This window comes from Andrographis paniculata, unplaced genomic scaffold (genome assembly GCF_009805555.1).
Source record: "Andrographis paniculata isolate CXL003 unplaced genomic scaffold, ASM980555v1 Contig74END, whole genome shotgun sequence".
Classification (NCBI taxonomy): domain Eukaryota; kingdom Viridiplantae; phylum Streptophyta; class Magnoliopsida; order Lamiales; family Acanthaceae; genus Andrographis; species Andrographis paniculata.
Genome location: NW_026137611.1, coordinates 2,147,242 through 2,210,620, shown reverse-complemented (window position 1 = coordinate 2,210,620; position 63,379 = coordinate 2,147,242). Strand labels below are relative to the sequence as shown.

The following is a 63,379-nucleotide window of genomic DNA, read 5'->3' as shown; positions in this document are numbered from 1 at the left end:
CGTACTTGGCTTTGTTCTTGATTCAAAGGATGAGCGTGAGTTGGATATGGAGCAACCGAGTTTTTTATTTTAATTGTCCCTACAAACATGTCCTTCTTGAGAACTTTGGTGAGATTTAATTCAACATCTACTCAAAGATTTGTGTAATTTGAGTTTCAGTTGGAGTATATTATAGTTTATACCTTATTTAAGTGTTATAGTTTGAATTTGAATTATTTTCTTTCTGATACTTCATTTTGATCGATTTATCTGGTATGTTATGATTGGAGTTTAGTTGATGTTCATTGTTATGGTTCGGATGTTAATACATATACTTATAGCAAATATGTTCTCATTTAAAAACTCAATTTGTTAAGCATTAATTTGAGTTAAAAGTGTGAAAACAAACATATTGTGCATTGTATTTTATTATACATATATAGAGTATGCCACAAAAATATGTATTCACTGATCATATACAAAAAAATGTTTACACTATAGACATACATTTTAGTATTTTTACAGGTTTATTAAAGTATAAACATTAAGTAGATAAATTTTCAGCAAATTTACCTAGTTCAAATAACCTAGATCTCTTATAACTCTTTCGATTCATTTTACCTCATCCTTTTCAATTAAATAGTGAATGCATTCATGCACTACATCCATGGGAACATTTAGCTCATTTGGGAGATTTTCAACCCTCCATAAACTATATATATATACATATATATTTTTAATATCTGAAAGCTTATATGAGTTTTCTCCTTTCGATTTTATTACTTTAATCATGTAAGCTTGCAAACTTAAAAATACCTTGTTCAAGTTTTGTGGTGTCAACTAATGACATCATCTAGTAAGTTGTTGACATTCTTGCATTTTTATTTTTATTTATTTTTTAAATTTTAAATTGTTCGAAATCATCCTAAGTCATTCACATGCATGTTAGAAGAATCAGAGGATTGCTAAATAAGAATAATGTTGAAACTATTGCTAGTTGTTACATAAACAAAGTTTGCATCATCCTCCTTTATTTGTGGTTTGGCATTTTCTTGCTAAATGAAAATATTTTTAGAAAAATTGGTTGCCACTTTTCTTTGATTGCTGGGATAATCTGTCGTAGAACCACACACATAAAATTGATATATTTTTTTACTAAAAAGATAAAAGTATATTTTTTTCATGACAATTCAAAAAATATGTATTTATAGATTTGGACCATAAATGAAATACTATAATTTTTTACTATAAAATAAACAAGTTTTATAAAACAAAAAAATATATATATTAACATAAATTTGAATGACAAATTTATAATACTTTTTATTCGATTGTAATTAAAATAACAAATATAAATAATGACCAAGCTAGGAATAAGTCCAAAACATCACATACAATTAGGCATCATTTAACATAATTATGGAATGCCTGAATTTGTGATGTTTGGTTTGTAACTCAAACCCAAATAATTTCTTTTACTATGTAATAAAAAAATATATATATATTTATAAAATATCATTTAAATATATTATTTAAATTCAAATTCAAACACAAATTAAACAAATCTTCAAGTTAACTCGAGTTTGTTTATTTTAGGTTTTATTTTATATTTTATACATTTAAAATAATGAAGTACATTACAAAAAAATATTATATTTGTAACGGAATTTCGTCCTTAAAGATCACGTAGCTAACGTAATTCCATCATTAATTCCGTCTCTAATATCATTAGTGACGTAAAAAGTGAATTTAAAGACGAAAAAATCTCGTTACAAAAATGATATTTTCTTGTAGTGGTAATTAAATTTAATAAATTTTATAATATGATAATTATTAAATATAATATTTTGAAAAATAAATAAATAATAAAAATCTCAAAATAAACAACAATAATAATAATCTCAAAATTTAAAACCCCTTCATATTTAGCATCAATCTTTCGTAGATTAATTTCATTAGTTTAAATAATATACATTAATTAAGCATTTGCTTTTCATACACAAATATCATCCAACTAATAATAATAATAATAATAATAATAATACACAAACTATTTTATTTTTTCCGTTTATTTTTTTCTTTTTATCGTATGTTTTTACTTTCAAATTACTTATAGCTAATTCAAAATATTCTTGGAGAAAGTAAAATGGTGTGTTCTTTTTTAAAAACAAATTAACATATTTTTTAAAAAAATTAATATACATACTCGTTTTTATATTATCTAAGCAATTTTTTATACAATATATAAAAAAATATTTCTTCGAACCATTTCCAACAACAAAAACTCTAAAAGTACTTCATCTTTAATTTAGATAAGCATGCATGATGTTGGCTATTATTATTATTATTATTATTATTATTATATATATATATATTGTAAGGTGATAAGTGATAACTCACTTTAGGGTCAAATAGTTACCATAATGATGATACCACTCGATTTAAAAAAAAAAGTTGTTAAATAAATAAAAAAAAGTATAAAATATAATTAAAATATTTTGGATTGAATATCATATTTTTTTAAAAATAAAAAAATTAATTGTACAAAATTAGAAACCACAGTTATTAGAAAATGTAATGAATATATCGACTTCGATCAAATCAATAATATGTATATATATATATGAATAAACTAATATCGGATAAAGAAAGTACTACAAGGTGGTGTTCATTTTATTTTTTAGTGCTTTGCTTTTCCACTTGAAGATCTTAGTGGAAATCTATATGTATACTAATTTTCTTTACCTTCTTATTTAAAAAAACAAAAAATGAATTTGACTTCCCTCTCTCTCTCTCTCTCTCTATATATATATATATATCACATTGTTTCACATATCATTATATGCTATTTCAAAAGTTTGTATAAATGAAGGTTCATTTCATGCAACATCGATCGATGACTCATCTAACATCGGGGTTTTGCTTACTACTAATCGCCATTTTGTCGATTACATTTTGTGAATCGCGTTCTCTTCCACCACCGATAGCGTATTCCCAACAACATCGTGGATTGATCGAAGTGTCTAAAAATATTATCAAAGATATCATCAAGAAAAGAGATCTTGAAGAAGAAGGGTATCGCTTCACTAGGGTTAGCCCCGGTGGACCCGACCCGAGACATCATTAAATCTTAGTACTCTTCATTTAGAGTACACTACGGCGTAGAGCTTTTCATAGTCGACTTTTCGATTTTTTATTATCAAGAATTCACATTGGATTCATTTTAGGGTTTTTTTTTTTTTTCCTTTCATCTTGTGTCTCTTCTTCGTGCACTTGATCCATCGATCGATTGGTTGCATTCGTTAAATGTAATTCATCATTAGGGGATATTTTGATCTTATGAAAAAGGATAATCCCCTTGGTTAATTAATTTATTACTTGTATTATGTTGTTCTCATTTCAATTTATAGGGCTGTGTTTTTTGTTTCAATATGGCTGTTTAGATAATATAATTTTGTTAATATTTTTGAACATTTTACTCTTACTTTTTTATTTATGGTGATTTTATATAAATTGCATTGATAAAAGCAAAGAAAAAGAAAATATTGAGAATAAATTAAGAAAAATTGTAAATATTATAGGCATTTTAATAGAAATAATAGAAAATATATTAGGACAAATGAATTATATGCAAATACATAATAATCTAAATCCAATGTTCAATAGTCACTATATATATATATAGTTATGGTAAATTATTTTTTTAGTCCGATATTTCAAACATAATTCATTTAAAGTCTTAAAAATGATAAAGGATGTCATTACAAGACTAAATAAATAGTTTACCAAAATATTTGAAAAAAACAAATTCACGTATCGCTGACGTGACGATTACATGTCAGCGCCACATCAGCAACGACAAGCCAACGTGTCAAGTCCTACGCCGAATGACCATTTTAGTGAAATTCTTTTAGTTAAGGGACTATTTTCAAATTAGGTCCACTTAAAATTCTAAAATAATAAAGGGAATTAGATACCGAACTAAAAAATCAGTTTACCCTTATATATATATATTTATCGAATTCATCATTTTTTCCTTATCGTATAAAATATATACGTCCAATATAAGTTTATAGTATAATCAATTCTATTAAACTTTATTTTGATTATATTATTATATTGACAAGTTAGTCATGTGCTAATATTTTATAGCATTCGGGGTGTGTTTGTTTGGGGGATTGGATTTCCAATCCACTATTCATCCAATTTTTTTTCTTAAAAAATATCACATCAAATACTTATTTTTTATTTTTTATATTATACTAAAAATCAATTTTACATTCAAAACATCACATCAAAACTCATTTATATCACATCATACAACTATTCAAATTTAAAATTTTTATTATTCAAATCCCAACTCAAAATCCAAACTCCCAAACAAACGTATGGTTCATCATACAATTATGAACTAAAATTTAATATGTAATACACAATTTTATTATTATTATTATTATTATTATTATTTTTGAAACGCTTGTAACACACAATTTATGGTTCGGTTCTTTTGAAAATTAGTTTCAGTTTTTTTCTTTTTTTCTTTTTTTCTTTTTTTCTTTATTCTCTATAAAATATAATATCCATTTAATTATTTTAATTATTTAATTATATATATATATATATATAAAGAGTCAACCTAACATGATGATGCTGATTAAGATCCTATTTGATGCTGATTCATCCTAAGAAATTAATGCATGTATCTATACACGTTCACTTTTATAAATATAAAAAATAATGTCGTATAAATTTTATTATATCATTCATATTTATATCAATTCAATGATATACTCTTTCCGGTTGATAAAATATAATTACGTGAGTTTGATTGGACACAAATATTAAAAAATGATGATATTTTGAGGTAAATAAAAAGTAAAATAGAAGTATTATAGCCAGTTTATTACTATTCGATAGAAAAAAAAAAAAGAAGTAGTAGGGTAAGTAAAAAAATGGTAAAAAATTGATTATTATTTGTTAAAGTAAGAATAATAAAATTGTAGATGGATAAAATTATTTTCTATAAATAAATTGTACATAAGTTTAACATACAAACAAATAAAAAATAGTGAGATAATTTTGACGAACGAAAAAAATATAAAATTTTAAGTTTGTTACTTGTGGTCTTTTTTATTATACACAGGTGTAAGATGGTAAGGTTTCTATAAAATATCATATTAATAATGTTCAAAATTATTAATGTATTGAAGCTAGAAATATTTTCATATTATTCAGTGTATATTTAATTGAGGAATTGAGTATTATAAATTAATGGGCTTTTGCTAATATAAATAAAAATATGATCTTTTCCTACCTTTTTTAATGAAATAAATTTTGATGTAAAAAATATAAAATATATTATTTTAGTGTGAATATTTGACGTTTTTTAAATGATCTTTTTATTTTTTCTTTATAACGAGTGTTTTGATTTTTTTTTTTAATTTTTGTATAAAATATCTTTTATTTATTATTATTTTTTTTGGAGAATTGCAATTGAAAAATAGCGTTGGAAGAATATAACGATAGTGTAAAATAACTTTAATTATCATATGATAAATAATTGATAATACATATCTATACAACAGTACATTTTAACAATAATAAAAAACAATAAATAGTAATTAAATATTTGATACTCTCTCCGTCCAAATCGGCCTTCTGGGATTTAATAGTAGATTTAAAAATAATATTTTATTTTATTTATTTATTTATTTTATGACGTGAGAATCCACAGCCGCTACCCGAAAGTGCGCATTGAGTAAACCTCCGGTCGAACCTAATATCCTGCAAATTAGGTCCGACGGATAAGTTATACTAGGCGAACCTGGCAGGTGACCTGAGGAAGTGTGTAAGATGTTTTCGCATTTGTAGCTTTTGATTTTATGGATAAAGTAATTGCATGTATAATAGTATGTTTGTAATTTAAATAAAAATTAAAAGATATTTTGGTATTAGTGTATAAAAAATTTTCTTAAAAAAAAAATACTTTTGAATAAAATAGACGAAAATAATAAAAAAAATATTTTTCTTTGAGACTAAGAGAATATAATATTTTGTAAAATTAAATAAGTATCTAATTTTTTTATTTTTTATTTTTCATGAAAAAGTTACTAGTAATAAATAATATAATTTTTTAATCTCTAGTAATAATATAATTTTTTAAAAAAGTTGATGTAATTAATAAAGTCCATATCTGAATGGAGCCTAACTAACCAACCAACCAACTAATTAAGTTATAAGCTTAATTAATTAATGGTTTTTGGTTAGGAAAGTGTGATTATACATATATACATATATATAAATATTAAATAAATAAATAAATAAATAAGTGTGGAAATCCTAAAAGAAGAGACGAATAAGCAAATGGTGGTGACGGTAACAGACACACTTTCCAGCATGAAGTTGTCCGCACATGCACATTACATTGCATGCATCCTACGTGTCCCTTAAATAAAAATTCAACTTTTTTTTTTTTTTTTTTTCCCGTAGTTTAAGGTATATTAATATTATATTGATATATAGTAAAAATAATATAGAAATGACAAAAATAACCTTATTAGTATGGTGTGATATAAATGTAATGACATTTGTGTAATATATTGTAAGTTGTAGGGGTATTTATAATGTTAGGTAGATAGTACAGTTACTGAAAAAATAAATAAATATTTTGTTATGAGACGGACCAAAATGAAAAAATTAATAGTTTGTTATGAGACAGAGAAAGTAATTTACTCTCTCCGTCCCAGATATTTTTGGGCATATTGCCGTAGATACAAAAATTTAGGTAAAATATAATTAGTAGATAATTAAGAAATATATTAATAAAAATAATTATAAATTAAGATTAAGATAAATAAATAGTTTAATTAAAATTAAGAAAATTATAAAATTAAAAATTTAAAAAGTGATTAAAGTAAATAATTATATTTCTAAAAATAGATATGATAAGTTATAATGAGGTGGACAAAAATAAAAAATATAGTCAAATTATATAAGACGAACTATTAATTAAAATTAAATCAAATCAAATTAAAATTAAATTATAAGAATATTATGGTAGTTGATATGTGTGTTTGATGACTGATGACCTCCTTTTTTAAAAAAAAAAAAAAATAAAATAAAATAAAATAATTATTATTAATTTATTATTTCTATTTATTTAATTAGAATGAATCGAGACGATTGTGCTTTTTTGGCGGCGGAGTAACGACAGCCGACGTATTATCCACAACCGACGCCATCATTAATTATATTGCGGCCTGCCGACGTTCTTTCTAAGTTTATCCATACCACACTCATCTACTAACTTTTTCCAGTTACTTTTTCATCTATTCCGTCTAATTTGCCCATTTTATTTGGACACAAAATTTTAAATATTATGTAATTAATAAATTTTTAAAAGATATATTAATAAAAGTAATTATAAATTAAAATTAATATAATTAATAATTTGATTAAAACAAAAAAATATAAATTACTTTCTCTGTCTATTTTCTAAAAGATTATTCAAAATTTTGTAGTAGATTAGAATTTCTTTTTTCAAAATTTTTTTCAATGTGATTCCCAATATATATATATATATTTTATATTCTTATAAAAATCAACATTCGACATAAAGTATTATTTTATTAAATTATCGACCCAATTCTTTATATTCTATATAAAAAAATTCAAATCAAAACATTAAACAAACAAACTTTAATTTTATTAAAGATGTGAAGTTTTAAATTTAGATAGAAATATTTATTTTTTAAATGAGAGAGAGAAATGAAAGAATTTTGAATGAGTCGTATGATATTACTCCCTCGGTCCTAGATAAGATGGATATTACTGTAGATACGAGAATTTAGGTAAAGTATAATTAGTAAGTAATTAAGAAGTATATTAATAAAAATAATTATAAATTAAGATTAAGATAACTAAATAATTTAATTAAGATTAAAAAAATTTTAAATTTTAAATTTTAAGATATAATTAAAGTGTATAATCAATTTTCGAAAAAAAAAATGACAAATTATGTGGGACAAACAAAAATAGAAAATGAGAACAAACTATGTGGGACGAGGGAGTTTATGTTTTGTAATTAATTAAAGAGTAAACTGATTTTTTAGTCTACTAACTAGATTCCTTTATTATTTTAGTTTCGTAACTGGAGTTTGTCATAAACTAATCTCGTAAGTGAAAAAATTTTATACTTTTAGTCCTCCGGCGCCAAAAATGCCTACATGGCACCCGCATAGCTCGCCAAAGGACACATGTCTGCCAGGTCAGCGACACTTGCTGGACACGTGAATTTGTTTTTTCTTAATTTTTTAAAAAAGGTAATTTTAATTTTTTTATTTAAAAATTTAAAAATTTTCAAAAAAAAGTAAAAATAAAAATTTAAGATCTAAAAAATTTTAAATTTCTTTGAAATAACAAAAAAATTCATGTATCCACCGGTTGTAGTTGACCTAGTGGACACGTGTCCTCTGGCGAGCCAAATGGGTGCCACGTAGACATCTCCGGTATCAAAGGACTAAAATTGCGAAAATTTTACACTTACGAGACTAGTTTGCGACAGATTTTTGTTACGAGATTAAAATGAAAAAGAGGTCCAGTTATGTGACTAAAAAATTAATTTTTATTTATATTTGTTAAGTATGTTTTGATTTATTAAATTTTTAAAATAGAAGTGTCTATTGTCATGAGACATAGAAAAATAGGAAAAAACTTATCAACTATTTCTATTTTCGTATGTTATACCTTATTTGTCTTTTTCTAAATTTTAGAGTAGATATTATAAATATGATTAAAAATGTTTTGTTCAAATATGTTTTAGAATAATAAAAAATTGAATATAAAATAAATATTTGATGTGAGTTTAATAAATATATATTGGATATAATGTTTGGAATAGATAATTAAATTTAAATGTTATATTTTAAATGATAAATAACTTTTAAATGTGATATTGTTTAGATAAAATATTTTATGAATAATGTAAACAAGATATAGAAATTTTCTTGAGTCAAAAGATTGATTATCAAATTTCTTTACACTCCACAAACAACAGTTTTTTATTATTTGAACTTTATATTTTTTTAATTTTTTTTATAAAATATTATATCATGTATTATTTTAATACCAAATCTAAATTAAAAATTTTAAATTTCATCAAAAGGAACATTCAAATCAATTAAACATTTATAAACAAGATACAAAAATAAATTATAGAGATGATTATGTTATGCAAATATAAAATAGACAAACAGTACATACTTTTATTTATTATGTTAAATGTTCCTATGTTCATACTTACTAGAAATATGAATATATTTTTTTCGGTGAAATCAACGATAACATGTATTGTCAATTAATATACGATATTTGTATGATATTAGTGTAATTTGCATGTTTTTTTTCATTATATCATATACTATTTGTCATTATATATGCAGTGATATCATAATTGCATTGAATTATAAAATTCAGCACTTGCACCCACGGACGGATCTACCAAGGGACTTGAAGGGCAGCTGACCCCCAAGTTTCAATTTTTATTTATTTTTAGTATAAAATATTACTCCATTTGTTCCTTGATAAATTATTATTATTATTTTTTGTCCGTTCCATAACGAAGTATTCATTTCGTTTTTTTAAGTAACTATACCATCTACCTAATATTACAAATACTTTTCTAATTTACAATATATTACACAAATATCATTATTTTTACATTATACAACGCTAATAAGGTTAGTTTAGTCTTTTTATCTTTATTTTTACAACATCTCAATATAATACTAATATTTCTGAAACTCCGTGGACAAAAATAAATAGATAAATATGAGATGGTGGGAATATTTTTTTATATATAATTTAAATAAATTGTCCCTCAAAGTCTCAAGGAATTTATTTTACAAAGTATAAATTTTATTTTATTTCATGTTTTTACAATCTCTTACTATTTTATTTTTTTTTATAAACACTAAATTGTCGGTTCAACCAAAAATAACAATTCAAAAATTTTAAAATTAAAAACAAATTATAGAAATTGATTGATTAGACAGTTTCGCCCCAGCGTTCAAAAGTTTATTCCGTCACTACGTGCGCCATAATATATATATATATATAATGATGACTAAAAGGGGTTAATTTTTGTGTAATAGTTTGTCATTTCTTGTTGTTGTTTAGCCCTTTTGTGAATGATGAAATAAAGCCAAGAAGATGACTAGATTATAACTAAAATATATAGTTATTGTTCATATAAAAGATTTCATAAATAACATATGCCCCAACTTTATTATATTGATTATGTGTGTGAATTTAATTTATCAATATGCTGTTGAATGAATGGTATAAATAAATTTGTTAAATCACGTAATATTATTTTATTCGTCATGAAAATATGTGCTCATTTGAAGGAATTTTTTTAAGGTAAAAAAAATCGAAAAAATAATATTTTTTACTTTAAAAAAATTTGACAATAAATTTATATGATAATTAAAAAAAGAAAAATAAACTTAAATTTATATAACTTAGGTAGTATAACGCTAATGTCGTTCAAAATGTTAATTAATTAATTTTTAATTTAATAATGGTTAGATGATTATGTAGTTTTAGAATTATAAAATTTTAAACCTACTAATAATAATAATAATAATAATAATAATAATAATAATAATAATAATATGAACAACTTTCAACATTCATCTATTAAATAAATCAACTAAAGTTTGTTTGGCTTGTGTTTTAAACGATTTTTTTACTATTAAATATTTTTAATAAAAATATATTACTGTTTTTTTCAATAAAATATTATATCAAAATATTATTAAAATTAAAATTAAAGATAAATAAATAAATCAAATCTAAACAAAAACCAAATAACTTTATTTAATAAGGTATAAAATTAGCTGAATTGAGGTTGGGTTTGTATGTGTCTTTCAAAGTGAAACCTCATTATTCATTAATTTGCTCCTTTCTCTTCCAAAAGTTCAACATTTTATTTTATTTATTTTATTATTTTTGTAATGTCACATTATACTAAGGTTGATAACACTATAAATTATAAATACTCTAAATTTATATTTATTTATATCAATATTATTACATTAAATTGAACTTCAATAGCAAAAAAGTCATTAGATACAAAATATATATATAAAATAAAATAAGATAAAATACTACAAATTACTATTTAAATACTTTCTCCGTCCCGAAATTAAGTATCCATTTGCTTTTTGTATGTAGTTTTAGAAATATTAGTATTATATTGAGATATAGTAGGAATAAAGTAGAAATGACTAAAATAACCTTATTAGTATGTGTGATATAAAAGTAATGATATTTGTGTAATATATTGTAAGTTGTAAGGGTATTTGTAATGTTAGGTAGAAAGTACATTTACTAAAAAAAAAAGGAAATAAATACTTTGTTATAGGACGGATTAAAATGGAAAAATGAATACTTTGTTATGAAACGAAGGAAGTACAATTTTTCCGTCCGCTAAAATTATGTAATTATTCCTTTTTGTGTCATCTGTTTATAATAAAAAAAAACTTTATCCATCTATAATTTTATTATTCTTACTTTAATAAAAATAATTAATTTGCCACTATTTTTTTTTATTCTTTTAATAATTCTTTTTATAATATATCCACTTTGCTTTCTTAGCCTTTAACATTAAAATATTACTCCTTTCATTCCAAACATTCTACAATTATTATTTTTTTTAATTTGTCACAAACTCAACGTGACATTTTCGAATTTAAAAATAATTAATTATATATATAAATATATTTTATTCTATTCTATTAAATCACTCAAATAATAAATAAATAAATATATATTTCTCTCTTCAACACATGATTTAATCTACAAATTATCTCAAATTACCTTATCTACTATCATTCATTTAAATTCTGATGCTGAACTCAAATGTTGCACACTGTTTAAAACTGAGAGTATTATATTTTTAGTCTATGTGCCCAACCAAATTTATATAATTATATAATTAATTTTACCATGCAGATAAAGTATTCTTTTTTAGTCTCTATACCAGAAGTAAAAATTTTCTTGTAGTATACTTTGAATTTTTTACCCCCAATTTTTTATTAAGAAATTCCCATTATTCATATATATATATATAATATTCTCTTATAAAATAGTACTCCCTCCATCCTACATAATTTATTCATATTTTTTATTTTTGTCTGTTTTGTTTCATTTTTTGGAAAATTGATTATATATTTTAATCATTTTTTAAAATTTGAATTTTAAATTTTTTTAATCTTAATTAAACTATTTAGTTATCTAAATGTTAAAACATATAATTATTTTTACTACATAATAATTATTTTTACTAATATACTTCTTAATTACTTACTAATTATATTTTACCTAAATTCTAGTATCTACTGTATCGAATCCATATTATCTAGGAGGGAGTATACACTACAAGAAAAAATCATTTTTGTAACAAAATATTTTTGTCTCTAAATCTACTTTTTCCGTTACTAATGACATTAGAGACGGAATTAGGAATGGAATTACGTTAGCTACGTGAACTTTAGGGACGGAATTCCGTTACAAATATATTACTTTTTTGTAGTGATATGTAAGTACTATTTAAATAAAAAATAAATAAAAGTTTAAATACAAAATCAAAGTAAATAAACCTTGGATTAGGGTTTACATGAGTGTGTATATTTTTGTATTTTTTAATAACTACATTTTTTTTATATTTGGTAAGATAAATTGTATTAGTAATATAAAAGTAATATTTTATATTAAATTATTAATTTTTATGAGTGAATAATATATATATATATTATATTTTAATCGAAATAAACCCCCTATATATATATTTATACATAGTTTAAGGGTTAAGCTTATCATCAATTCATGTATATTTGGTCAGACAACCTTTATTTTGACACCACATCATTGCATTTTAAATAGCCAAAAATAATATTGGGTTTGTGTCTTTTGTTTATTTCCTTTAATTTGATGCATTGTGCAAATCTGATCTGTCTCTATGTTTTTTTTTGCATGTATAAATATCGAATCATTCTCATCATTTGGGCACTTCAAACTAAACCCTTTCATTTTCATTATCTTAATTTCTTACAAATTTGATCAAAATAATTTTTTTTTGGCTACTAAGTGATGGGAATTTTTAGGGTTTTGTTTCTTGGTGCGATGATCGTTTTATCGTTGTGTGGGGCAAGCTTAGAGGCGCGCAGTCTGTTCTTGTCCGGGCAAGGACAAGATGACGGCTATCGCACACGTTTGGTTTTGGAGGGATCGAGGATTAGATACTATCGGGGAAGAGGATTGTCGGGAGTGTATGGTGGAACCACAAGAGCGGCGCCCGGGGGGCCAGATGGTCAACACCATTCTAGATCGCCGGCATTGTCGTAAATTTGTGGATTGATGTTTTTGATGTTTTTGGATGTTTATGTGGGATTTTATGTCAAGAGACGTTGATCTGTGATTCTTGTTTTTTGGTATAATTATTTATAATTCACTTGTGATTTGAAAATTCTGCATTGTTTATTTCATAATTTAGACACTGTAATTTATCCTCGTATTTTAAAAAATATTCTAAAGAATATTTTAAACTTATAATAAAAGATTGGTGAAGGCTATTGTTGTGCAATTACAACAATTTGAAAGATTCGCTATAATATTTTAAAAAATGCTAGGGGTGATTGCATAATTTCTAAATTACGAAGGTAATTGAAGCAACTTTTTTAGACTTAAAGATAAATTATAAGTAATTTTGTCTCTCTCTTTTTTTTTTTTTTTAATATCTTATGGGTTTACTTATATTTATTTGTCCAATATTGTGATGGATTCTTAAGAAAATTAATCAAACAACAAATACAATTTTTACAAAGAAACAGTAAACAAAAGTTACCTTATGATCTAATACCTATTTTTCACTAAAAACATTAATTTTTAACATTTGGTTGTTTACTCAATATTTCTTAATAGAACAATTTCTCATAAATATTACTTTTTTTTTGTCACAACTAAATTGTCTAATTTAGATTAAACACATGTGTAATTAGTAAGTAATAAAGAAGTGTAGGATAAATTATGTGGAATGGAAAAAATAGAAATAGTAGACAAATTAAGTGGGACAATGAGAGTATTTAAAAATACAAATATACGTACACCTTAATATAATATATACATTATCCATTTATAAAAAATTAATAATTCAACATAAAATATTATTTTTTTATATTACTAACACATATTTCTATACTACATATAAAAAATTAATTTATCCAAAACACTAAGTGAACTTGCTGATTATCTCAAAAAATTAATTTATCCAAAATACTGAGTGAACTTGCTGATTATTTCTGGACTATTTATTAAAATTATCTTTAAAAATATTACATACAACATATATATATATATATATTGTATTTAACACTTAGCCATGCCAATTACAAATAAAAATATAATGGACCTTATCTTAATATGTTACAGAAGAAATGTGTGTTTTCATGGAAATATTATCATAAACGCTTATTTTTACTAACAATTGCTCTTTTTTCTCATTAATTATAATTAAAATAAATTAAATAATTAAATAATTATTGTCCCAATCTTATAATTCCTCCATCCAACTTGTTCAGTATTTTTGGTACGGCTAAATAATTTGTCTTTTTTAAACTTTATTTAAATTTTGAAATTTTAATATTAATTAAAATATTTAATTATCTTAATAATAATTTATAATTATTTATACTATAAAATAATTATTTTTACTAATATATTTTTAATTATTTATTTTTGTATTTACGTATACAAGATATTTGGTGTGAGATGAGAAAAGTACTATATATAATTTGGCCTGGGAAGTTTTCTCTCATTTTTTTTTCAATAAAAATGTCACCTATATTATTTTATCATTTTTCTATACTTATTTATCCTTTAAATAAGTTTAGAAAAAATATATTAAATTTTTTTATGGCCTGCCTGTGTTTTTTTAATGTTTAGAAAATTTTAGAATATTTGTAATTTTTTAGTCTCATTTAAGCTGTCTAGTTTCATGTAGATACTGAAGTGTAATTACTAAATAATCAAAAAATATATTGGTAAAAATAATTATGATATAATATAAATAATTATAACTTAAAATTAAATAAATATTTAATCTAATTAAGATTAAAAAATTACTCCTATAAATTATGATATTTAAAATTTGATTAAAGTTTATAATTATTATCTTTTTATATATATATATATATATATATAAAAGACAAATTATGTTAAACTAAAGAAATAAAATTAGTAAAAAATAAAATCAATATAAAATTAGTAAATGAAAAAGTACTATAAAATAACACTCCCTTCGTCCCATAACTAAGTATCCATTTACTTTTTGCATATTGATCTTTGGATATTAATTATTATATCAAAACGTATTACAAATCAAGGAAAAATTGCAAAAATATTTCTATTACTATCTTATAATACTAATATAATGACATTTGTATACAAAATTATAGAAATATAAGGATATTTTTAACGTTAAGTACAATGACACAAAAAGGTAAATGAATACCTTGTTATGGGACGGAGGGAGTATATATCATCTAATAGTAATACGGGTCGATGCCTAATTTACATATAACATATCAATTAAATTCTCTATGGTTATTTTTTCTTTACTTTTTAAAAATTTTTAATAAAACATAAAATAGCTTACCAAAAAATTATTCCAAATTAGGTTATTTGAAGTTTTATATTCTTTTTCGTTTTAAACATAGTTCAATATTTGTTCAATACTATAATTTGATAATTAAATGATATGATAAAAAGAAAAAGTATATATATATATACATTTTTTTTTGAATGATACGATGATGATAAAATAGTGTATGTTTATTGAATAAAAAGTATAATTAATTATTTTTTATTTTAAAAATATTACAGTAGAACATACTAAAAGAAAATATTCATTGGATCATGGATCTGATCGTATTCAATTGTTGCGAACAAATGCAACTCCCTTTTCGATCGAAGCTTTCAGTTCAGGCTTCAGGGCTTCAAGCCGTCGTTGCTCGTAATCGGATAGAGGACCCAACCCGAGGACTTCCTCTACGCCTTTCTTGCCGAGCCTCACCTGTTTAACAAAACTCGACTTTGTTCATATGCTAAAACTAGCGGAATCGTAAAAAATATCACGTCAAATACTAATTTTTCATTTAAAATGTTACGTCAAAAGGATATATATATATATAGATATTTTGTAAAATTGCTCATAATTTTTCTGTGATTTTGAAATTCTACGTAAATTCATCTTATATTTTAAAAATTGTATGGCATTTCCCTAAATTTTCAAAAACGTTACATAAAACCCCACCCTCGTGAAACCTCCGTTGTGTGATGAAAATATGATTTCTTATCTATATTTTTTGCATGGCAGGAGGTTTCATGCAATATTTTTTAAAATTTAAGGGGGTCATGCAAATTTGTTGAAGTAAAATGGAGATTTACACTAAGTTTTGAAATATATAGGAGTTTCATGCAACGTTTTTAAAAGTATAAGGGCTTCCATGCAATTTTGTTGAAGTAACGTGGAGATTTACACTAAGTTTCGAAATCACAGGAGTTTCATGCAACGTTTTTTAAAGTATAAAGAGGTTTCATGCAATTTTCAATGTAAAATGAGAATTTACACTGAGTTTCGAAACCATAAAGATTTATGGGCAATTTTGCTTAGATATTTTGAGAAATTTTAACATATTCATCAATAATAACTTATTTAAGCATATCAAGTCTAACACTAATCTTTCTAACCTATGTACAATATTCAAGTTTCATTAGGCATTCTTAGTTAAATCTAAATGGAATATTTAAGTTTCCACTCACTTTTGATGCAAAGAAAGGTAGCTCGGTCACAGAGGACTGCACGAACGAACATTCCACGACATCCTCGACCCCGTTAAGTCCCTTCAAGCAAGAATCAGCGAATATCGCGCCAGCATAGCTACAGGCATATAAAGTTAATGTCAAGATAAAATCGACTTCTCAAATTCGCCAACAATTGAGCAATGTGCAAACTCGGAACTCTAATGAGCAAAATAGAAATTGAATTAAGTGCGCTTACGCCATTGAGAGCGTAGCCGAACCCTTTCCAGCCTTGGCTTCAACGACTTCAGTTCCTCCTTCTTGAGTTCTTTTTGTAAGAGCTTCGATCTTTTCATCCCCAAGATTTGCTTTAGGTGTGGCCTATTGATCAAACAGGTCCATTTTATTATCTTTCTCAAACAAAATGTGGTGCAATAAGAAACACAGAAGTCAGTACTTGCGAAAACAACGGAAGAATCGTAATTCCAGCATGACCACCAACAACGGGAACATTGACATCTGCCGAACAGAACCCAATCAAATTTCAATTATGCATCAACAAGAATCATTGCCACAAATCGACAATATAGACATACCAGCAACTTTAAGATTCGCCTTTCCGGCATAGAATGTTTTAGCCCTGACCACATCAAGGGTGGTAACACCGAACAGTTTCTTTTCGTCATATACTCCTTTGCTGTTGAAAACTTCGGCAGCGATTGGAACAGTTGAATTTACGGGGTTGCTAATTATATTTACAAGAGCCTGAAATTTATCGAGAGTTCAATTAAAATCTTTCTTACTAGAATCAAATATGTAGCTAAAGAATAACAGAGGTTTTCAAGAAGCAGAATTATTACATTGGGACAATACATGGCAATGCCCTCGCAAAGTGATTTAACAATTCCGGCATTAATTTTGAAGAGATCGTCGCGGGTCATGCCTGGCTTTCGAGGTATACCGGCAGGTATTATAACTAGATCGGAACCTTCCAGAGCTTTCCCTAGATAGTCTTCTGATGCATACCCTTTCACCTGTAAGTATAAGCCATCAATAAAGATATTCTGCTCGGAACATATAATCGAAATAATGCAACAATGTGGACGATTATTGCAACAAAGTGGATGATCGAAACATATGATAGAAATAATGCAAACAAGATGATGAATGATGATCGAAACATATAATCAAAATGGAAACACATGCGTCATCAAAAAAAAGAAAAAAAAAATGGAAACACATGCTCAAAATAATGCACCCAAGCGGATGATCGAAACATATAATCGAAATCGAAAAATAACTGAACAATAAGAACTATACTAAAATTGATAAAAACTAATTTGAAGAAGCAGATAATAACTAAACGGAATTTAAACATTCATCTCAAATCAGCATAACTTAATGCAGACGATCTCCCAATTTCTTCGTCAGAAGCAAAATGGAAAACAGAGGTTTACGAATTCACATCTTATTTCTGGTGATAGATCGAAAATTTGCTTGAACTCGATTGGACAGTGAATTGATTAATAACGATGACGATAGACAATGTGGAAACCCTAGAACTTGAATCAACCTAAATAATTGGACGTGAAGTGCAAAATCCTCATCGAGCACCGAAATGAAACAGCCAACAATCCATCGTAAACCGAAATTCCTTGCGACAAATAGATTGATGAAAAGCGTGGAACCTCGGATCTGGTATTGACATGGCTAACGTCGGCGGCGACGCCGGGGGTGCCGGCGATATCGTAAAGCGCGAGACTCGATACGAGAGGATTCAGCTTGAGTAGAAGAGAGAGCGGCTGGCCGATACCTCCTGCAGCTCCCAAAATGGCGACCTTCCGCGCGGGCGCGGCCTCCGACGAGAACCTCCGCCGCGGAATAAGGGATGCGGAAGCGCCGCCGCCTCTCCTGAGCACCGATCTCAAAAACGCGGCCTTCATCGGTCGGAAATTTTTATGAATGAAATTAATACGGAAACGAAATGGCAAATGGCAAATGGCAAATGGCAATGATGAATGATGATGTATGTTCACTGGTGATTATTTATTAATAAATAATAATTAATAAAATGTTAATATTAATAAAAGATTTCTATATTTTTAATTAAAAAATTTTATTTATACTATTATAAACAATTGGACAATCATTTGTATATTTTATCGATAATGATTAATTATAAACACGAGATATAATTACTAATATGGAGTAAATTAATTCTATAGTCTATTAATATCTTATTGTATACTTATGCACTGATAATTTATTAATATATATATTGTTTAATATTAATTTTTTTGATATATAACATTTTTTTATATATATTTGCTAAATTTTTTTGTCGAATTAAATTCTCAAAAATTCAAATTTAATAATTGTTATAAAAATAATTTATTTAATTTATTTTTCAAAATTTCTTAATTTTTTTATTTAATATAAAATAAATAATGATAATTATATTACGATTTATTCAAAGACAAAACCAAAATAAACCAAAAAATTAAATGAAATGAATATAAATATATACTGATGATTTTTTTTTTTAAAAAAAGAAAATTTTACAAATTATATTCAAAGTAAAATGTTACTTAATTTCTTGAAAGTGCAAGTGATATATTTTATATTTTTTTTTAAAAGACAAATAATAATAATATTCAACCCTTATTTATGTTTAGACATGTCAAATGAAATAAGAAATTAGAAGCTTCAAACCGAAATTGAACGTTTTGAATTACTGTTTTGATTTTGGTTATAGTTTCGAAACCAACGATTTCGGTTTTAAAAAAGTTAGTTTCGAATTGAATCGTCTTTTATATTTTCTAATTTTTCTAAATTTTAATTTTATTAAAAAAAACAATAAATTCAATTTTGTTTTTATTTAAATATGTATATTGTTTATTTATTGTGTAAAAATTATATAAAAAATATTAATTAATTATATTGTTACGGTATAAAAAATAATTAAAATAACAAATCTAATAAGTAGTTAAAATAAATACCAATTATAAAAAATATTAATATATTAGATAATAATATATAATTTAAATTATATATAATTATATAATAAAAATTTATAAAATTTAAAATATGTATCATTACTAAATATTTATTTTTATTAAAATTAATATTATTTTAATTTTATAAATAATTGATATTATAAGAATATTTTTGCCCTAATTCATTATACATTCAAAGCCTGTAGCCGCCCACGCTAGGTTCTTCTTCCTCTAGGTTAATAAATATATTTTTTTAAATAAATAATCTACCAGTTTGAACCGAAAACGGCCGGTCCAGCAGGAATCGGAACCGTTATCGACCGAAACCAAATCTGTTTTGGTCGATAACGGTTTCGGTTTGAAACCGACGAACCGAATACTCTCTGTTTTCGGATTCATTACCGAAAAGACAAATTAAGTTATATTCTATCTCAAAAACATTTTATGTTACCAATTTACTAACTTAGAAAAATCTTCTTTAAAAATTTGAATTCGGATGGCTGAAGCCCAACTTTACTTCAATGAAAGGAAAAATATTTAGGAAAACCGTTAAAAATAATATTGTTTTTTATGCACTCAGAGTCTTACAAGGTTCTATTGACTAAGCATCTTGCTTCCACTCACTAATCAATTTCAGTTTTGATAAAGAGAGGAGTCTTGCTATAAAAGATCTCATAAATAAATATAAATAGATTTGTTGGATTGCTTCGGAGTTTTATTCATAATTAATTTGATTTATCATGGCATCCAAACTTTTTTTTTTTCAAAATGTATAATTTTATTTGTTCTTGCACAGAGTATTCGTATAAAAAATTGAAGAAAGAATAACAAAAATATTTAACGACAACAAATTTTATTCATAACCATAGGAAAACGATACATTGTCAAAAAAATAAGAATAATAGAAAAGAAACTAGGAACTCTTCCAACAAATCTTTATGAACATTATCGCGATTGGCAGAAACTTTAAGAGTAATACTGATGGAATCAGAAAGAACAATAACAGGATTTTTTTTTCTTCTTTTCGACAACCTCTAAAAATGAATCATATGCATTCATCAGTAACTCTTCTTCCAGAAGAATTTGGCTCACATATTGCTTCCCTCAGTATGAAATAAACTGCTTCAATAGCTCTAAAACATCTTTTTCTAAATCAACATGTTGAATCCTCAAACGTTCGTACATGATTTCTAAACTCTTAATGTAAACTTTTTGGAATTGAACTTCCCATGAAAATTCAGTTTTGCATGTCTTAATCTTTGTCTTTGAATGAAAGTCTGCCATAAATTCTTTTTGAATCTTCTTGCAAATTGTCACTTCATATTGTTTCATGAATTTCTTCAGTGTGTATCTTGTGTGGATATAATCATCAAAATATGCGTGCATTTCTCACTTCTTTGTGTTAAAAATCATACCAATCCAGACATGTGATTCAAATAAACTGGAACCACTTTTCCTTCTCAGCGTATAAATCTTGAAGTCATACTTTGTTTTTCAATCCATATTTGGCTAAAAAGTCAGCCCAATTTCTTTCAAAATTAGGAACTGCAATACTATCATATACGCGATTCATTTGAATTCGACAATCGTCTTATTATACTCTTGAATACCCTTAAACTTGAAAGGAAATTTCGACATTATATGCCACAAACAATATCGATGTATAGTGTCTGGCAACACCTCATTTCCTGCTATTTTAATGTTTTCACATTGATCAGTCAATATGTCTTTAGGTCGCACTCATTCATTGCTTGAACCCAGTTTTCAAAAAGTCATTTAATTGAAGTCGAGTCTTCGCGTATCACCAAAGCACACCCTAGCAATATAGACTGACCATGATGATTAATCCCAACAAAAGCTCCAAACAATATTTCATATTTATTAAAAAAATATGTTGTATCAAAGCTCACTTTATCATTGAAGCAAAATAAAATTAAGAATATATAATAATAATAATAATTCTTATGGTAAGTGACGTTTACTGACATACATTATTAACACTAATAAAACTGAAAAAATTAATTATTAATTGCTATTAAAAAATAAAATACATTATTTAGAAAGAGAAGATTATTGATCAATATATAACTATATAATGTTCTATACATATAAGAAATAAAATGATCAAAATGGTTTGAATGAATGGACTAAATTTTAAAATAAAATAAAACTTGTGTTTAGTTATGTTTTGAGAAAAAATTTATGATATTTTTTATTTTTATGTTCTTATTTATCTTTAAAAAAAGAAAAAGAAATATCAATAAATTTACTAACCAACTCAACAACAAATTTGCGATTTAGGTCAACAAGAGCTTGCGCTTGAATATCTTCATTCACGATGTCATCGCTTGAAAATCTTCGTATAGATCATTTTCTTCTAAATCCATACCAAATACATCGTATATAATATTTTTTATATTAATATCCGTATTGATATGTTAAAAATGAAAAAGAGAGTGTTAATTTAAATAGAAGAAATAAAACTATAAAATTAATTGTTAATTGCTATTAAAAAAGATAAAATACATAAAAAAGATATAACTGTTATATTTAATGAGAAAATATTTTTTATATTTTTAGTAAAAAATAAAATTTATTAGCATAAAAAGTAAAAATATAATTGTCACATTTAATAAATAGAGGTACAATAGTGTTTTACTATATTAATACATAATTAGGAAATATTCAACTTGAGAGTGTTATACAAAATAAAAATATGAAATATCTTAAATAATCTTTTTAATAAAATAAATAAATAAAAATTTGATCAATCTTTCATTTTATACTTGTAAAAATTAGGACATACTTTTGTTCTTTGTATATTTTTATTTTTATCTTATTTCAAACAAGTCAATAAAAATGACAAAATAATTCGTCCGAACTTTAAAAAAAAATAATTGAAACTTTATAACCAAAATATATTGGAATAATTTAATATATAAATATACACCTGCACTTACACTTAATATATCAAATATACCCCTATATTGTATTCTCTAACACACCTTGAATTTTCAAATCACACTTAATATATCAAATCTTGAAACTTGATAATCACAGTAAAAAGTTTGATCCAAATACATGGAAAAAAAATGACATATTACTTGTGTCCATCACACGTCAACTTAGTTTAAGTAGGGGTGTCAATTCGTATTCTTGGGTCATGTTCGTGCCGGATTGAGCTATGAGAATAACAAAAAAATTGTCAATCCGAACCTGAAATCTGACCTGAAACCCTAGATCCGAACACGACACGAATTTTTTCAGGTCAGGTTCAGGTTGACCTGAATTAGTTTCAAGTCACCCGAAACCCGAACAAACCCGATACGAATCCGACATGAAACAGACCCGAAAATTTTTTTAAAAAAAATTAAATTGACCTAAAAAATATCATTTTTATTTTAATTTTTATATTATTTTATATTTAAAATAATATAAATATTATAAATTAAAATAATAATAATAAAAATTTCAGGTCAACCTAAAACACGAAACCCAAAACCTAACCTGATTTTTATATTTTAGGTTATCAGGTCAACTCGAAACACGACCCGAACACGACACGAATTTTTTTTCGTTTCAGGTTCGGGTCGACCCGATTTTTTTCAAACCCGAAATACCCAAATCCGAACTTGAAAAATTTCAGGTCGAACGGGTTCGATTTTTCGGATCGATTTTACTTATGACATCCCTAAATTAAAGACACATCAAGTTTGCATTAAGCAACAAAACTACGGCTTGCCAACTATATCTTTCGTCATTGAAATAGTCCTTGGCTTATAAGAGAATCTTACATTTCTAAGCATTGTATTGAATGGCGTGTCATTTCCAATCCTAAGATTGCTCTGTAATCGTATCATGTCAGTTGGGGGCCTAGATGCACTGTCTGTCTTCTTTAAGTTTAAAACTTTGGTTTTTTGCTTGAGAATTAATTTCCTTAAGTATGCTCCTAATAATGTGTGCAACTTTTTCAATTAATATCATGTTATCACTTACAATATTAAACATAATGTAAATAATATCACCTCTGATGGATTGATTGATGGTGTTTCTGGCAAGGTATTTGAACCTTGCCTATATTTAAACCACCTCTTGAGGTTTTTTTTTTTTTTTAATTTCTTTTAGATCATACAAAAAATGGGTATAGATAAAAACATAATAATAAGAAACAAAAGTTGGTAAAAAGAAAATAAAAATAGAATGTAATAATAATAATAATAATACAAAAAAAAAAAAAAAAAACATAATAACATATTCTTCAATAATAATGCTATTTTGTGAAAGAAAAAGGCACACAAGATCCTCGAAGTATCTTATCTTCATGTGTTTCGCACGAACCATTATGTATAAATGTGAATACAAAAATTTTGATAAACATTAAGAATTTTAAATAACATGAACAAATATATTATTATATAATATAGCAAACCTTTTGAAATCTTAAGTTGGGATGTGCCACATTTTGCAACTTCTTTTATTATGATCATGTTGTAAACATATACGACATGTATGTGTCAACCCCCTTCTTGAGGACTTTATGGTATCTAAAATATATTAGCATAAGACCTACGAGTATTTTTTAGTCTTCAAGTACGTTTCTTTACTTGTAGGGGGTCTACAGGGCCAAATGATGATTGCTCATAGTCATAGATACCCGCGGGACTGGATTATTCATAGGACTATAGAATTTTATGTAAGTTTCTTTGCTAAACTATGTATCAACATATTCAAGAGGGTCATAAGGGCTACAATTGAATGACAATAAGGATACCCAACCAACTGAAACATACCACAACTACAGTGTCTCGATGCAAGCTGCACAACATAATTGGATTGTCAATGAACCACCTTAAATTTGCCACCCCCAGCCTAACTTGAATAACAATGACGACTTTCTCTTCGTTGTATTTCCACTTTCTTGACAATATTTGGATAAATAGCACATTTGTATCTTTGCATGCCCTCCCTCTTGATTGGAATACGTATCATACACTTCTTTCGAATCCATTCAAAAATGTCAATGATAGGAAGGTCATGTGCTTTCATAATGTAATTCTTGAATGATTAAGTTATATTGTTCACCAATACATCACATTTTGTCATTGTATGAAAGTATGCACGAGTCCATTGATCCTCCGGTATGTTCATCAACCACTCAAAATCATTCTTTGCATCACCCACCTTTTGGTTACATTTAAGAATTTCATTCATTATTTTCTCATGTTCATTTACATTATAAGTAGATGCAGCTTTTCAAAACAACCTCTTCAATTCCATTCCTTTGCTATTGCCTCGACTAGCCCCTTTTTTCTCACTAATGAAAACCCAAACATCCACACTTGGTTCTTCAATATCCCAAAGAAGTAAGTTCAAACACCATTTCCAACTATCGTACTTTTCAATTTCAATAAAAACAACAACAACCAGATAGATGTTGTCATTACCATCCCTACTAACTGCACAAAGAAGCTGACTTTTGTACATACCTTTCAAAAAACAACCATCTAAATCAATAATTGGCCTACACCCGGACTTAAAACCATCACTTAAAGGTTTCAAACATATATACATCATTCGCAAAATTGGTGGATTCAAGCCTCGGTCAACATGTAAAATATAAGAACTCTATGGGTGCCCTTTACAATTGTGTGGCAGTAGTCGTAAAGTCTTGCATATTGTTTCTTAACATCTCCTCTAAGTAATTCAAGGGCATGTTGTATTGCACGATAAACTTTAAATTTACTAACATCAACATTTCGTCTGATCTTTCTTCGCAAGGATTCAATGAATTCATTTGAATTATCTTTTAGATGGTTCATGACCCTTTTCGCCAAATACATATACCCAGTGACGGATCTACACAATTTTATATAGTTCATGACCCTTTTCTTTTTTTAATATAAAAAATAAAATAAAATTTTATAAATATGATATTTGCCCCCTTTCAAAAAAATCGCCAAACAGGTCAACTATAATTCCATTTGATCACTTTTATAATATAATATAAAATGAAATAAATTTTAATTATAAATATATTATAAAAAATTAAAGTAAAACAAAAAATTATTTTAAACCTAATTTAACCCATTTTTATCCATCCGTTCGTCTTCTCGTTTTTCTTTCTTTCTTTTTCTTAATTTTTAATTTTCATTTTTTTTCTTCTATTTCAACAAAATTGTTCTTTTTTATTTTCTTCTTCTTTATCTATCGGTTATTGGTTTGTTGCATTAAGAGAAATTGAAGAAAACAGATGAATACTGGATAGTCGGATTGAAAAGAACTCAAGGTTAGATTCTAAATTTTTTTTTTATCATTTGAGAAATCATGCTATTAGAATTTAGAAGTGCAGATTTTATTTCAAAATTGAAGTGATGAAGTCAGTATTATGATTTGGGTTTATTTTTGAAATTTACTATTTGTTTAAAAAGTAGATTTTATTTTATTTATGCAGTCCTAATTTTTTTATTTCTTGAAAGTAGACTTAATTATTTTCCATTGTTGCATATATATATATATATATATTCGTTGTATTTTTATTTTATTATTTTAATGTTTGAAATTATTATATTTTAAGTGCAGGTTATTAGAACAAAAAATAATTGTTATGGAACGATTTTTTACACCAATTTCTAAAAAATCGAAGACGGCATCTTCTCCATCGAATCCTTTAAGTGCTCCGGTTGATAATGTGGTCGGTAATGTTGAAGACAAAATTAAAATTTCAACGGGAGTTGAATTATCCGATGATGACATAATTGGGGATCCTGGATTTCGAAAATCAATTGAGAGTTATCTGGTTAATATGAGAGAAGAATTAAGAAGGCGTTATTTGACAAAAGGCCCTTGCCAACCACATGAATTTATTTATCCACAGACTAACTTTGGTGGGTTAATGAGATCATTCCGAAAGCAGTGGTTTGAAGAATTTCATTGGCTGGAATATAGTGTTGCTAAAGATGCAGCATTGCTAAAGATGCATCATTTTGCTAAGTGTGTTACTTGTTTGGAAAAGGGTGGTAAATTTGGAGACAATATATTTACAGAAATTGTTTTAAGAATTGGAAAAAACACTAAAAAAAAATAGTATATTTGTAACGGAATTCCGTCACTAAAGATCACGTAGCTAACGTAATTCCATCATTAATTCCGTCTCTAATATAATTAGTAACGGAAAAAGTGAATTTAATTACGAAAAAATCTCGTTACAAAAATGATATTTTCTTGTAGTGAAAGCTAAAGAGAAATTTCGTGAACACGAAGGAGGTCAAGGCAGTATGCATCGTTATGCAAAAATCATATATGTTGGGTTTAAAAATCAAGGGCAAAATATTGATTTTATGCTCTCACATCAAAGTAAACAAGATGAGATTGATTATCGAGATAGATTAGCAACAATAGTGGACATGGTTCGGTTTCTTTTAGAGGGAGGTTTGGCTTTTCGAGGATCCGATGAATCAGTTGGTTCATTGCATCCAGGTAATTAATTATTATTTTATTTATACATTATTAACATTATTTATTACATTATATATTTATAATGTCTATCTTATTTGTAGGTAATTTTATTGAGCTTTTGAAATGAGAATGTCATCGGCATCCGCAAATAAATATATTGATGAACTCAAATGCTCCAGGAAATAGTCAATTAACCTCTCCTAAAATTCAAAAGGAAATTACTAATGCTTGTGCAACCGAGGTAAGACAAGCTATTGTTAATGAGATTGGTAGCAAATATTTTTCGCTTTTGATTGATGAAGCTCGAGATAGTTCAATAAAAGAGCAAATATCTATAATTTTGAGATTTGTTAATGATCGTGGAGAGGTGATAGAGAGATTTCTTGGAATGATGCATGTAACTGATACTTCTGCATAGTCATTGAAAAATGCGATTGATGAATTTTTTGCAAAGAATGCGCTTTCGTTGTCTAAGGTTCGAGCTCAAGGTTATGATGGAGCCTCTAATATGAGTGGTAGGATTAATGGTTTAAAACAAAAAATTTTGGATGAAAATAAGCAAGCACACTATGTTCATTGTTTTGCTCACCGACTTCAATTAGTGATTGTGACATCTTTAAAGAATAATGGAATAGTCGGTAATTTTTTCGATTATCTTGTGATGATTGTGAATGTAGTTGGGGTATCATCTAAAAGAAAAGACGATCTTTTACAAAGACACTACGAAAATCTTGTTGAGGGTATAAAAAGTGGTGATATTAGCACCGGAAAGGGGAAAAATCAAGAAAAAACTCTAGTTCGACCTAGTGATACTCGTTGGGGTTCTCATTTGAAAACAATTTCAAGAGTTCTAGATATATGAGATGCAATGATTGATGTGCTTGAAGTTATATTCAATGATGGAGTTGATCTCAAAAGTAAATCTGCTTTGAGTTTGGTTGAGAAAATGGTAACATTTGATTTTGTATTCATTGCTCATTTAATGATGCAATTGTTGTAAAAAACAAATATGTTATCAAAGAATTTTCAATAAAAGAATCAGAACATAGGTAATATTTTAATTCTTGTTGAAGGTGTGAAGAATGACTTGAATAATTATAGGAATAATTATGGTTGGGAGGAGTTGTTTGAGAAAGTCACTGCATTTTGTTCGAAACATAATATTGGTGTGTCGAATATGAAAATTGTTCAACAGGTTGATATATTTTTTGAGGTATATTTTTCTGCTTTGTTTGATATTAACATATATATATATTTATGAATCATTGGTTTAATTTTTATAATTATAGGTTGTTGATCGTCTTATTCAAGAGATGAATAATCGCTTTACAGAGTCAAGTTCGTAGTGCATAGCATGCTTAAGCCCTAAAGACTCATTTTCAAATTTTGATCAAAAGCGACTACTTCGTCTTACTGAATTATATTCGGATGATTTCAATTCAAGGGAAAAATGTGAATTGGAAGAACAACTCAAGCTATTCATTACATTTGTTAAATCATCTTCACCTTTCTCGGGATTGGAAAATATTGGAGATTTGGCAAAAAAGATAGTTGCTATGGAATGACACACAACTTATAGGTTAGTGTATCGACTTATTGAGTTGGCATTCATTTTACCCGTTACGACAGCTACAGTTGAAACATCATTCTCCACGATGAAAATTATTAAGAATGACTTGCGCACCAAGATAGGAGACGAATTTTTGACAGATTGTTTGGTATGTTACATTGAGAAAGAAGTTTTTGTGAAAATTGAAAACGATGTTATTATGAAGCGATTTCAAAGTATGGGACATCGAAGACATAAATTGCTCTCTTAATACTTCTAGTTTATGGCATTAACTTTTGTCGAAGATAAAATTATTTTATTATTTTGGTTTTATTTATTTATTGATTTATTATTTATTGACTATTAAAAATTTTGACAGGTATTTGGCCCCCCTTACATTCCAAAATTGGTTCCGTTACTGCATATACCACTCTACAACCATAATATTGTGTTAAAAAATTATTTCATCAAAACACATATGAAATAATAATAATAATAATAATAACCATAAATATATGTAATTACATAATAACACTTGAAGTATGTTGTGAGTTTTTTGTCATGGATGCACAAGTATGTTTTCTCTTAAAAGTTTTTATTTGAAAAGTATTCCCTTTTATTATACTTAAGCACGAATGGACCAATCACATCCATTCTTTTAAATTGCACTAACCACATATTTTTCATTCTTGAGATACTTTAAGTTTCATTTTCTTAAAACAGCTCAATCTTTCAAAAAAATTTTTAAATTTTTCAAAATCAATCGAAAAAAATAAAAAAGATAAATTTCTCTATAATCACAAACAAACACGCACTTGCCTCAAGATGCAATAAGTTGATGGACTCTCGGTGTAAATAAATAAATAAACGATACATATCTCTAAAAATTTAGGTGAAACGGTCATTTTCACGATCTAATATGATATCAAAGTCTTAGATCTTAACTGCACCCTTTCTAATTCAAATCTTCTTCTATTTATATATTTATACATATATATATTAAGGTTTCGTATGTATAGATAAAGTTTTTTTTTTTTTTCTTTTTATGTGATTTGAAAAATTTGTTTGATTTAGTTGATAAATATTTAAAAAATATCTGAATTTCAAAAGTTGTTTATTTGTTTATTATTGTTAAATATATATTATTTTCTTATTATTTTTTATATATAAAATTTTCAAATTAATTTTTTTAATTTAAAAATTGTCAAAATTATGAGAATGCATAAATTAAAATGTCATATCAAATATATATATATACTACCTTGTAGTCCGTGCTATGCACTGGTATTTTAATATTAATTATATAATTTTATTAATTTTCTATCAACTTATTTACTTTTTTAAAATATAAAAAAAATAACATTTTAAAAAATCATATATTAATTAATAAATGGTGTGTTTATATATTACGTTTTTAGTGTGTGTTTGTTTGGAGGTTTGGATTTTGACTTGAGATTTGAATATAAAACTTTTAAATTAGAATAGTTATATGATGTGATATAATAAATATTGATCTAATATTTTGAATGTAAAATTAATTTTTAAAACAATATATATAAAAAAAAAGCGTTTAATTTGATATTTTTGGGGAAAAAAAATTTATATTAATAGTGAAAATTCTTCAAAATCTTTGAAAACAAATATATTCAGTTAAAATAGAGATTCACTCCCTCTCTTTTTAAAGGAGTCCTTTTGATTTTGTAATAAATTAAAAAAGAATACTTCTTCCATCCCGAAACTAAATATTCATTTGCTTTTTGCACCTAGTTTTAGAAATATTAATATTATATTAGGATATAATAGGAATAAAGTATAAATGACTAAAATAACTTTATTAGTATGTGTGATATAAAGGTAATGACATTTGTGTAATATATTGTAAGTTATAAGGGTATTTGTAATGTTAGATAGATAGTACGATTACTAAAAAAATTGATACTTTGTTATGGGACGGACTAAAATGGAAAAATAGATACTTTGTTATGGGACGGAGGGAGTAATATTTTATTGGTTACTGTAAGTGTACACGAGATTTTAACATTTTTGCCTTTTGACTTTTTGTATAAAATAATTATATGTGTAATGATATATATGTGTAATTTAAGTAAAAATTAAAAATTATTTTGTATGAATGTATGATTAGTATTTCTAAAATAAGAAATGAATATTTTGAAATAAGACAAACGAGAATAGTAAAAATTGTAATTTGAATTGAAACGGAAACGGAAAGAGTAAAATAAAATAAAAGTGAAATTAATATTAATATTGTCCATGGTGGATCATACACTCTTCAAAGATATATTAATATACTCTTCAAATATATATTAATATGGTTAATATGATATGATACTAATCATTATTACTTTTTATTGTTAGAAGTACTTTCATACAAAATATAACATTATATATTATTGTTTTAATGACCTATTTTTATAAAAATAGTTTAAAAATTAAAAATAATTAATTTAATATTATCTTTCTTAAATATGGAGTTCTAAAATTTTTATAATATAGATTATTATATTTATAATAATTATATTATGAAATTAGTTTTTTGTTGAAAATTATGTGAGATAAAGTATATATGGTCATATAATATTCAAATATATATTAATATGATAATTATGATTTGTTTTTAAAAATTGATGTGGGACAAAATATCATAATTATTAGTATGATTCACCTTTACACTAATTAGAAAAAATAAAAATAAAAACTTTCCTAAATTAATATTATTGTTGCAAGAAATTTGAGATAAAATATAATTTTATAAATAATAATTAATATAACTTACTCTTATAAAAATTATAGTATATAACCCACTTGTTGAAATTTAATTTTGTCCAAATTACTTCCTTAGAATATATATATATAATTCCAAAATTTTATACATTTCAAATTAGATTTTAAATTCAAAATTATTAAAGAAGATAAAAAATAATACTACTACAAAAATAAACATATGGTTCCAAATTCAAATTTTAAATTTTAAATTATTTGGAAAAAAAGATATAAAATAAATAAAAATGAAATAAAACAAGAAAAAATATGAGACTAATTTGAAAGAAAAAATAGTAAAAAATAATGAAACAAAAAAAATTACTATAAATGAGGATATAATTAAAACAAAAATTTAAAACTCAATTCTAAAAAAATATATATATATATAAATAATATTATATATTTTTTGTTTATTAAAAGTAAAGATAAATTTTATTTAAAGATAAAAAAGAGAAGGGACAAAAATATTTAAAAAAATAGATAATTTGCTAAAAGAGTAGAAGGAGTATGTTAATTTTAAAATAATCACATAAATTCAATTATTTTTAATTATGTATAATTGTATTATATATACTTAATTTATTTATATAAAAAAATATATCATAGAGTCTATTGCAATTGAATTTAATATATAAAATAATTTTTCATAAAAATAGATATTCATATTAATTATATTATCATTGAATATTTCTGAAACAATCGTATCTGAGTTATATTAAGATCTAAAGTAAGTAAATAAATTAAAATAGATTATTCATTCAAATTTTACACTTCGTTATTCCATCTATTATAATTTTACTAATTCTAACCTAAAATATTCTTTTTTGTATTCTTCATACAATTCTATATAGATCATGTAAAAACACAAAATCAAAAAATCAAAACTTTTTAGACAAATATTAATCAAGCAAATATTTCAAATATGTATCTCAATCAAGTCGTGCATATAAACTTTCTTGAGTTTCATCAATAGCATTCTTCGAAAAAATTATGCTCGTCACCAAATTGAGCTCTAAATACCAACTATATGTAGGCAAAAATAAATAAATAAATATACAATGATTTTCAAAACGTACCCGTTAGATTAGTTCCCAGTCGGGATCGGGCGTTTCCTGAGATGGCTGTGTCCCGATGGCGTGGAGATGTATGCCGGGAGAAGAGGACACGGGGCATGGGTCGAACTGTAAGCTTGACTCATTGTCAATGTCCTCGTACAGTATGGACAAGTGCTTGTATTCATTGGATACTCTCTTATGGTAAGTGAGGGCGTCCTGTATTAAATTCTGGGGAAGATATCGTGTTTGTCAAACAACTTGTTCGAATGATTAAGATGACTCAAGAGTAACAAGTGTCGGTACCTTATAATATCTGAAGCCTTTTCTTCTATGGGAGATGAATTGGGTAGTAAGGATAGGATTGAAGATGGCTTTTTGTTCACAGCACTTGGTGTTTGAGGTAAGATCGATGCTTTCCATGTTGAGATCATCGATGCCAAATACATATTGGCTCCCTGGTTAATGAATGCAGTCGACATCCATGAAAATCTAGTCGAATTGAAAAGAGAAAAGGAAAAGGCACGAGGAAACCGTACAAAACTAGAAATTGATAAAACGTTCGATCATAACATAGCATGCAAGCAGAGAATGGACTCATCAGAGATTTAGAATCAAGTTTCATTTTTTTTATCAAACAAGCCGACTCGATTTATAATAGCACGTTTTAGAGAACATTTAAATTAAATCCCCTAAATTTATACGGTTGTATAAATCTGTCAAATTTCAATCCATTATTCTCATAACACCTTGAGCATTAAAGTTGATGAAAAAACAAAATTGTCGTGTGAGCACACTACAACGTTCGACTAGAAAAAAAAAAGGAAATAATTATAGGAGTTAAGCCGGATTTTGCTGTGTTTTCACTAAGAACAGTTGTGCTCGAATAGCTAAGTTACTAAGATAGAATTGAGGGTAGGACAAAAATAATTAATCGAATAATTATATCCTTTGCATTAGAGGATCATAACTCAGGGAATCAGGCAATCGTACCAATATTTGAGGAAGGCATCAATAGCTTTGAGTCACCGTTTTGGGGCTGTTGCTTGTGTCTGCTTTCAGACGAACCAACTTCCAGCTTTGATGTATTAATCCAGGAAACATTTTTTTCTGCCAAAGTTAAAGTTACTAGTGCAGAACTCCTATCAAATCAAGAAACATAAAACCATCTGAAAAGCGTACCAATTTTAGAGGATAGCATCAAAATTTTTGAGTCGCCATTTTGGGGCTGCTGCTTGTGTCTGATTTCAGACAAACCAGCTTCCAGCTTTGATGCATTGATCCGGGAAGCATTTTTCTCTGCCAAAGTAAACATTAGTAGCGCAGAACCTATCATAAATCATGAAACGAATGGAAAGAGGAGCAATCATTGTATTCAATTAGGATTGACGAAAGAAATCAATATGTACCAACCATTTAACTCCGAGATAAAAAGAGTGGGAAATGCATCCACGGCCCTGGTATCATCAGCCACACCTTCCAAGGGAGTTGAGCTATTGTAAGCACAGGGGTGAAACTCTTGATGGAAGTGTTCGGTATCTTTGACATTTATCATAGAGTCTGCAGATTTAGATCTCAAACAATCACGGGACTTCATGGGGTTGGATGATTGGATGGAGCTCGATGACTCAAAGTTCTCATCTTTAGTTGAAAAGCTCTGGGAGAACAGAGTCCCATCTGATCCCAATGATCTGTCAGCTGCATTGCTAGTGGAAGGCAGAGGTGAATCCATTGTCAGGAGTTCGAGTTCATTAAACTCAACAGCTGAAGTTTCTGAAGGTGCAGATCCACTTCTATTATCATCAGAAACAGAGGAACGAGTCGGCGAATCTGCTGTCAAGGATGCACAAGTTTTATCAGCTGAAATTAGATAACAATGCTAATTAAACTATATTTAAGTAGGGATTTATTTTCCCTGCCATTGGCAACTTACGTGTGGATCCACAGACACCAACAGAAACATTAGATGGAGATCCAATGTCATCAGAAGAGCTATGGCAAGTGATAGTTTCTTTCTTTAAAGTTTCAAGCTCGGGAAAATAATCCATGTTGAGATTGGAAACCTTGAGATCTTCACCAGATGTTTGTATTTCATGAGAAGAAGGAACAGGCAGAGAATCTGATACCCATGAAGAATTGGTACGACCATCATCAGATATTTCAGCACATATACCCTTACTAGAACTTGATCTAGCAGTTAGCTGCATTGAATTCTTAGTGTTATCATCATGTGGATCTATGTCATTGCCATCTTCTCTAAACTGCGGATTACTTTCCTCTTCTTGGGATTCATCTGTAGACGGGTTCCCGGTAGATTGCATTCCTTGGCCAAGTTCATTTTGTAGTTGTGCATCCGAATTTCTTGTAGTATCACTACACTTTTTGTATGCAGATAAGTGGTTTTCTTTAACACAGACCGGCTCCGCCCTGAAGTCTAGAACTGAACTTGCATAATCTGGAATTTCAAATTGTTGGCAGTCCATAGATTGTGATTTGGATTTCACAGTGTCCCCAGAAGGTGGAGTAATATCTTGTGCGGCATTAGAGTAAAATCTTTGCACCTGGTTCTCAACGAATTTCACGGTGTCGTGTCCAATAGGCTGCAATTTTGCACAAATTAGAAAAAGAAATCCATTGGCTAAGCCTCCCTACTTATGTAAGCAACATCGCTGAATTTCCCGAAAGAAATTTGAAGAACATACACTACAGGAACATAGGGCTACACAGAAACATGGCAACTTCTTTGTCATAATTAGCGTAAATTATTGTAAAAATAGAGCTGTTCACACCAATACACAATATGATGATGAAAAATGAAAGATCGGAGACATTACCTTACTGATTAAATCATCAACATCATGACAAATAGACTCGAACCGGTGGTATATGTTGCCAGCCCAAGATTTGCCTTTCAATGTGAAATCCATTTCAAGACCTAAGATGTTTCGAAAAGTCGAATCAAGATGGTTCCAATATGCAAGCAGGAGTGACACCAAACCCCTACAGTATGGTTAAACCAGAAAGCATTGAGATAATAAATCTTCATTAAGAACTCAGGAAATAACAACAACAACAATAACGATAATAGTAATAATCAAAGAAAAGTTATCAACTAAAAGTAATGAATCTTCATCAAAATCAACCAAATTTCCATAACCACAAAAGATGAAAAAACTAATTGAACTTGAATACTATAATCCCCTATATGCACAGAAGGAAAAATCCTAACAGCACCAAATATTATACGAACAAATCATCAAATCACAACCATAAGTTCACCTTCGAAACAACCACCATAAATCAAGCAACCAGGACACTAAGCCCAACCACAACAACTATAAACACGATGATCACACAAGCTTAAATTACGCGATTCACTCGGAAAACGATCAACAAATTCGAAACAGAATTCACAAATCTCCGCATGAAAAAAAAAAAAGAAAAAGCTTCCCCCCTTCCAAACTACACCGCTCCAGAATATAAATAAATTCCATCAATTTGAAAGCAGATTCTCGCACCTGAATCACTCTTTCAACTCCTCAAACTTTCTCTTCCCTTCCTTTCAAACTAGAACAGCAAAGAAGCGAAAGTTTCTATCCCCACAATCCTACGCTGATCATCCAAAATTCACCAATTTAACGCAACAGGAACAAAATAAAACCGAAATTCTCAGAAATCTCATATAGGAGACAAGAATTCCTAGAGTAAGAGAAGAAGCAGAAACCAGATTTTGACACCCGCCGGCAGGAGATGAGCGGCGGCGGCGGCGGCGGGGCCGCGGCGGAAGAGGAATATATGTTCCCCACACGTGCTTTGCGGTCTGGTGAGTGTATTATCTAATAGAGGGGTTTAATATAAGAGGTTTTGGATATTTTTTTTATTTGTCACAGATTATTTTAAATAAAATATAGTTCTGATTAATTTTAAATATATAGTGAATTAAAATAATTGGAATATGATTCTAATTTCTCATCTTAATATTTTTATTTATTGTAATATATGTATACTAAATTTTATTTCAAGTTATAAAGTATAAATTTGATTTATAAATAATATAAATATAATAAATATATGTAAAATATTGATTTATTTTTTATTTTTTTTTTTGGAAATTGTGTGTTTTTATTTTGCAAAAAGAACACATTTAATTTTTATTGAGTTTTTTGCAATAATTATACGAAGAAAATTAAAATAATTCTGGTGTTTCTTTATATGAATACTCAGTTTGAAAAATGATTGGATATAATTTCTTTTACAAATAAATAATATATATTTTTTAAAATTAAAAAATAAATAATAATTTTTTTAAAAAATAATTACTAACACAACATCGACTACCCCAATTCAAATAACAACATTAGAATTTGGCAAAAAAAAAATTCGTTGATTCAAAATTTCAGTTGTCTTTTTCGATGGATTTTTTAATATTTAATTTTTTTTTTTTTTTTTAAAGTATCAAATAAAAAACAATTATATGCTCACGAGAAAACAACAATACGACATATCATTTTAAATGATGATGCAATGAATATTAAAAAATAATGTAATTAATAAACCAAAGATATGATATATATTTTTTATGACTCAGTCATTATTTATGGAATTAATTGATTTCAAAAATTCCATTCTAAATTTGTGGATTTATTTTTAGGAAACAAAAATTTCATCCCCAATTTATGGATCTATATTTAAAAAAATAAATTACAATTATTTATGAATTTATTTTTTTATATAAAATACCTAAAATCCTAAAAAATATTCTATATTATATTTTAATTAATTTGCGGCAGAATTTTTTGCAGATTGAATTTCATAGTCCGCCAATCATATCTTGGCGATGACGGGAAGAATCTTTGAAGGTTGATTACGTAAATGGTTAAACTCAAATCCATATTGTTAATATTCGTTTATATAGTCTAACATCACATTGAAAATGCTATGTAAATAAATGACATCATTTTTTAGTATTTCGGACAATATTGTTATCTTATTTCATATCATTCTTGCTACTGGTTATCATTGCTCTACATTTTTCTAAACTTTAATACTTTGTTCTGTTATTATAGTATATATATATATATATATTTTTTTTCATTTTATCATGCAAATCTATGGGTATTGTTTATTGCAAGATATAATAGGTATTGTTGTTATTCTATTAAAAAATACTCTCTCCGTCCGCTTACAAAGTTTACATGTTTCTATTTTGAGACGTCCAATTACAAAGTTTACATATCATTAAATACTCTATTTTTTTCCCAAATACTCTTACTTTACATCACATCATTACTTTTACACAAAAAAGTAAAGGCAAAAATGTCATTACACTACTTTTAACTACTCACTGTAATTAAAATACTATTATTTCTTAAACACCGCGCCAAAAGTAAATGTAACTCTTGTAAATGGACGGAGGAAGTATATGCTACACACTTTATATGAATATGATAATTGTCTTACGCGAAAATGATGGTTGAAACAATTTTTTCTTTTTTGAAAAAATATAATAATTCTATTGTTGTACTAGTCAATAATATATTATATTATTTAGGTAGATATGTCAATTATCTTACATGAATATGATAATCAATATATATATATATACATTTGTTTGCAAGATATAATACTACTGTTGTTAGTTCAATTCAGAAGTATATGCTAGACATTTTAGACAGATGTGGTAATTATTTACGCTTTAATGCGGGTTGTCACAATTTTTTTCTCAAAAAATATTATACTTCGGTTGTTGTACTACTCAACAATATTTGTTATATTCTTTATGTTGATATGATATTTAACTTATATGAATATAATGATTGGAAAATATATATATTTCGCAAAATATAATACTAGTATTGTTATTCTATTCAACAATATATGTTTACACACTTTAGATGGATGTTGCTAATTGCAACAGTATACGGTGTACTATATGTGATCAAGATCATTTCTTGATTTCTTTTGCATTTACATCCGAATAAAAAATTATCGAGTGTGAGGATACTGACAATAAAACCTATATGGAATATTTAACTCAATTTCGTGAAATTATATATAGATTTTGTGTAAATTTGTCTTAGTTTTATCATCTAAATATACAATGTATTTTTGTTATATTTTTTTTTGGATAAATGTGACAATACTATATATTATAAATACCTATCATATTTATGATTATTTATATAAATATTATTTCCTTCTTTCACTCCAATGTAATCTTTTGAATTTGCCTAGTAGATTAAAAAATATTATAATGTTATGATTAAAAAAAATAATAATATATTTGTAATGGAATTCTGTCCCTAAAGTTCACGTAGCTAACGTAATTCTATTTATAATTCCGTCTCTGATATCATTGGGGGTTTGGATTTTGAGTTGGGATTTGAATAGTAAAAATTTTGAATTTGAATAGTTGTATGATGTGATATAAATAGGGTTTGATGTGATGTTTTGAATGTAAAATTGATTTTTAGTATAATATAAAAAATGAAAAATAGGTGTTTGATTTGATATTTTTGGGGGAAAAAAATTGGATGAATGGTGGAAATCCACCAAAATCCTTCAAACAAACACACCCATAGTGTATTGGTTAGTAAAACTGTTGAAGTATATAAGATTGTCAAAGGAAGCCGATGACCATATTGTTTTTTGGGCCAGAGCCGCCGCCAATTTTGATATTTTTGTTATTTATATTTTATGTATAAATTAATCATATATATGTAATTGTATCTTTGTAATTTATGTAAAAATTTAAAATATTTTTATATTAATATGGGATAGACCATAAAATTAGTATTTTCAATTGAGATAAATAAAGTATTACATCAAATTTAAAATCAAACAGTACAAAAAATTATAAATAAAATGTATCACCAATCACTATTTAAATATTATATTTAAAAATTTAATGCATAAAACACAAATGTATAGATAACGTTTGGACGAAGGAATTAATATTATATTAGTATTTTCTAGGTAATAGTACAATAAAAAAGATAACTTTTCCCTTAAATATTTTTTATGTAGCATTGTTTGTAATATTTTGTAAAATAAAAAATATTTTTATTAAAAAGAGTTCGGATACATTTGAGTTAAAAAGACAAAAATGACAAAATAATTATATATGACACAAAGTGATGAAGTATAATTTTGTATGATATTAAAAAAAATTATATTAATATCAAAGTTCTTTTTAACTTTTATATAAATTTAAAATATATCATTAAAAAAAAAACTCGTAATAAAAATTAGGTTCATATATTTGCAAATAACGGTCAAGGAGTTTAGCTCAATCAGTTAAATACTGATTGACATGCTGTGACATTATAAGTTTAATATCTTTCAAGTGGTTATAGAAATAACAAAAAAAAAAAAGTTTCAAAAATTTGACTCAAATTCTGCAAAAAAAAATCGTGTTTGGTCTAAAAAAATAAGCCCAAAAAAATTAAATCGTGTTTAGCCCGACACGAGTATGAACTGGGCCGTGCCGTAGCCCGTCAAGGTCAGCCGGTGCCTAGTCCCCCATTTTAAAAATGAAGTATAATTTTAAAAGTAATTTTATAAATAGACTAAAATAAATTTATATTAAAAATGAAAGTGTAGTCCAATAGTTTAGATTGTGTAATATAGGTACGAGGACATTAAAAAAATAATAATATTTTATTGGTTAGTTAAAGAGTACAAGAGATTTTGATATTTTTGTCTTTTGACTTTATGTATAAAGTATTTGTATATGGAATAGTATGTTTGTAATTTAAGTAAAAGTTAGTATTAATGTATGATTATTTTTTTGGTAAAATAGGAAGTAATAGTTTTGAGTAGAATAGATGAAAATAGTAAAAAATTAGTTTAAATTGGATCGAAGGAAGTATGAAGTATAATATTATATTTATCTCTGATTTGAAAACTTTATTTAATTATATATATTTTTATTATTCTAAACATAATTTATAAAATTATTTTAAATAAAAAATAAATTTAAAATATTTTTAAAATCAACAAAATTATAGTGTTTGTTTGCTTAAAAAAAAATTTATACTATTTTTCATATATATTTTATCATCTCACAAAAATCAATATTCTAACATAAAATAATTTTTTTTTTATATTACCGACACAATCCTCTATCTCTTACATCAAAAAGGTTCTTCAAATCAAAACACTAACCAAACAAACCTTATATCTCATGATTGCGGCAAAACTAACCAAGTAAAACTAATGAATCGTGAGAAATATATGATTAATAAAATTTTAAATTAAATTAGTTATTTGATATCATACAAATAAATATTTATATAATATTTTAAATTTACAATTAATTTTGTTGTGTATTATAAAAATAAGAAATAGATATTAAATTTAATCTATTTTTTAAAAATATTAATAATACAAATATCAATCTAAAACTTACAAACAAAATTGAATAATGGTTAAAATTGCACAATAAAAAAAAATAAAATACACATGTTTCTACAAAATCCATCTAAATATCAACATACAAAACATTCATGGCTTGAATTTATGTTGGAAGTGCTCTAATTTATAAATAATACTTCCATTGATTCAACAAATGTATAATATTTTGTTTTTTTTTTTTCGGGATATTAAAAAATAATAATATTTTATTATTTCAAAGATATATGTAATGATATTTTAATATTTTTGTTATTTTTATTTTATGTATAAAATAATATGTATTGTTGAAAAATGGATAGTCCACCGAAATACTTTTGAACACTTTAAATAGGGTCAACTCTCAAAACGTGGTTAGTTCAAAATTATAATAATCTATATTGTCAATATTATGAATGCAAAAGTTCAAAGCAACAAATGAGACAATGGTTTGTTAGTTTGGTTCGGTTATAAATCGACCTACATCCAGGGCATACCAATGTAGAAAGAGTTCTACTAATGAGTACTGATTACAGAATATAAAAAACCGCAACTCCTTCAACCCATACCTCCACAATGGTCTACTTTGAAAAACCCCTCCACAGGTTCACGTTGTTACACGCTCGTCCTGACAATTACCATAGAGCAAGGTTGCTCAAAATTTCGTCATCTCTTCTAGTCGGAACTCCAGTGACTCATTCATCTAACAAACTATCCGGTGGATTAAAATGTCAAACACTCATTTAGAACATGCAGAAGAAAATGGGTAGGAGTGAGAGGATTGAACAACATGTTCTCACTTTAAACAAATTTTTCAAAACCCTAGTAACTACCAAAACACATTTCTCCTCCGACTAAACAACCACCATATTGTGCATCAAAAAAAAAAAACCCATTAATTTCTCTTTGCATGTAAATGGTATGGAGTATTTCTGCATATTTCTGATGACAAGTTGACCACCTCAAACCATCCATTTTGTCTTGTGTATCCACCGACCGAAAAAAGATAAAAATAGATCATGATTGCTGACAGATTGTTGCAGCAACCTGATGGATCAACTTTGTTGCATTTGAAAACTGAAATCGACAACAACAAGAATGATGTGTGATGCGCACATGACAAAACATGTAAAGAAAAATTCTTCTTTTAACATGTATAATAGTATAGCTTTAGTTTTATAAAAATTAAAATTATTTTGATATCAATATGAAATTCATTTACTATATATTTAAATTCAATAGACAAAAATAATAAAAACATGACTTTTGAGTAATACAAATAGAGTATTACCTTCATTATGTAGGATGTACTATTTCAACAAAAAAAATTGAAATATTTTTTACTATTATTAAATACATATATATATATAATACCATCTTTGTCATATTTTAAGGGTCATATTAGCTTTTTTATATTGATATTTGAATATTAGTTATTATATCAAAACGTAATACAAATTAAGAGGAAAGAGCAAAAATATTTTTATTAATATTTTATAATACTAATATAATGATATTTGTACAAAAAATTATACAAATATAATAATATTTATAATGTTAAATACAATGAGACAAAATGTAAATATAATCCTTAGAAGTTAATGAAACTTTAGTCATTTAAAAGATAAATAATTCAATACAAAATATTTATTTTTTATATTATTGATATGTTTTTTCATATTTAACATAAAAAATAATATCATAATATTTTGATCAATTTTAAAATTATATACATATATATATACTTATATATGAACATTTTAATTTGGGATTTTTATATAGTACTCTTTTCATTCTGGATTATATGTGTGAATTTACGAGAGATATAATTAATAAATAATTAAGAATGTATTATTAAAATTAATTATCGTATAAAAAAATAATTATAGATTAAAGATTATAATAACTAATTAATTTACTTAAATTAAAAAAAAATTAAATTTAAAAATTTAAAAAAAAATTAAAATATATAATTCTTTTATAAAAAAAAGTGACAAAATAAGTGGGATAGACGGAAATAGAAATGTGGACATGATAAGTGGAACGGATGAAGTAAATTTTGAATTAGAATAATTGTATGATGTGATATAAATAGGTATTGATGTGATATTTTGAATATAAAATTGATTTTTAGTATAATATAAAAAAATATAAAATAGTACATTTGTTTTATATAAGGTACAGAGAAATGCATATATAATACTCCCTCCGTCCAGCTACAAAGTATACATATTTCTATTTTGGGACGTCCAATTACAAAGTAACCATTTCATTAAATACCCCACTTTTTTCCACAAATACCCTTACTTTACATCACATCATTACTTTTATACCAAAAAGCAAGGGCAAAAATGTCATTAAACTACTTTTACCTATCCACTATAATTAAAATACCATTATTTCTTAAACTCCGCGCCAAAAGTAACTGTATACTTTATCCGTGGACGGAGGGAGTATAAAAAAGTGTAAATTATATAAAACTTTATTGTGTTTCAGTAAAAATACATAGAACACTCTGTATTTTATTTATTACGTGAAACCTCTTTGGGTGTGTTTGTTTGAAGAATTTTGGTGGACTTCTACTGTTTATCCCAATTTTCCCCGTAAAAAACATCAAATCAAACACTTATTTTTCATGCATTTTATTTTATTCAAAAGAATTGTTTAAAATATTTTATTTTTTTATAAATAAAATTTGCGTAATTTAGATTTCTGTTGGGACTAAATCAAAAAATTATTTTATGCAAACTTTACATTAACACATGTGTTTAATGCAATGAAAAAATATAAAATATTTTATGCATTTTAGGCATTTCCAATAGGGTTGCATTTTTTCCGCTGCAGCTTTGGATCAAAGAGTGTCAATTTTTTTTTAATTCTTTTTTTTACATTTTTGTTTTTTTAGAAAAAAATATTTTTTTATCTTTTTTAAAATTAATATTACTTGTAGTATAAAAAGTGATTTAAAAAAAGAAATAATATGGAATATTTGAAAAATATATTTTTTAATAAAAAATAGAGTTATGAGTTGAAATAAAAATACTATAATAATTACATTTTTGGAGTTAAAATGCATAAATAAAGTTCCTAGGTTGGAAATGACCTAGTATGCTCTCCATTTAAATTCAACATATCCTTTTTCTTTTTTAGTTTGCATTTATTTACAATTATAATAAAAATAATTATATCTAAATATTAAAATATTTTTAACTTTTAAAAAAAAATAAAAAATAAAAAATAAAAAATTTAATTTCAATTGTACTTTCAAGAATATAAATATCAAAATAATCTTAAATACTTTCGTTTATTAATAGAATGTTGTTATTTTTAATTCTATTACATAAAATAAAAAATAAAAAAAAAATTGAATATATTGAACCGGAACAGAGAAAGCACACTTTTAAATAAAATATATATTACTTAAAATATTTTTTCTTTGCCGCTCCTTCTTCTCTCACTTTTCACTTTTATAATTGTCAATGAAAATATAACTATATTTTTCTGATAATAAACTATATTAAAATACTAAATAAATCGCAATTCATATTCAAAACTAAAAAAAAAAAAAAGACAAAATTTGTTTGGTTCTATTTTAGTGTTTTTAAAATAGTAAAATTTTTAATTATAATAATAATATGATGTGATATATATATGTGTATGTAATATATTAAAAAGGAATTTATGATAGAATATTTTTTTAAAAAATATATTATAAAAAATAAAAGAACAAGTAAGAGAAACTATCAACCAAATCCAATTTGTGAAGTAGTGAGTTTTAGGGTATGGCAGAAAATTGTTAGTTGGGTTAGGTACATACTAAATAGTAATCATTTACTATTAAAGACTACCAAAAGTAGTTATTAGCACCTAATTAATTATTCAATAAAATAAATAAATAAATCCAAACCCAATTATATACACAATAGAGAGAAATAGCCAATATACACATTTATTAAAATCTTTACACTATTAATTAATAGTAATTTTATTAAAAATATATATATAATCAAATATTTATCATGTCAAAAATTATTATATTAAATAATTTTCTTTTTATTACTCTAGTTTTGTTTTAAAAAAAAATAAAACTTCTAAAATTTCTATCTAAATACACCCTTACAATTCAAGAAAGTTACGCAGCGAGTCCGGGACCTCAGAACTAGCACAGGTACTACTCACCCATGCTGCAGATACACGTAGGCGTTGGAGTCCCTGGACCTCCGATGAAAAGCTCAACAAGAAGCACCAAACTTGGGTTGTCAAAATATGGTTTACCAAGAAAGAGAAGAACACACTCAGAATGTTTGTTCATCCCACAAGAAACACTCCCAATTCAAGCCCTTTGTTGATCTTCCAAGATGTCTTTCGAAACCATACATTAACACATACATATATATATATATATATAATGAAGTTGTTGTGTTAGTTCATCTCCTTTGTACATTATCTCCCAAGAAAGAACATATTTCATTCATCCCTTTGGTTCCACCGTTCTTGCCTCAATGGAGTTGCCGGTGAGGTCTCCGGCTCCGGCGCCGGTCCGCCGGTCAAATTCCTACACTATCGAAGCTAGAAACTTGTCCTACACTTGGCATAGTCCATACGATCCTATGCATTGGCCTTTCTTCGGCCGCGATACCGATCCGAATGTCTCGTCGAGTAGAGTTATCGTAAAGAATGCGAGCCTTGTCGCGAAGCCGGGGGAGATCACGGCGATTGCGGGGCCGAGTGGGGCCGGAAAAACGACGTTGTTGGAGATTCTCGCCGGAAAGATCCCTTTAGGAGAGGTTTCCGGCGAAGTGCTCGTCAATGGTTGTCCGGTCCGGCGTGGGATGTTTCGAAGGTTGTCCGGTTATGTCACTCAAGACGACGCGTTGTTCCCTTTGTTAACCGTCGAGGAAACGCTTACGTATAGCGCGCTTTTGAGGATGCGTGGCGGGAGACGAGTGGCGTCGCAACGCGTAAAAATGTTGATGCATGATCTCGGACTCGATCAAGTGGCGAGGTCGAGGGTCGGGCAAGGATCGAGCGGCGGGATCTCCGGGGGCGAGAGGAGGCGTTTGTCGATCGGGGTGGAGTTGGTCCACGATCCTCCCGTGTTGCTCGTCGATGAGCCCACGTCGGGTTTGGACTCTGCCTCGGCTCTTCATATCGTTTCGTTGTTAAAATTGATGGTCTTGAATCAAGGAAAAACGGTCGTTTTATCCATCCATCAACCCGGGTTTCGAATCCTTGAACTTTTCGATCGCCTTGTCCTATTGTCGCATGGACGGGTTTTGCACAACGGTTCGTTGCTACTACTTGAGAACTCATTGTTGCGCGCGGGGCATCGCATCCCTTCTCACATCAATATTCTCGAATTCGCCATTGAAGTTGCAAACACCATTTGTGACGAAGCCACACAATGCAAGATTGATGATAGGATGAAGTTCGATCACAATTCGTCGAGAAATGAAGAAACAACCCCGTCCTACACAAACTCGTACATTAAGGAGGTTCAAATACTCGGAGATAGATTTTGCAAGAATATCTTTCGAACCAAGGAACTTTTCGCGACCAAAGCAATCCAATCCATCCTAGTCGGATCCATTTTAGGGACCGTGTACATAAAGCTAAACGACAATCACGGCCAAGTAGCCCTCCAAACTCGGCTAGGGTTCTTTGCCTTTACTCTAAGTTTCCTCTTATCATCCACGACAGAAGGCCTACCAATCTTTCTCCAAGAACGCCGTATATTTAACAGAGAAACTTCAAGTGGATCTTATAGAGTCACATCCTACGTAACGGCAAACACCCTCGTTTTCCTCCCATTCTTGCTCCTAATAAGCCTTTTATATAGCACGCCGGCATATTGGCTCGTCGGGCTAAGGAGGGATACAGATGGCTTTCTCTACTTTGTCTTAGTCGTTTGGTTGGTCGTTCTGACATCAAATTCTTTTACTGCGTTTTGTAGTGCTCTCGTGCCAAACTTCATAATGGGAACATCGATCATCGCGGGCCTCATGGGGAGCTTCTTCTTGTTCTCGGGCTACTTCATCGCGCGCGCCGATATACCCATATATTGGTTATTTATGCACTATGTGAGCCTTTTTAAGTACCCTTTTGAAAGCTTGATTGTTAATGAGTATGGAGGGAAGGGTAGGGACAAGTGTTTGGAAAAATTAAGGAACGGTGAATGTGTTGTGTATGGTGAAGATTATTTGAGGCAACAAGGATTGAAGGAGACACTAAAATGGACCAATTTAGGGGTCATGTTAGGGTTCATTTTGGGGTATAGATTCTTGTGTTTTTGCATTTTGTGGTATAAAAGTTGTAGAATCAATAAGGGCTTTCTATGAAATCAAGGTTGTAATATACATTCATTCAAATACAACACATACTTTTGTTTTTTATATTTTATGATTACAATGTTGCCATCATTATTCTTTTGCTTTAACACATCAATGCGTGTGTTTATTCGAGGCATTTTGCCAAAAGTTCACTATTTATCCAAATAATTTTTCCTAAAAATATTACATCAAACACTTATTTTTTATTTTTTATATTATTTTAAAAATTAATTTTACATTCAAAATATCACATCAACATTATTTATATCACATCATACAACTATTTCAATTCAAGATTTTTACTATTCAAATCTCAACTCAAAATCCAAACTTCCAAACAATCATACCCATGCATGATTTTTTTTTATTATAATTATTTTTCAATTCAGATAAAAGTTTTGAAAATTTTTAAATTTTGACAAAAAAAATAAATAAATAAATAAAAGAGAGAATAGTACAATTGATTATTTGATATGATGTGTTTTATGAAAAGTAATAAGTTTATAATGTGATGATTTTAAAAAACTTATTATTGATTTATAATATCAAAACATCCAAAACCTTTTATGTAAATATCAACTTGTTAATCTTATTAACAATTTTGCTTTTATTATTAACATTACTATTATTATTGAGTTTTTGAATAGTTTTTATCATAAATCATTAAAAATTTTCTTTAAAGAAATTAGATTTATTGTCGAAACTATATGAGGGCTATGGGCAACTGCTCTCCCAAACTTCAAAATATGTTTTTTTTAGTTTAAAACATAAAAAAGTTATATATTTTGTTTTTTTTAGTTTAAAACATAAAAAAGTTATATATTTTTAATAATTTATCTCCCCAGGTTTTGTATTCTATTTTTATTTGTGTATAAATAATAAAATTTATGTAGTTTTATTGATTTACTCTAGTATTCAATTTTTTTTAGTAAAAAATAATAAAATTTATATAGTTAGTTCCTTTTTTTTTTTTGCTACAAGCACATTATTTTTGTTCAAAAATTTTTTTATTTTATTTTTTTCTCATACGAACTTTATATTGTTGCACCAAAGAAGAAAAAAAAAAGTCGAATGGATAGAAATAAACTTATATTTTGCCTCCTCTCTCCTAATCTCCGGGGCTAATTTGGTCACTGATTATATTAATACATACTTTCCGCACAAAATATTGAATTAAACAATTAATTAATCTTTAATAATAACAATTAAAAGTTCAGAATGAACACCACTCATGTTTGTGTAGTTGCATATTTGAAGATTTTATTATTTTGGATTATTAAAAAAAAAAGAGTTATTTTTAAAGAAAAACCGTAAAAAAAATGAACAAAAGAATTGTCAAATAAACACATTTATATGCATTTCTCAATTTTTATTTATTTTTATTTCTCTATATATGAGAAATAAATAAAAATAAATAAAAAAGTGAAAAAAACAATTTATAATAATCTATTTTTACTATAATCATTAGACTGAGTAATGTATTTGAGATACAAACCAAACCTACTCCAATTTTTATATCTCCTTTTCCTATAACAAACACATCCTAAACTTTATTTAGGAAGTACATAATTTAAATGTGATGATGGTTTAAAGTTTAATTAGTTTTATAAAATACTATTTTAAAATAAATAGATATATTTATTACAAACTCTGTAATAAACAATTATTATATCACACTTGTCCAACATATTATATCAATTTCTATTTTTAGAAAAGTATTTTACACACTTGTCCAACATATTATATCAATTTCTATTTTTAGAAAAGTATTTTACTATTTATATTTTATATTTTATATTTTATAATTTTTATTAAATTAATTAATTATCTTAATTTTAATATAAAATTATTTCTATTAGAATTGATGGAAGATACTCAACACTTTATTTGATTAAAAGGAAGAAAGATCAGGAAGACGGAAAGTTTAAATTTTGTTAATGTCTATACTCCTAATGAAATCAATGCAAGGAGACAGGTGAACGACTGCCAGAGAGAGATATGAGTTCAAGGGCAGGGAGGTGGTGTTTGGGGTGACTTTAATTCCACATTCTGTGAAGAAGAAATGATCGAAAATAGTGACGATGGTAAATCTAGGCATGAGTTCCTGTAGTTGGTTAACAGTATAGAAGTGGTTGATATCCCAATGGTGGGTAGGAAATTTACTTGGGATGGGAACAAATGACGATCTTTTTTTCGTTTAGATAGATTCTTGTTGAGTGTGGATTGGATTTTGGAAGAAAGGGGATGGTCCCAAAGAAGTAAAGACAATTGTCTATCGGATCACATTCCAGTATCCTTGGAGTTGGGGGTCATCGATTGGGGCCCAAAACCATTCCAATTTTTCAACCACAAGCTTTAGGATCGACAATTCTATAAATTGATGGAAGATCAGTGGGGGAGAGATGGCGAGGAAGAAGATTATAGAGAAGACGTCGGGAAAACTTTGTGGAACCTTAAAATAGTTATCAAAGGGTGGGAGGGTTGTTGTGGTGGTGGATTCAAGATCAGAATTAATAAATTAGAAAAGGAGTTGGAGGTGCTGGACGAAAGGTTGAAAGAAAAATCGGGAGATGCGGATTTAGTGAATTGTTGCTGGAAGAAGAAAAGGAATTGTGGTGAACCTATTTTAATGAAGAATGTTCTTGGCAGCAACAGTCGTAAGATATCTGGATCCAAGAAGATGATAGGAACACCAGGTTCTTTCACGCTCGTTGTAAGATTCGGTACTCCAAAAACCAGATTTTACAAGTTTTATAGAATGGAGAATCATGGGAAGGACCGTCACAAATTAAAATGGCGGCTAAAGCCTATTTTTGTAATCACTTTCAAGAAGTGATGGGGTGTTAGCCCCGGTTGTCCCCAGTGGGGATTACGCGGGTTTCTGAGGTGTGGAAAGCATGGTTAAATCGTCCTATCGAAGAAAATGATATTTGGAATGCGGTGCAAAACTGCCAAGGTGAGAAAGCCCCGGGTCCAGATGGTTTTAATCTGAGATTCTTCAAAATTTTCTGAAATCATTTAAGTAAAAGGGTGGTGGAATTTGTGAATAAATTCCAGTGGCAACTTCAAACCCCCCAAGGTTTTAGGGCAGCTTTTATTGCTTATCCCGAAAGCATCATCCCCGATATCATTTGATGACTTTCGGCCTATTACTCTTCTTAGAAGTTTGTATAAAATTGTGGCAAAGACTCTCAGTCTCAGAATTCGGCAGGTGATAGCCGGATATTATTGGCCCTCAGCAAATGGCTTTTGTGAAAGGAAGACAAATCTTGAATTGCATCCTTATAGCTTCAAAGACTATTCAATGGGCGAGAAAAGCCAAGTTTCGATCGTTTGTTACTAAACTTGATATGGCAAAAGCCTATGACAGCGTATCATGGAAAACGCTGGAAAACTCATTGAAAATGATGAATTTTGGTGCAAGATGGATTTCTTAGATTCTTAAATGCATTAAATCGGCATCAGCGGCTACTTTAATCAATGGGTCTCCAACAGATTTTTTTCGAGTTGAAAAGGGGACTGCGCCAAGGGGACCCCTTGTCCCCATATTTATTTCTGTTGGTGGCGGAGATCCTGAGTATTCTAATTAATCGAGCAATTGAATTACATTATCTGAGAGGTATCAAAATTTGGAGGCAGAGAGAGACAATTAGCCATATTCAGTATGCTGATGATTCAATTCTTTTTGTGGAAGCTGACGTGGAGCAGATTGTGGTCTTGCGGCGTATTCTGAGGATATTTAGGATATGCACTGGATTTCGGGTTAATATGATGAAGACCAAGATGTATGGGATAAACGTCAATACTGAAGAGCTGGCGATTAGGGGGGAGGTGCTAGGCTGTGGTGTTGGGCACTGGCCTTGCCAATATTTTGGGGTACCTATCGGAGGGAGTTATGTTGCGATGAACTTATAGAAGCCTTTACTCGAGAAAATTCAAGGAACTCTAAACCAATGTAAAGAGAAATTGCTTTCACATGCGGGAAGAGCTTGTCTTATTCAAGCGGTTTGTAATGCTCAGCCAACCTACTTCCTTTCTATTTTTCGGATCCCGAAAGGAGTTGCAGAAAAGATAGAGGAGCTTAAAAGAAAGTTATTTTTTTTAGGGATAGAGAAGATAAAACTAAGTTGAGAATGGCGAAGTGGTGCTTAATCCAACGCCCTAAGGCTGTAGGAGGATTAGGATTGTGAAATATAAGATTATCCAATCTCGTTATGTTATATAAATGGAAATAGAGATATCAAAGAAATAATCAATTATGGAAAAAAGTGGTGGAATGCTCGGGGACTTTTAGAGAGGTGATCGAAGATTTTTGGAGATTTTTAAAAATATCTTGTAAGATACAAAAAATGATATATGTATAAAATGAAAATAGTGTCGTGCGTGTTCGTGTAGTAACTCCAAAAACTTCGTCAAAAAAAAAAAAATATCTTTAACCGGTGAGTGTCCGGGTCAAACTCAGGGAATATGCGAATATCCTATATTTAATTAGAAAAAGTGCAATGAGTTCATGCAATCGAAGAAGCTGAAAAGATAAATTGCAGAAATTAAATCTAACTAAAAAACGATAAAATATATGTATCTCGAAAAGGATGAAGCGAGGCGTTTGTGTCTGACTTTTGCGTTCCTTAATGGCTAGATTTCCATGGATGAAATGAGCGGGATGACGATGGCATGATAGCGAAAAATATATGTATAATTGTGGGACGGATCGGAGGAATGAATGTGATCGCATTTGCTCGCTTAAGCCGATTCTCGACTCGGTTGGTACTCGACCTTAGGGGATTTACAACGAGGCTTCAGCGACACCCGGCGAAGAACATTATAAGCAAGAAACTCTACTGTTACTAGAAATTTCTGTGACCCAATAGACCACCGCCTATGCCCCATTAATTATTCTTCCAACCGTTTCGCTAGTGGCTCTACCCCTCTGATACCTCTCTTTAATCGGAATCGAATTCAAAACAGCAACTAAGCAGGTCGATAAGGCTCCCGCGTACTTAGCTACGTTGAACTACCCGGAATCTTTTTGTGACACGAAATAGAGCTGAAATAGTCGATTCTTCTATCGCCCTTCCGCAACCTTGTTGGAATCCAACTTGAACAATTCAAATCGAACATGGAATTTTTGGGTGAAGGTGAGGTGGAGAAATATGATAGGAATTTTACTAGTAATAATAATATGCAAGAACTAAAAGAAAAAGGGGGAGAAAATCAGTTTGCTCGCGACACAAAACCGAAAATCTCGTATTATTAAACTAGATAAAAATATGGGAGAAAAGAAATGAAAAAAAATGGAGTGTATGTAATGTATATTGTTGTGTATATATGGTGTGTATATGGGTGTTTAGAGGGGATATTTATAGGGGAAAAAGCTTCTAGAAGCTTCGCGGTTACAACCGTCCATAAATAATTACTTCTAAAAATAACTATTAACTACCTCTAAAATAACCATAAATAACTACCTCTTAAAATAGCTATTAACTACCTCTAAAAATGACCATAAATAACTACCTCTAAAAATAGCTACTAACTACCTCTAAAAGTAGCAACTAATATAACTACTAATAACTTACTAAAAACTACCTATTTTCTAGAATGTTCTAGAATAAATATTACAAAAATAGTCAAACATTGGCTAAGTGATGATGTAGGAATTAAATATGAAAGCTGAGAGAGTGCAGGAATAAATAAAGAGTGATTGGAATAAATGCAGAAGCTGAGGGAGGTTGGACGGATTTAATGCAGTCACCGTTTATTTTCCGCATAGCCGTCATCACTCACTTCTATGTAGAAATTTTCGCTCCGCTCATATTTCTGTGCAGCTGCCGCTCACGGAGTCCGCGCCAGCCGCCATTTTCGCTTTTTAAAGTCAGTTTTGAACTCTCAAACAAGTTTTCAAGCATTATCTCACATGTATAAATAATAAACACCTTATAAATATTTATTTAAATAATTAATAAATAAAATTAATTTAGCCAAAAATAAATACTTAAAGAGCATATAAATAATGCTTAAAAATATAATTCAAGAAACAAATCAGTTAATTTAGATTATACATCAAAATAATTATAAATTACACCTAAAAACTAATAAATTAATATTATACACACAAGATGAAATAAATACAATTATTAGAGTAAATTAACATAAATAATACCAAAATTTGACATTAATAAATAATTAATTAAATAAATATAAGCTATAAAATATGGCAAAATCAAGAATTATCAAGAGGCGAGTAGAGATGAGCTTATTTCTAAACCGGGAGAAGGTAAATGATCAATTTGGTATCACATTTGACAAACATGGGCAGATTTTGAGAATCTGCTACCAGCGGGATCCCGGATGCGAATTATCCTTGGAAATGACTCTAAAGTCAGATTTTGGCAAGATACGTGGGTAGGATACTCGAATCTTAAAACCTTATTCCCTTGCATTTGTACGCTATCAGTATTGAATGAGGGATACGTCTCTTCTTTCGGGAAATGGGTGGGCGGATCGTGGTGCTCGTCAGTTAGTCGGCGTAGAGAAGTACTAAACTGGGAGGTGGAAAAATGAGAGGCCTTTTTTGTTAGAATTTATCAGGAATTTAACCCTAAGCCCAGGATCTACCGTGTTGTCATAATTGAGATAAAAATAAAGCAAAATAAATCTAACCTTATTCCATTAGCATAGTCGAATTTGAATCTGCAAACAATGGAGGGTTTTGTGTTCTTCAAGCCTATGGCGCAACCCCTCCTGAGAAAACCGCTAGGGTTTCTGCCATTACTCCCACGATGAGATATGGAACGTAATGGATATTGCGTCTAGACCTGGGATCACAACCCTATATTAATTGGCTTCATCACCCAATTAATAATTTACAGGGTTTTTGCACATTGGAGGCCCGCACTTACTAAACACATTTAAGCCCAATAAATTAATAGATCACTTAATATAGGCTTAATCTGACTGATAGCCCAAATAGTTACATTTAACCCACAATTGGATTTTTAATCCAACAATCTCCCACTTGGGTAAATGTACACTGAATAACCTTATGAGCTCATGAATGTTTTGCTATCAGATCCTTAATGTATATTACCAATCTTATCTATAAGTCACGTCAATGCGGATCAAAGCGGCCGTCACTGCATTTATTGCAATGAGACCGATCAGTGGTCACAACACTAATATTAACCTAAGATTCGATCAAGTGCGGATGCACAACATGGAAATTTCATGTAATGTGATCTTAACATGCCTATTTCCAACTGATCCACCTTAACTTTAATTCAGAACAACTGAATACTGAATTAAAAATGAATACTACACATTAAATATTGAACTGTGCAGTGTAAACCAAAGTAACTTTAATAGTATTTGAATACTACTAATTAGCTCCCACTAAACCGAAGTATCTTATATGGTTCCATTCTCATACGAGCAATATGCTCACTATAGAACTTATGTGGAAACCCTTTAATAATTAAGTGGATCCGCAATCATGGAAGCTGTACGAATATGTTCAATAACTAATTCATAATATGAAGTCAGACTGTTAAGCAAATGATGATTATTATCATCAAATGATGTACTAGATCCAACCAATTTTGAATTCTGAAAGAGACAAAACTCTATATCCGAATGAATAATAATAAATGAATTTTTTCAAAATTGAAATTGAAATTAAATTTTGACTAAAGATAGTACCATAAAAAATGTTTCATCCAAAAATAAATAGCAACGAGTACTTGCGTTAGTAGGATTACACAGCTTAGGCCTTGCCACCAAAATTATTTAAAATCATAATATCAATAAATAAATAAATATATAATCGATGCACAATGGGCATGATTGGATCCTTCTAATTCAAAATCAATTAGTTGTTTTCAATTAATGAATCACTCAACCTATTTGAGAATTAATGTCGGTGCATGTAAGAAACAATATAGATCCATTGACTTTATAACCAATTTCTTATTTACTTTTAGATCCATATCATGAACCAGGAAACTAGATACGAAAATACCGAGGAAACACACAACAACAAACAGTTTTGGCGGCGCTGCAGGCATCTCTAATCAAATTATGAAATGATCAAAGCACCGACCATAAATTGTATCACATAAAATTGCAGGTAAATTTTCATACAATCACATCAACATTGATTAATTTATTCAACAATTAATTAATTCAACCAAAACAGTAACAATCAAAACAAAGTTCAATTAATTAATTGTAACATATATGAATTTAATCAATCGAAAATATTTTCGATCCTTGGCCAAAGTGATTCTGATTAAACATCTACCCATTAAATATATATCTCAATAATTCAACATGGAAAGGCTCTGATACCAATTGTTAGAATTTATGAGGAATTTAACCCTAAGCCCAGGATCTACCGTGTTGTCATAATTGAGATAAAAATACAGCAAAATAAATCTAACCTTATTCCATTAGCATGGTCGAATTCAAATCTGCAAACAATGGAGGGTTTTGTGTTCTTCAAGCCTATGGCGCAACGCCTCCTGAGAAAACCGCTAGGGTTTCTGCCGTTACTTCCACGATGAGATATGGAACGTAATGGATATTGCGTCTAAACCTGGGATCACAACCTTATTATATCCCTTATTATTAATTGGCCTCATCACCCAATTAATGATTTATCGAGTTTCTGCACATTCGAGGCCCGCATTTACTAAACACATTTAAGCCCAATAAATTAATAGATCACTTAATATAGACTTAATTTGACTGATAACCCAAATAGTTACATTTAACCGACAATTAGATTTTTAATCCAACATTTTTTGCCTTAATTAACTCATAATGCCCGATGAAAGGTCTTGAGGAAGGTTGGTGTGGACAGGGGTTTAAAAATAGTGAATTTGGGTTTGGATTAGATTTGAATTTTAAAATGAATTCAAATTTTTATATTCTTTTAGGTGTATATATTTGGTTTGAGTTTAAAGAGTTTTTATATGTATTAATTTGATATATAATTAATATAATGATATAATTGTGTATTAATTAAATTTATGAAATTAATAATGGTATAGTTTAAATACTAAATTATATTAATCATATATTTATATTTTATATATCTATATTTATTTTTATCATATAAAATTCTATAAATAATTGTATATATTTTATTCAATTGTAGTTATTAAAATATCAAAACAGTTAATTTGTTTTAATTTTGCATAGCCATGCAAACATTCTATTTTTAAAAATTAAAAAGAAACAATATTAAAAACTACAAATAAAACATGTCAAAAGCTGAAGCACAGTGACTTACCCCACCCAATACTTAGGGTTTGTTTACATAGTTTTTGGAGGGTTTTGGAAATTTGAAAAAAATAAAAAGTTAGTATTTGATTTATTATTTGGTTAGAGAAAAAAATATATTTGATGTGATATTTTTTAAAAATAAATAGTAGTATATTTTTTTATATATTGTCATTTGGGACTCGCATATATATATGTCTATATGAAAATGTATTGTGTAAATAAAAATTTATCGGCAAGAATTTGATTTCACGGTCAAGTCAGAGTAAAATAGTGCCGGAACAGCGATAATTGAAAGACACCCTATACATACCAAAATTTCTGCAGTGTGTAAATTGTAACAGTAAGGGGTGTGTTTGTTTGGAGGATTTTCCAAAAAAAATAAATTAAATCAAATACTTATTTTTTATTTTTATATTATATTAAAAATTAATTTTACATTCAAAACATAATATCAACATTTATTTATATCACATCATACAACTATTTAAATTCAAAATTTTTACTATTCAAATCCCAACTCAAAATCCAAATTCTTAGACAAACACATTAAGTGTTCTATTGCAACAATTCCTCCAAAATACTACCTAAATAATCCTGTGTCCCCAATTAAGTAATGGGGTTTAGTAAATTAATGACAGTAATTATAATATTATTTTATTATTTTTTTTAGATAGATTGTATTATTGATTTTTTTAATAAGAATCCATATACGTAGTTAAACAATTTATAAAATATGTGTTTAAATATTTTAAATATTATATCGCAATAAAATATATGCAATATAAATAATATTTTATAAAAAAATAAAATTTAATATAATACAAATAAATAATAAATAATTTTTTTTAAAATTAAAGTAAACTAATTTTTTTTAAAAAAAGAATAAAAGTTTTAAATATAAATTAAAATATTTATTTATTAAACAAATAAAAATAAAAGAATTATAATAAGGGTGTGTTTCTTTAGGGATGTTTGGGGAAATTTGAATTTGGGTTTAGTTTTTATTTAAATTTTGGAATAATTTTGAATTTTGTTATTTCTTTTGTATTTGAGTTTGGTTGGGATTTGAGGAGTTTTGATGTGTATTGATTTGATGAATAATGAATAAAATAATATAAATGTGTATTAAATTTAATTGATAAAATTTATATTTTATGATTTGATTATAAATTTATATTATATTAACATATATATATTTAAATTTTTATTTATTTTGTATTATAAAATTTTTTATTGTTTACAAAATGACATATATTATATATATATATATATATATTTCCCCTATAATTATAATAAATATTAAATTATATTTTAATTTTTTTTAATAACAATCAATAAATAAATAATATATGCAGCTCGTCGGCCAAACCGTGGACAACCCCACTGTTTGTACAATAAAAATCTCAAATTTGAGATTGAAAAAACCGACCCTAAGATTTTATACTTAATGAAGTTAGGAATTCAATTACATTTATTTGTATTATTAATTAAATATATTTAAATTGATAAATTTACTAAATATACAGACGAGTCATTTGCCCGGGTTAATTATGACACAATATTCGGAGGCTTAAAAGACTAAAAAATAATAGTACTTTAATATAAAATTTGGTAGATAAAAAGTAAAATATTATATTATAAAAAATTTATTAAAGAGTTAAACTTATTTGTTTGATATTTTTTAAAGAAATTTTTTATGAGATAGAAAAAACTGTGTCCATAATATAAAAAAATATTATTAAATATTTACTTTTGTAAGAATATAAAATATTTATTAAAAATTATGTTGAAAAAGAAAAATAAGAAGTTACTGATCAAACAAACCCAAAGTAACTTGATAAAAAAAAATAGTAACAAATTGATTATCAATTAATTAAAATAATAGTATGAAAATTGTGAATGAATAAAATTATTGATAGGATTATTGCATAAATATATAAAATATTTAATACTATGGTATTTTTTTTATTATTATTCCTTATTCCTCATAAAAAATTTAAAATTATAAATACTAAAAGATATAATCGAAAACAAAATTTGAATATAGTTCTTTTATAATTTTTAAATAAAATAAATTTTAGTTTTAATAAATATTTATAGATTTTTCTTATAACATTGTATCAAAATAATATTTAAAAAAATTAATTAAAGATATATTTTTTTTACATCAATAACTGGAAAATTGGAAAAAATATCGCACACGTATATCTCATTATCACTTTTGTCCTGTATTTATCTCTCTGGCAAAATATATCCCACATGTTTTCAAAATTCGCTATTTCTATTCTTTGACCGCGCGTGGCCGCGCGTGATTGCGCGTGATGTGAATTTCACACGCGAGAAAAGGATATAAATAACAACTTTTGTAAACACGTGGGATATATTTTGCCAGAGAGATAAATACATGACAAAAATGATAATAGGGTATAAATATGAGATATTTTTTTTTGCAATTTACTCCATCAATAACAGATTTCTACTGTTTGACATTTTGTATTTTTTTAAAATAAAAATAATATTTTTTTATTTCACAAAATATTATATTATATATTATTTTAATATTAAATTTAAATCAAATTTTTTTTAAACCTATCAAAAGAAACATATCCTAAAATATTATTCTTCAAAAAATTTTAAACCAAAATCATTATATTTACGGACAATTGGGCAAAAATCCCTCTGTCCATTTATCATTTGGGATTCAGTCCCTAATGATAAAAACTTGCTCTGCACTCCCCCTTTTTCCTTCTTCCTTCTTCTTCCTCCCTAATCGTATTTCTCTTCATTCTGTTTCTCTTCGCGCAAAAAATTCTTGTGAAGCCGTTGTCCTCTTCCGTGAGCTCGAAAGCCACATCCCGCACAGGTAAGGTTCTTAATTGTTCGCCCGATTTTACATCGCCGCTTCTTGTCTGGTTCGATTGAAAAATTTCCTAGGGCACTCTCCGAATCCTGTTCCGGTTCCCTGTCGTCGGCGGTCGGTTGATTCGGTCGAAGAACTACCGAAGGCTGTCACCGGTTCCGTGGCCCGTATTTCTTGGTCTCCGGTGAAATTAGATGTACCAAGTGTGTTTTTGTGTCGGTTGATTCGGTCGAAGAACTACCGAAGGCTGTCACCGGTTCCCTGGCCCGTCTTTCTTGTTCTCCGGCGAAATTAGATGTACCAGGTGTGTTTTTGTATCGATATCTTAGTTGGAAAATTATTATCTGGAAGAAAATGTTTGGGTATTATTTTGGGTGATTTTGATAATAAATTTTGTTGCTATTTAGGGTTTAAGGGTAATATTTATTTTGTGAAATGGGTAATTTGTTGCTATTGAGGATCAAGACATTACTAGAATTCCGTAAGAACATATGATTTTAGTGTATTTTGTGTAAGATTATCTAATCGCCCATACGACCTAATATAGTTCATACGTTCATCGGTTGGATCGCTAGGTTCCGATGGACATGGAGCAAAGTAGTCTGAAATTATTAATTATATGTTCCTACGAAGGTGAGCATCATGTAATTCGTTTAGAAGAGGGCACCACGCTGGAGGATCTTTACCGGAATATATCGAAAAGATGGAATAAAGTGAGTATTGAGGCGGTAAAACTCCAATATATTGCACCTATTCAGAAAAGCTACGTGACGTTATTGTGTGACGATGATGTCGCCAATATGTGGAGAATGCATATCTTGTTAAAGGTAATGTTTGTGGATATGATTGCACGGTGCAGAAGCGAGCACCAGAGCGTGCCTCTCCGAAGCACGGTTGGACGCAGGTACGTTACTCATCATTTGTAATTAAGTAGTCTTTATTAAACTTTGTTATAGAATGCAGTCACAATTGTTCCTTATGAAAGAATGCAGTCTGTAAGCACTTATAATGCAGTATGTAAGAATGCAGTCTGTAAGCGCTTATAATGTCATGTTCAACACATCTAAAAACATATTGTTTATAGGTTACGTTAGTAATAATTCTTTTATGATATTGGCATACAACAATACCGTGGTATATTGTTGCGATGTTGTTTGTAGGTAGTAAGTATCCACCTCCGCGATTTTGTAGTAGCGCAGTGCAGAACGAACCACTGAAGAGATTGTAAAGATATGTAGTGGGGATATAACGTCTTGAAGGTATTTAACGATTTTCACTCCTTCTTCACACGCCACTGTCAATATCCTCTAGCAATCCGGTTTAGGTAGGTGTACCATGATCGATGCGTTGAAATTTTTGTAGCCCATGGCATTTACTGCATCACGTAGCCTGCTGCGGTGAATAGATGCAGTTGTTCTTTTAAATACCCTGGATGACACGGTAGGTAACCATAGACACCGTGGACATACTCGGTTGAGTAAGATGGGTACCCATGTTTTTCCATTTACTCTGAAAATATCTATTACCATATAAAATTAGAACTACTTACATCTGATATAATTTTCATTCTTATTATTGTATTTGTAATGTAGGGGTGAGGCCGAATGTTCTGGATTGAACGAAGATTGCGCCGATGGTATCTTTATTCCCGACGAAAGTACTAGTCTAATTGCAATGCGAGATGCATTGTCGGGGAAGGGCAGACATTCAAGGGACCGCAGGAGTTTAGAAAGTTACTGAAGAATTATTCTATTGCCACTCAGAAACACTTCAGGTACCAAAAGAATGATTCAAGCAAAATTATTGCGGTGTGCATCGACAAAGGCTGTGGTTGGCGTATTTATGCATCCTTCCATGCTCGTGATGCATCATTCAGCATTCGTAAGTGCAATTTACATCACACATGTACTATGAGTCTATTGCAATCAAGAGATCATCCAGCAGCCGATGCGAACTGGATTTCTGAGGTCTACAAAGATAAGATACGTTCTATGCCAGCGTATAAGGCATCCGACATCCGGGAGCATATCCAAACAGATTATGGGATTGACGTGAAATATCATAAAGCATGGCGTGGCAAAGAGAATGCGATAAGGGCAATTAATGGTGGAGGTAGAGACAGTTTCTCACAACTTCCGTTGTACTGTCATGCACTTCGGGAGTCAAATCCGGGAAGTATTATAGACTGCGAAGTTGAGCAGGCAACCAAACGTTTCCAACGCCTTTTTGTTTGTTTAGGTGCATGCCGGCTGGGTTTTTTGAGGGGTTGCAGGCCCCTACTCTTTCTTGATGGGACACATATAAAAAACAAACACAAAGGGTGTCTGCTAAGTGCAATTGCAGTGGATGAGGATGATGGGATGTTTACTTTAGCATTTTCTGGTACGTAATTTGATATTAGCTACAGTTGTCATTTTGTTAGAATGCTGGGTATAGCTGTTCGTGTATGCTGTTTTCCATGCTCTCTTTAGGCACGTATGTACCCTTATACGTTGGAAACCTTTGTAGTTATTTGTGTTCTTATTTGTTGACTTGCAGCTGTGTCTACGGAAAATGATGAAAATTGGGAGTGGTTTTGCTGGAAGCTGCGATCTGTTTTAGAATGTGAGGGACGTACGGATTGGAAACAGTACACATTCTTCTCGGATCGGCACTCGGGTTTACTAAAGTCAATCTCATGCGTCTTTCCCGGAGCACATCATGCGTACTGTCTCCGACACTTAGTGGACAACTTCCGTACCCAGGTATATGTACGTCAATATTAATCTGTAATGAACATCACTGGTTATGATCAACCATAAAATGTCTTTTTTTTAGGTTATGCGGAGATACCCAATGCATAATAAGAAACGATGGACCGCTGTCTTCAATAAGGCCGCCTATGCTCCGTTGAGGAGAGATTTCGAAAACCACATTAGTTCTGTGGTCGAATCAATGCCATTGGCCAGGGACTTCATTACCCAATCACACCCAGAATGTTGGGCAAATTCACTATTCAGAGGCACTCGTTGGGGAATAATAAATAATAACATTGCTGAGTCATGGAATAGTTGGGTGAGATCCGCGAGGTCAATGCCATTCGTTGGGATGTTGGATACCATTAGAAGGCAAGTGATGGTAATGATGAATGAACGCCGCGAAAAGTCGGAGATAATGCACGGAAGGCTCTGTCCAAAACAGAAGAGCAAGTTGGCACTATCGTACATGGCGTCTCGACGGCTACAGTGCAGTTCATCCTCTAGAACTGTATTCGAGGTAACAGATTGTAATGAAAGATACGCAGTCGATTTGGAGGCGCGCAAATGCTCTTGTCGAGAATGGCAAATGTTCCGATTGCCCTGCAAGCATGCCTGCGCTTGCATTGAAAAATGCAGTATGTCAATTTATGATTTTTGCGATCTTTACTATAGCATTGAATCTTACAGAAAAACGTACCAGGAGCCAATAAATCCCGTACCGACGCATGATATGGACGTGATTGTTGAAATTCAGGCGGACCAAATTCACCCTCCTCCGTCGTCTGTCCAACCAGGCCGGCCAAATAAGCGAAGGTTCGAGTCCCAGCAGGTAAAGAATGCACGGAAATGTGGTCGTTGTGGGCGTCTTGGACATAATAGAAGAAGTTGCAAGCAACAAATAGTTTAGCGAACCTTTTTTTCATTGTACATCTTTTTGGCTTCCAGGAGTATATATTAAGACAGTAGGTACATATTCAATAGCTATATTGTAATTGTTTTTTGTGTCTCTAGGATGTAACCGGTTGGATCCATCGACTTATTTGCAGTAGTAAGTGGTATGTAGCCCTCTCACGCAGGTATATGATGAAGTTGTGAAGGTTCATAGTT

At 28.3% G+C, this 63,379-nt stretch overlaps 6 protein-coding genes across 6 annotated transcripts in view; 4 read left to right on the top strand and 2 right to left on the bottom strand.

Annotated features, from left to right (window-relative positions):
• Positions 1 to 2,841: 2,841 nt before the first annotated feature.
• On the top strand, positions 2,842 to 3,212 carry LOC127266129 (CLAVATA3/ESR (CLE)-related protein 33-like). The gene has a single exon (XM_051296268.1). It carries the CDS (start codon positions 2,846 to 2,848, stop codon positions 3,104 to 3,106), a length of 261 nt encoding a protein of 86 aa, XP_051152225.1. The 5' UTR covers positions 2,842 to 2,845; the 3' UTR covers positions 3,107 to 3,212.
• Positions 3,213 to 15,929: 12,717 nt separating this feature from the next.
• On the bottom strand, positions 15,930 to 18,782 carry LOC127266056 (malate dehydrogenase, mitochondrial-like). The gene is made up of 7 exons (XM_051296149.1): positions 18,528 to 18,782; positions 17,700 to 17,873; positions 17,436 to 17,604; positions 17,297 to 17,358; positions 17,099 to 17,220; positions 16,861 to 16,978; positions 15,930 to 16,111 (listed from the first exon to the last, which is right to left on the bottom strand). The coding sequence occupies exons 1-7, from the start codon at positions 18,780 to 18,782 to the stop codon at positions 15,971 to 15,973; spliced, it is 1,041 nt and encodes a 346-aa protein (XP_051152106.1). The 3' UTR covers positions 15,930 to 15,970.
• A 13,711-nt stretch (positions 18,783 to 32,493) lies between these two features.
• On the bottom strand, positions 32,494 to 36,504 carry LOC127266130 (uncharacterized). The gene is made up of 8 exons (XM_051296269.1): positions 36,397 to 36,504; positions 35,507 to 35,672; positions 34,606 to 35,272; positions 34,086 to 34,505; positions 33,855 to 33,971; positions 33,666 to 33,782; positions 32,979 to 33,130; positions 32,494 to 32,903 (listed from the first exon to the last, which is right to left on the bottom strand). Exons 2-8 carry the CDS (start codon positions 35,597 to 35,599, stop codon positions 32,700 to 32,702), a joined length of 1,770 nt encoding a protein of 589 aa, XP_051152226.1. The 5' UTR covers positions 35,600 to 35,672; positions 36,397 to 36,504; the 3' UTR covers positions 32,494 to 32,699.
• Positions 36,505 to 45,517: 9,013 nt separating this feature from the next.
• LOC127266087 (ABC transporter G family member 10) lies at positions 45,518 to 47,415 on the top strand. The gene has a single exon (XM_051296206.1). It carries the CDS (start codon positions 45,566 to 45,568, stop codon positions 47,399 to 47,401), a length of 1,836 nt encoding a protein of 611 aa, XP_051152163.1. The 5' UTR covers positions 45,518 to 45,565; the 3' UTR covers positions 47,402 to 47,415.
• Positions 47,416 to 59,774: 12,359 nt separating this feature from the next.
• Positions 59,775 to 60,490, top strand: LOC127266185 (uncharacterized). The gene is made up of 2 exons (XM_051296348.1): positions 59,775 to 59,838; positions 60,110 to 60,490. The coding sequence occupies exons 1-2, from the start codon at positions 59,830 to 59,832 to the stop codon at positions 60,458 to 60,460; spliced, it is 360 nt and encodes a 119-aa protein (XP_051152305.1). The 5' UTR covers positions 59,775 to 59,829; the 3' UTR covers positions 60,461 to 60,490.
• A 954-nt stretch (positions 60,491 to 61,444) lies between these two features.
• Positions 61,445 to 63,379, top strand: part of LOC127265872 (uncharacterized) — a 1,991-nt gene continuing 56 nt past the window's right edge. Inside the window, exons 1-4 of the mRNA XM_051295888.1 lie at positions 61,445 to 61,916; positions 62,073 to 62,278; positions 62,352 to 63,101; positions 63,284 to 63,286. Coding sequence (XP_051151845.1) covers positions 61,445 to 61,916; positions 62,073 to 62,278; positions 62,352 to 63,101; positions 63,284 to 63,286 — 1,431 coding nt within the window. The remainder of the gene's footprint in view (positions 61,917 to 62,072; positions 62,279 to 62,351; positions 63,102 to 63,283; positions 63,287 to 63,379) is intronic.

Excerpts from the sequence above, each read along its gene's own strand:
- LOC127266129 (XM_051296268.1), top strand. The coding sequence starts at position 2,846 with ATGAAGGTTCATTTCATGCAACATCGATCGATGACTCATCTAACATCG.
- LOC127266087 (XM_051296206.1), top strand. The coding sequence starts at position 45,566 with ATGGAGTTGCCGGTGAGGTCTCCGGCTCCGGCGCCGGTCCGCCGGTCA.
- LOC127266056 (XM_051296149.1), bottom strand. The coding sequence starts at position 18,782 with ATGAAGGCCGCGTTTTTGAGATCGGTGCTCAGGAGAGGCGGCGGCGCT. Across the intron at positions 17,221-17,296 it reads TTCTTCCGTTGTTTTCGCAA|GCCACACCTAAAGCAAATCT; the intron begins GTACTGACTTCT and ends TTTGATCAATAG. Across the intron at positions 16,979-17,098 it reads TCGGCTACGCTCTCAATGGC|CTATGCTGGCGCGATATTCG; the intron begins GTAAGCGCACTT and ends ATATGCCTGTAG.
- LOC127266130 (XM_051296269.1), bottom strand. The coding sequence starts at position 35,599 with ATGGATTTCACATTGAAAGGCAAATCTTGGGCTGGCAACATATACCAC. Across the intron at positions 35,273-35,506 it reads TTGATGATTTAATCAGTAAG|CCTATTGGACACGACACCGT; the intron begins GTAATGTCTCCG and ends GCAAAATTGCAG. Across the intron at positions 33,131-33,665 it reads GATGCCTTCCTCAAATATTG|GGAGCCAATATGTATTTGGC; the intron begins GTACGATTGCCT and ends TTCATTAACCAG.